The following is a 60,948-nucleotide window of genomic DNA, read 5'->3' as shown; positions in this document are numbered from 1 at the left end:
CTCTTTTCGTTTGACATCTAGGTAACTTGTAAGTTGCAGTTAAGATGAGACAGTAGCAGGTTGCTGAACTTTTAACCTTTGTGTGGCAGCCCCTCCTTTACATGCTCACTATTGTGTATAAAAAGAGCAGCTCTTTGATCATTTCTGTGGAGACCTGAGATCTCAATATGCTTTAGCCCATTTGTGAATGCTGTATGGAATAAAAGCCAAAAGACAGTTCTGAGTTTGTATCTGTTTATTAAAGATTTTCACGACAAACTTGGTGACAAGGATGTGATCTCATGAGTGAGTCAACGTGGGACTTGGAGGCTGACAGAGAAACTGTGCACAGTCAGGGTTTAGAGTCCTCTGCACCCTACCTCCCCTGAAAAACAGGGTGGAGAAGCAGGAATCTGAAGCCTAAGGATGGGGTCGAATCAAGGCTGAGATCCAAAGAATCATAGCAGAAAGAGCAACCGTGAATGTCTTTGTAGCAAAGTAAATAAATGATTCTTGCTTAACATTGTTAAGTATGATGTGATGACCCCCTAGGCCAGTGTCAAGGACTGCTAGAGAATCATAAATGCAAGTAAGAGATGTGACAAACTTGAGGCCAAGAGAAGTGACTTTGTGAAATAGTCAGAGTAAAAGGGAAAAAGAAAAAAAGAAAAAATCAGAAAATGGTGAATTTACAAGGTTTACGAGGACAAATTATGCTGCTAGTCTTGTCCAGTTGCACATATAGGTAACTCAGTTTGGGTTCCCTGAAGGAGGAAGTTTGAGTGTTAGACAATTAAAACAGCTTAAGAAAAGGATGGAAGAGCATGAGAAAAAGTATGAAAGAAAAGGGAAGGTATGTTGTGGCTGTTGTAAATCAGCCTTTAAAGCAGACCGGAAGGGATGGAACAGTTGGTACACAGAAGCCCAGATCAGGGACAAAAGAACATGTCAGGCAGGGAAAGGTAGGGATTCTAACAAAGTTTCTCAGTGTCTGAAATATGCAGCTCCCAACCTGGATGGTCGTCCACATCACAAATGCCCGAATCAACAGGCACAACCTGAAGAGGATCTGCGACTGCCTGGTGCAGAGGAGGCATGGAGGACCCCTCACCTGGGTACAGTCCCAGAGATGTGCAGGCCATAACATCGAGGGAAGGAGAACCCCCATAAAGGAGAGACTGCGCAGAGCCCTCTACCCAACTCTTCCCTCCCCCTATGGCCCTGGGGTTTTCAACCTCCCCATGCTAGAAATGGTGGGATAAGATAATGACATTGTTCAGGTGCACATACCATGGACATTGGTTGAAATGGTATAGGAGGCCAAGACTTGAGCCACCCAAGAGACAATGCGGACAGAGTCTGTCACAACTTGAGAGAAATGATCATCGCTTTTAGGCCCACCACAGTGGAACTAAGGCACCTGATGATTCAGATACTAGGCCTCAGTTGGTCAAGGCTGGAAGAAAACTTCCCCATGGGAGAAATGAGACCAGGAGAAATGGAAATAAACGGCAACAACCCTTGGTGGAAATCATGCTTACAGGAATGCTATTTTCAGACCGATGGCATGGAACAGAACAGCGTTCCCACAAACAATGGACCTAAAAAAGTTGGCAGAGTGCGTCCAACAACCTGAAGAAAGCTGCTCTGATTATATGGCCAGACTAACACAATGCACACAGCAGTCTCACACAACCAGAAGCTACACAAAGAGCCAACCTAAAACCTTGGGAGGCACATTTGAGGGATCGCTTTGTGACTGGATTGTGACCAGAGGATAATAAAATGTTCGAAAAGCACTGTGTGGGTTGGAAAAACTGGCAGATTAACCACAATGTTGGATCGTGCCATTTACACTGAACAGCGACAAAGAGTGCAGCAGAAGACAAGGAGCTCTAAAAAGGAAAAGCAACTGCAGATGGTGCAAATGTTGATCCTAGAGAACAGCATGCAGAGGCAGGGGCCAAGGTGAATTCAGAGGGGGCCGAGGCCAAGGCCAAGGACGCGGACCTGGCAGAGGTGGGGGAACAAATGATAATGCATGATACGTGTGTGGCAAAATGGGTTATTGGACCAAGGACAAACTTCTGTCCGAAAAGAAAGGACAAACGATTTGAGGAAGAGTGACTGGCTATGGAGGCCAGGGTTGGGAAGAACCTGACAATCGACAACACGTGAGAACACCCCTACACATACAAAGATACAAATTAGAGTTAGTGAACCAAGCTACAGAATACCTTGAGGAAAAGCAAAACACACCAATAGTAGGAACATTTGCACATTTAACTTCTGAAGCTTAAAAAAACCTTACCTACGATGACACTTGATGTAGGAGGACAACAAATAACATTTCTTGTTGACCCAGGGGCCACAGCTTTTGTAATTCTTAAAAGGGAACATACAAAAACAACAAAATTAAGTGAAAGAGAACTTTCTGTGGGAGCTAACGGACATTTAGTTTCTGAACCCTACATCATGCCACTAACAGTTGTAGGTGAAGTTAAAGGATTCATTTTTGTTCTCCAAGTGTTGTCCTGTAAATCTCCTAGGCTGAGATTTAATGTGTCGACTGGGCATTGTTTTGACTGCTACAGAAAAAGGAGTCACCATAACGAGTGGCAATGGCAAAACAAAGCTCAAGGCTTTGTGGGCGACTTCCTGTTGAATCAAGCACACATACACATGACAATACCTGACATTCAGTTCACGGCCTTTGATGCGTAGCACTGTACTGCCTATGTGTCTAATGGTCCAGATAAGGAATATGAATATGATTGGTATAAAAGAAGTGCAGATAAGTTGAGTATTGAGTACACGTATTGGTCAGAAAATAAGTGTGCAGTGGAAATGATTTTACTTGATGATGCTTACAGAAACTTTTTCCGTATGTATGACTCATCTCCTCACTTCTCCCGTGCCGGGTGGCGGCTGTGATGGGAGGATCTGGGTCTGTGGCTTCAGAAATGTAGATGTGCTACAGACTGGAGAGTGGATAAGAAAACGGGGAAACTATATAAAAGTGCACTTGTAGGGACATATGCCAAATTTCCACACATGAGCATAGAGGAGTACTGTTAGTACCAGAAAGAAATGATTTCACCAGTGTATCACAAGCGTCCTTGACAGCAGAATCAGAACAAATACAGGACTTCCCTAAACATTTCTTGTCACAAAATAAATACGATGTAGGGTTGATGGCAAACACGGCCCCAAGTGAAAATCAAAATCGGATTATCGCCCTTGTAAACAGAAACAGCCATTAAAACAAGAAACCATCGATGGTATCACACCAGTCTTTAACCAACTGGTGGAGAAGGGGATTATAGTTCCCTGTGAGACATCCCCTGTCAGAAGATCCAACCACCAGGTTAGCCTGATGATTGGTGTTTTGTACAAGACTTGCAAGCAGTAAACGCAGCTGAGCATCCACGAACATATATTGTACCAAATCTGCACACAATTTTGTCTCAAGTTACAGCCAACAGCAAATACTTTTCAGTATTTACCAGTAGAAAAAGACTTGCAATACTGGTTTGCATTCTCATTCCAAGGTAAAACCTGGACCTCGACAAGGGTCCCACAGGGTTTTTGCAGATTTCCTGCAATTTACAACGCAATAAAGGAATGTTTAGAACAATTAACTCTGCTGCAGGGAAGCACACTTTTGCAGTATGTAGACGATCTTTTAATGTGTTCCCCTACAGAGCTCGCATGCAAGGAAGACACACTAGCGCTGTTTGAAGCAGGTAGCAAAACACAGGGAACAAGGCCAGCTTGAGGAAGTTACAGTTTGTTCAAAAACAGGTGACATTTTTAGGTCACACAATCACGGAAGAAGGAAAGTCCCACGGAAAGTCCCTATCAGCAGATAGAGTGCAGGCCAAACAGGCTATACCAGAACCAACCACAAAGAAACAAGTCATGAGTTTTCTTGTTATGACATCATAGTGCAGACAGTGGATACCTAACTTTGCAGAAATCAAGGCCCCGCTGGCTGCAATAGCGCATGGAAAAGGATTAATGGTTCATCAAAAGATAATATGGACACCTGAAGCACAAGAGGCATTTGTGAATCTGAAAACTGCATTACAAACCACACCAACACTGGGGCTACCTGATATGACAAAACCATTCACTCAGTCAGTAAGTGAAAGAAATTGTTACATGGATTCTGTTTTGTCACAAGAACATGGCGGAGAGCAGAGGCCTGTAGCTTATTTCTCATCCAAATTAGATTCTGTTGCACAGGGACTACCTGCTGTGGCAGCAGCAGAAAAGGCCATTATAGCCTCAAGAGAGTTGGTAGGATAGCTTTGACAATTTTGGTTCCACACATTGTACTTCAAATCATATTAGAGCAAAAGACAGCACATCTCTCAGCTGCACGATGGCTGAAATATAACACAATTTTACTTGAGTTACCAAATGTTCATGTAAAAAGATGTACTGTGTTTAACCCAGCTACCCTGCTTCCTCTTCCAGGTGATGGTGAGCCAGACAACTGTATTTCTGCAATAACTGAAGTTTGCTCCCCCAGGTCAGACATGCAGGAGACTCCACTCCCAAATGCTGATCTTAAGCTGTTTGTAAATGGTTCAGCCTCTCGTAATCCTGACACAGGCAAAAACAGAGCAGGATATTTTGTGGTAACAGTGCATGATATCATTGAGACAGAGCGTCTTCCATCAAAGTATTCTGCACAAGCAGCAGAGCTTGTGGCCCTGACAAAGGCCTATGAACATGTTAAGGCTAAAACATAGACATTTACCCTGACAGCAGATACAGTTTTGGTGTCTTCCATGACATTATAGAAAAACTGAAAATTCTTAACATCCACAGGCAAACCTATTGCACCTCATGCTTTAAGTGTCCACATTGCTCGAGGCCATACAACAACATGCAAAAGTAGCAATACGTAAAGGTGATGCTCACACTAACCAAACAGATCCTATCTCAATAGTATGATGGAGCCGCAAAAGCTGCAGTACAAAGGAAATATTAAACACACAAGTTGCCATTCTAGCACACACAGAAACACCATATGCTGATCTGAAAGACCTATAGAGTAGAGCTGATAACACAGAAAAACAACTTTGGCGTAAAAATTTATGCATTATGAACAATGGTATCTGGTACAGCCCTGAAGGAGATAGACCATGTCTTCCCAAATATTTGTTTCCATTCTATGCTAAGTTGACACATGGCAAGGACCGTGTGTCAAAAGGGGGAATGCTATCAGTTATAAACAAATATTGGCAAACAAAAGGGTTCTCAAATTACTCCCAAAGATTTTGTCAACAATGTGTAATCCATGCAAAAAACAATGCAGGATGGGGACAGCAAATGCCTCCTGCAGTGCTCCCAACACCAGAAGGACCATTTGAACACCTCCAGATGGATTTCATTGACCTCACACCCAGTGAAGGCAAATCACACTGTTTGGTAATTGTTGATATGTGGTCAAAAAGGGTGGAGGCTTACCCCACTGCGAAGGTTGATGCAGGAACAGTGGCTAGGATTTTAATTACAGAAATCATTCCTGGTTTGGGCAAAAATTAACAGTGATAACGGTACATGTTTCGTGAGTAAGGCAGTAAGACATGTTGTGAGTATTTTGGAATCAACATAAAGTATCATTGTGCTTATCTTCCCCAGAGTGCAGTGCAGTAGAGCAGGAAAATCGCACATTGAAAAGCAAACTGAACAAGTGTTGTGAGGAAACTGGACTGAGTTGGACAAAAGCACACCCATTAGTACTTACAAATGAGTGCAAGAAGTAGGGTCAGGAGTGGACTGGAAAGCGCCAAGTTATCTCAGCCCATACCAGGTGCTCCTGATGACAGAAACAGCTGTAAAAATCGCTGAGAGAGCAAAGTGGGTCTATGCCAGACATTACAAGACGGTTAAACTTGAGGCTAACCCTCCAACAGCTGACCAAACGCCCGACACACAGTAAGACAACTCAAACTGTCCCCAGCTCTGTGTCACCACCCAGGGAGGTTAGAGAGATAGCGCTAGGCACCCTTGTCTCCCAGGCTCAAGAAAGGGGGCCCAGAGATTTAGGTGATAGAGTGGGGACTCTGTTTTTGTGAGAATGGCGAGGCTCGATGGAGGACCAAGACCTATGCATCCCTTCAGATTACAAGGACGCAGCCTCAGAGGAAGACTATGTTGTATAAAATTGACAGCACTAGTGAATAGCCCCTCCTCCTCTGCATTGAAGAGCCCTGGAGAAATGACCAAAGGGGGAACATAACACATCCTCCACACTCCAACAGCCAAAAACTATGAATGACATGAGCAAGCTCCTCAGGTTGAAGGGTCAACCTGGAAGCCGGAAGAGGTCACAAAAAAACAATGCAACGAAAACCAAGTGTATGATCCACACAGTGGGACTTGATAAAATTGTATATGGCAAATGGATAACACACAATCCATGACACATCCAGACCAAATGTAACAGACATGGAAAAAAGTGATATTTTTACTACTGTGAGCATTTTATTCTCAAAGGGGGAATTGTAATAGCAAAATATAACTTTGATAAATGCATTATTGTCTTGTTCAACTTCATATACAAGTTTGGGGATGTGTTCCAGACATTGTGTACTGATAACCCAGTTCCTCTTTTCGTTTGACATCTAGGTAACTGGAAGTTGCAGTTGAGACAGTAGGAGGTTGCTGAACTTTAACATATGTGTGGCAGCCCCTCCTTTACATGCTCACTATCATATATGTATATGTATGCTTGAGCCCATTCGCAAATGCTGTACGGAACAAAAGCCAAAAACAGTTCTAAGTTTGTATCGGTTTATTAAAGATTTCCACGACACTGCCATAATTAGAAAAGTATCAAAATGCATCCCATTACAACTGGTGGTACCAATTCAAAAGACATGTCATGCATTAAAAAATATTTTGAGGATAAGAAGTCTTTCAATCACATCCCTGGAAATGACATTGTAGTATCTACTTTCCAATAAACTGAAATGGAAATAAGATGTGTGCTGCTCTGCTCAAGAGAGGTCAATGATGCCAGAGTCTTTCTGTTTTACACTGACCTCAAGTCTGGATAGCCTTTGTCCTCTATCCACCGCTAATATTGGCAAGTAGCTAAGTCTCTGAACCACTCAGATACAACCAGTCTCCTCTGGTTAAGGGTACATCAATCTATATGGTAAGCCATTTAAGTGCCCTGGAAAGCAAAACATGTAGCAATCCCTCTCTGCTCCCATACCTTTCTCGGCCTCCTCTGCTCAATGGCTCAACACCTCCCTCAATCAACCCTCTAGCTGAGGGCAAGGCACCAAAAAGCCGTCCTACTACATGTACGCCGGACCCCATTCCCACTAACCTCCTCTAAGCTAAATCTTACACCATTGTAGCTGCATCACACACGTGCTAAAGGCTTCACTGGCCTCAGGAACATTTCTAACTGCATTCAAACGGGCTTAGGTAACACCTCCGCTCGAAAAGCCTTCACTCAAGCCTTCACACCCTGCTCAAGTTGATAACTATCCACCAGTTTTGTTACTACCATTCTTATCTAATGCTATTTAAAGGGCAGTTTTCAAACAGGCTTCAGAGTTTGTCTCACAGAACCAAATCAGTCGGGCTTTAAGAGCAACCACTTCAATGAAACCACTCTGTTGTCCATGACAGAAACCCTAAGGGCAGACAGAGCTGCAGCTCAGTCCTCGGTCCTTATCTTGGAATTCTTGACCTATATCTTATTTGGGCCCCTTCTCGTTACAATATACATCACCTCCTTGGGTCCAATTACCCGCCTGCATGGCTCCTCATATCACAGGCTGTCTATTCTGCCTTATTTCAGTATGTTATCTGAGTAAGGCCAACTCTTGCTGTCAGTCTTCCTACTACAGTGCAGATAAATGTTGATTTTTGCTTTCTCCAAAATACCATAGAGCTTACACAAATTGATTAGGGGACAGATGTTTCATTTAAAATACTTCATTTAAAAGTTGTAATTGTGTTTTGCATACTAAAAATAGCATTCAAATTGCCAAACACTTGCTGGTTCCAGCCTATCAAATGTGAAGATATGGGAAAAAAGAGTTCAGGGCTCCTATTTTACAACTTTTCCTAGTGTGGAGCTCTTGGAACCTCAAACTTTGACCATTCCTTCAGCTTTACATATTATCTTTCTATACACAACTGTTTCTTTATTTTCCATCAACTTACCTCATTTCCTAGAGCTAATGGTGTCCCCATTCTTCTGTCTTCTTATACAAGAATTGGGCCTCATGCTCGCGCCACCCCATGACTCCACACACTATCTCTGACACCATTATGTTTTGAAACACATATATCATTGCAAAAAATAAAATCTATAATAAAAGTAAATATTTCACACATTTTCCCCACCTTTGTGACATATACAGTATGTCATACTCTCATATTGCCCCTACTACCTGTTGGCAGAGTCCATCAAGCCAGACAGCAACCCACCGCCTAATGGATACTGCAATCATCAAGACGATGACTATCGCACTGATGGAACTAACAGCAGTAATGAACACAGCTTGGAAAACATCCTCTCCCTGTTTTGTGGGGAGCAGGTAAAAGCCACCCTGTGTTCCTGTCCCTTCAAAGTATCCTTAAATGATCAACAAATGCTGACTGCTAAATATTTGGTGAGGTCTACTAAAATCAAAAACTGTGACAAACAATGATAATGAAACTTTGTGGGGGTAAGGTTAACTGGGAACATCTTTTCCTATTTTCCTTCTCAGTGTAATATTGCTAAACACTTTTTTTTGCTAACATAGTATTCAGCAAGCAGACAATTAACTAAACTGGATCAAATTCAAATAACAAAGGTACAGTTTTAAGGGACCAGACACAGTGCATAAGTATTAAAGATACATAATCATAACATAACACGGATATATATTGGGAATGTAATGATCTTCTGGCACGTTTTCTTCAACCTACCGTTGAGGGTCATCACTGTGAAGAGGTTACTATCACTTTCGATGAACAGTGATCTGGGTCAATTGTCTTCCATAATGAGTATGTCAAAACAATAGTGTGTATGTAGCCTGAATGTGTCATGGTTGGGGAACTCCATTCTGTCACTGGCTTCACCAAATGGAGTACCTTCAACCATGACACAGCCAGCGTGTGACTTACATAAGTGAATATGTACCTTGTAAAGGCTTCTCCAGAGCTCATATCTTAGTCTGTGTTTTGTCTTTTAGCCCTCATCTGATGACAGAGCATCCAAACAGTCCTTGAGGAGCTTGGGGTGACTTGTCCACACAACATCCGGGCCTATTCGTACTAAAATTATCTCAACTTTGAGGGTTAGTGTGAAACGCAGAGTACATGCAACTTTGACTTTATTTGGGTCATTTTCATTAGGGACTGAAAAAACACACACCATCTCATACTCCTTGGTCCTGTTTGGTGTGGGTCATGAATTGTTGCAGTGGTTTTACATGGCAACTGTCGGTGAACTGATATACTAGCTATGGGCAAGTCATGCTTCTCATCATTCTCTTCCAAAATGTCCCATTCGTCTCTTAACAATTCCTCCTTTGATGTATTAAACAATTCATTAGGTCTGGGCCAGTATCGGTCAAAAAGTCAATGTTTACTTCTTCCCGTGGTAGATTAAAACTCTTTACAGATCTCAGCATCAGTAGGATCACACTCTGTGTCTACATTAGGGTTCACAGGAAATTGTCCATACACAGAAGTTTTCATTTTCCTGACCATGGATTGGATTAAAGGGAACACACAGCATGAGGCAATCATTGCACGATAACTATCAGGGCAACAACTGTCCCTAGCCCTGTTAGAGAAGCTCTCCAGGATGTTGAGAACAGCCAATCCCACCATGACTGTACTTCTGATTATCCCTGAGTGTTTCTTACATGTTCATCTCGTAATTTAGTTAAACTGTTCATTGCCTTTGTTATATCTCCATCTGTTCCTGTGTGCATTGGGATGTGCAACACTCTTCTTCAATGCAAGTGCACACTCCTTGTTCTTTTGCCAACATAGTGTCAAGGATGAACCTATTCTGAAGTGTCATAGTGCTGGTGGCATGTAACTGCTCCCTAGTGTGATTTACAGGCCAATACTATGTAATTATAGATCTCTGTTGGTTGTACCACAAGTAATTCATCCAATAAGAACTTTTTATGTGTTTGCGTCCATGGAAAGAGGGGGCCATAGTTTACTGCTTCATGAGTTATGGCCAGATATTCATCAGGTATTCCCCATGGCCATCCAGTAACTGTAAGCCAGAAGTTAGGATCTAACACTTCCTGTTTGGGATTTAGCACTTCCCTTTTAGCCCTAGTTGTGTGGTTAGTAAGATTAATTACCGAAACTGTTAACATAATCAGTGCACATATACCAGTCCATCCTTTCTAGCCTACTCCTTGTCACAATACCAAAATATTTCTACTATTGGAATTGTACCCTTTGAGTAAAATGGTATTGAGCAAGTGTTCCACAATATAGTCCAATTGGCTTCCCTGCGCAACTCAGCATACCCACCATTCTATGCTACCTCCTGACACTTTATCTACGCTGCTTCTGCCCTCGAACATACCGTGTCTTCATGTTCATCAACATAACGGCACTCATTTTGGGCCCCAGAGCTGCTTTACCTTGTCTGTCCTGTTCTTGTAAGCTCATTCATTATTTCTTCTAGCTCCTTGCATCTTATATTTCAAAATGTAAACCCAATATTTTTGGGCACTTTCACTGCTGGTGGCATTAAAACTTCCTCTTTTTCCACCTGAAAAAACGCATCTTGACATTCCTCATAATGTTTAACCATAAGTTGTGGACCAATGCTGGACACATAATACAATACAGAGTGCAAGCTACATATTTTTGTGGGCGACAAAAATAGACAGTAAACTTTCAACCATCGATAGAACATGTTTGTCTGCCATCATGATGTACATAGTTTATTCACTGTCAGTAGTTGTTCAATTTGTGCATCATTCTGAACTCTTCCTGTGTTCCGTCTGACCCTGTCACCTGTTGCTCATAAAACTTTCTGAATCAGCCTGTACAGAGTGATCACTCTGACATCGAATCTGTGCCATCACTACACCCATACATCTGCATCTCTCGTGTGTTGGCTGGCCTTGCACAGCAGGCCAGTTTCATACTTTTATAGTTATGTGGGAGTAAATGAAGGGTACCACACCCACTGCTGAGGCACAGCTGGCCAAAGGTGTTTAACCTTTGGTTGGGTTTGTCTTTGTGGCAATTGGTCTGGTATATATCTGCATCTGATGTTCTTGAACAACAGGACATATTCCTGTCAACAGCACCAGGACTCATATCATCACAGCCCTTGATCCCTTTGACACCCTCTTCTTTTTTTTTTTTCATATTTCCCCTGTTTGCTCATTCCCCCACTCTCAGCAGGGACGTCTTCCTCATCCCGACTCTCTGCTGCCCTCTGTAAGTTGTCTCCAGCCTCGTCCTGTGTTAGTCATGGCTCCTCACCTCAACAGTGGTTGAGGTGGTACCAGTTTTACCTTCAACCTTGAGTGCAGTGGGAGTTGTCAGGCTCTCCTTATAAGGTCCCATAAATAACCATGGTACATATTGAGGCTGGCCTCCTTTGGTTATCAAGGGAGCCATAGTGTATTGTTTATCTTCTTCTTCCCCTCTATCCTTCACTGCTCTACCACTGCCGGCCACCATTTGCCATTAAAGCTCATCCCACACTGCCATTGATCTATCCAGGTTGCTTTGATTTTTCTGCAGCATTCCTTCCACTGCTCTTTCACTCTCCTCTTCTCTCTTCTTTGCCTGTTTTCTATTCTCTATCCACAGGCACCCACACACCAGTCTTAATGTTTCCCCTGTATGGGAACCAGCTCCCAACTCCATATCATCCCAGCAATAACCTTGTGGTGTCAATGGCTTGTCTGATCGATACTCATCAACTGACATGGAACTCTGTGTTTGTCTTGATGTTGGTTTTTCAAACTCTTCTTCATTCTTCCAAGCTTTGAACCCATGTATTCCTGTTAAGCGCTAGCGGCTAATCATCTAAGTAATTCTGGCTCTTCATCTGATGGTTTTGTCTTGATCCATACTTTTATCTTTTCTACAGTTGTAGCAGTCTTATATTTTCTGGCCTTGTTGCTGATCTAATAATATTCCCCCACTTTCCACCTTACTCTCCTTGGGCTAACAGTAATGCACAGTCGGGGATGGATTAGTGGCCTTACTTCCCCTGGTATTGCAAACCCTTTCTGGGACTTCCAAAAAGGAACTTAGTGGGAGAGTTGCACACCCCTCCGAGTTCAGGCATATATTGTCCCTGGGTTTCAGCTGTCCACAGTTGTTGCAAAATTGCACCCACCATATTCTAGGAATAGAGTTTCTGATTGATCAGTTGTGTGATCTGATAATACTCAACCCCTTCTGAGTTTTTATATGTACGTTCAGTCCAAAGGTGTGCTCTGATTCCTTGTGTTTCAATATCCCCCACCTGACATTAATCATCCACCCAATTGTTGCTATCCACATTACCATAAATTAAATAGCTAATATAGATAAGAATATTTTCATACCCCACTCTGTCTGTTGTTTAATTTTTACTTCCTCCTTTCCCTCAAGTAATAATGTGAGTGGTTTCTGTTACAGTGTGGACACCTTGTGATTTTCAGCAGTGGCTCACACCCTTCTTGGAGTTTCTCTAAACAGTCCAAATACCATAACTATATCCCACAAGAATTTATTGGGATAGCCTATTCTCAACAAGGTCAATTCCTCTGTAGCTTCTCTTCCATGTGTTTACCAAATTTCTTTATTTCCCACACAATTTGTACCACCTCTAAAGTTTTATCTATCTCATTTCTTACTCTATTCTTCCCCCTTAGTGGTATATCCAACACTTACCTCCAAATCCAATTCAACCTTTACTCTTACTACACCTACACCATTTACTATATATTTCTCCCAATCCTGCACATTTATCTCTGTTTTGTTACTCCAAATCTCGCCTGGCACTTCTATCAACTCTTCTTTTTCAAATATCCAATTTTTCAGCTGATTCAACACTTAAGACTGACATTCCATTCACAAAATTTCTAACATATTCATACTCTAGATATAGCAGTGTGAGCAGCGGTATCTCGGTTTCTGGCCAGTGTCGTCATCCTGTAGACCCCTTGGCGATTTCCTGTTTATTCAATAAGTTTCTGTACATTCAGGCCTTCCCATCACTTCAAACATTCTCAAGAAAGGAAGCAGTATCCACAGAAGTAATGTTGACTAAAACCACCTGCAGACCTCTTCCTGATACACTTCCTCAACACAGAGAGAACGGTAGCCTGCTAAAGCAGGTCATGTACTGAAACAGAAAATTAGATTTTCGGATTTTCTGTTTCAGATCGTTCTGAATTGAATGTTTTAGAGTTTTAGACTATTGTTCAGAAAAAAAATAAAAAACAAAAAACAAGCAGTTTAAGACGCTATTTTGCGCTCGAGGAAGTTGTTTACTATTTTATCAGCTAAAAGATAAAACATTAATCTACAAATTGACAGATTCATCTAGAATTAAATAATCGTTAGTTGCAGCCTATTAGCAATGCAGAGCCACAAGGTTCCTGTGCTAGTCACCATCACATCTCATAATGCAGACCCTCCGTGGACAGGAGAATTGTTCACTTCACATCATTGTTAGCAAAAAGATCAAATATTAAGTATTAGGTATTTTAAACCACAATAACATTAAAGATTGATAAAATGTCCATGAAACGATGAAATTGCTCTTTAAAGCTAGGATAGTTTGTCATTCCAACCAATCACTATACCAGTGACTTGATGGATTCTTCTTTCTGTGAAATTATATGAACTAATCAATGAACTCATCTTACCCTAGCTAGATAAGACTTGTTCTTGTGGTATACTGAAAGCAGGTTCTCCTCAATGGCAATAACTTTCCCTTTCAAATTTTCCATTCCCTCCAACATAATGCTGCAATCATCATGCTTAACAGGGGAGGTATTGTTAGATAAATGATTTTTTTCCCTGCATTACTTAGTGATGCAACTTAATGTGATCTTAAAACGTCCCAACGCAGAAAACTGTTTATAACTTTCCCTTCTGTCCAATCAGTTTTTTATGGCAATTTTTTAATTTTATTTTCTCAGTATGGTTGTATATATATATATATATATATATATATATATATAGATAGATAGATAGATAGATACATAATATAAAACTTGTGAATACTACTGGGAATAGAGTTATAGATTTAAATCTATAACTCTATTCAATTGAGAATCCATTCCATTTCAAAATAAAACTAAAAACTAAAATAGAACTAAATAGCAGGGTCATAGTTCTTACAGGATTTGATGCTGTAGTTGTGGTACATGCTCCTCACAATACACGCAAACTTTTAAAATGTGATATCTAATTCCCAGATCACTGCTGCTTACTTGTGAACTTGCTATTTCTGGCCTGAAATCTTTACCAGCCGCCACAGAGTGGTTAATATTGTTTTCACCTTGTAAGTCTGTGTGTGTGTGTGTGTGTGTGTGTGTGTGTGTGTGTGTGTGTGTGTGTGTGTGTGTGTGTGTGTGTGTGTTTGTGTGTGTATGTGTCTGTGTGTGTTTGTGTGTGTTTATTTGTCTGTCTGTCTGTCCGTCTGGCTGGCTGTTTGTCAATGGACAGATTTTGTCTCCGCAGTAGCGTCAAAACCATTTAATTTGAACACAGCCCCCCTTCTTGGCTGTGGTAAATGTCCAATGAACATATGGTATGGTAACATGGTAACAGAGGGAAACTATTTGGTTTGTAAGATCTCGTATTTTGTTCACAATCAGAGGTTGGAGACATGTGCAGTCTCACCACCTCTAAATTTCCACTTCTCATTTATTCTGAGCACACCTTCAGACTAAACCTTCAGACTAAATGAGCAAAATGAAAATTTACTTTTTAAATAAATATTCTTTTAGGTGTTTGTATTTTGTACTTATTTGGTCAAAATTCTATGAAAAATACATTTTCGCTTCATTTTCTGAGATAGCATCCCCTGTATTAGATATCTCCTGGGGGATTTTTGGTTTAGACTGACTGTTATTAGATTAATCCAATATCTGTGTAGGTGGGCACTAAAAAAGTTAATCATATCATTATAGTTCCAAAAGCCACACAGTCACCTAACCAGCTGGGGACTGATGTTATTAGCCGTTGCTTTTTGCTGCACTGTGATTTGAGCACTTTTTACGTTACTCGGTTGCTCTACCTGGAGCCTGCATATCAGTTACTTTGTGTCCTGATTTGAAACAGAAATCCAAACCACATTAGGCGCATGAAAGAGAGACAGCTTATGTTCACTAGATCCCGTCCTCCATGGGGGCAGCTTGGGCCTAGAAGTTAGAGAAGCGGCTTGGGAACAAAAATTTGCCAGTGCAGCTGCAGCTGCCCACCGGTCTGGGTGTATGTGTATTTGCTCAATGCTTACTGCTCCTAGTGTGTGTTCACTTCTCACAGAAGGGTTAAATGCAGAGGTCAAATTCCTGTGTGTGTAAAACATGCTTAGCAAATCTTGTTCTTCTATTTCTTTCTACAATACAGGACAAACACAGCAAAGAGTGTACGGGAGCTGGTTATGACTCTGCAGGTGTTGAAATAACATGAACTAAAAGTAATATATGTTAGGAATCAATTCTAACGTTAACAAGCTAGGCTGATTAGCATCTACTTTCCAACTGAATTACAAACTTAATAGCACAACATATTTTCACAAATGTTTAATGTTGTAAAGGGAAGGATGTCTAAAGTCAGTAATGGTACACAACCAGCTCTATGTAGGCTTGTTGAAAAAGGTTTGACAAAAAGTGACAGCACATCTCCTAGTAACACAGACACAGAGAGATAAGGTTGTGATGTCACGTCCAGGCTAACAGGGGAACTTAAAGCATAGGAACTCAGTTATCCTTGACATATAACTTACTAACACTCTGTTTTAAAGTTATTTTTTCTGCTTTCTAATTCTGCTTTTCTAATTCTTTCTAATCTCTGCAGTCTAAAAACATTCGCTTCTCCCAGTCTAGCTGTTATCACAGACATGTTTGAATCTAAGACAGTCCCTTTACCTGACTCCAATCCCCCGGGAAGGGAGGTGGGTTAAGCAATTTTGGCGTAGTGGCCAAGCCGGGTTACTACAGTATGTGACGCACACTGGCCTAAAAATCAGTTTAAACATAAATACTGAATAAACAACGACATTAGACTGTTTTTATAAAACCCATTGTCCTTATCTAAACATATGAAGCAAGCTATAGAACATACTGTGCAGAAAGCCTTTTTCATGGCTTGATTTTTAGTTATTAGCCTAGATACAAATGTCAGTGGAGGTTTTCTCATTTCTGGAAAAGAACCCACCAGTTAAGGTTTCCCTTCTGCTCTCTATAGCCTCTTTTGAAAAAAGCAAAATTATGCACAATAGCTACAATATTTTTTAGTTTGTTTTTGCTTACACGAACAAATGTGGACAAATCAAAATTCAGTTTGACTTGAATATTCTGGTCGTACTAAGAGAATGTACAATATAGCCATACATGTGTGTGTATATGTATCCTTTGTTATTACCTGCAGTCTGTTTCTGTGTCATACAATATCTTCTGTTTTATCTCTTCTATTTTTTAAGCTCAGACCAAACCAAACTCACTCAGCTGGGAGGTTTGGAGGAGAACAAATAGACTCATTAACTACTAAGGGAATCACCACCAATGAATCATGTTACTGTCGACTTCTATATCTAGGTTCACTGTGAGCAAGCCATTGTTGAAAAAATCTTTGTTAAGAGAAAGTTGGACCTGACTGTAGTGTTACTTTCAACCCATTGAGAGTTTAGAGCACAAATTTAGATGTGTTATGGAGAGAAAACATCACACATGCTCATTTCCAGCATGTAGGCTAAATTTAATTTGTGAATGTATTTAGTGTTTCTGATCATTTTAAAAGCATATTTGTGGAGCATGTAATACAGGTAATAACTGTTGCCCCGTATTTTCAAAAAACCTACAACCTGGAGTGATAGAAATCTATCATATTTCTACATCAGTGCTGTTGCATCTTCTTGTCCTGTGCTTGTTATTTTTTATTGTGTACTAGTTTACTTACTGCAATCCATATACTGAAAAAATGAAATGGCTTTTGTTTTACATTAAATGTTTGTACTCAGTATACAATCTGAATAGTTAAACATTTTAGAGTTTGTGTAGTTTCCTGAGATTTTTTAGCACTCACATCATAGAAAACCTTGTACCTTAACCAGTTTACTTTAAGGTGACCTTGTGCAATAGACAAATCTGAGTCAGTGTTTGTCCTACCATGAAGTGTGAATAACACAAATTGCCCGTCTCTGATTGGATGAAGGACAGGGTTTCCCACTAGATAGTTGCAGTACATTGAGCCCTCCCCAATAGTGAAAAAGGAAAGTTAGTGGACAGTTGTGTTCTCTCAGCAAGAACAGCCAAAGCTCATGGGAAAGGGAGCACAACAAAGAATTTTAAAGTCTGGAATTTAAGTGAGATTGAACAAGATACTGCTTCAGAGAACTCAGAAGTCAACTGATTAAACTTGTGTAACAGCACTCCACTGTGAAGTGAGTCAGTTGCATCAGAGGGAAACTTACACTTACGGATAGATACAGTGAACTGCAAACAGTCCACAAGGTTAAAAACCTCAACAGACTCTCAGAGAGTTGAAATATCCAAATGTACAATGACTCGTGATGTTTTCCCACTGCTGCTGCTCCTGCTGCTTTTCTTATCTATATTTGAGACATCCCATTGCTGCCTGCAGGACTCTGTTTCAGCCTACAGATTTACCGGAGTCGTCTGCCGGTTCACCTACCCTGCTGCTGTTGTGTGTGAGTGGGATTTTTACCCATTTTTGGTAATTATACAAAGGTCTAACTTAATTCATCTACTTAATCAGTGTAACCATTCATCCTTTTGTTTAATAACCTGCCAAAAATTGCTGTGAAAAGGATTGCATGATGGATTTAACACAAGTGGTAATGGTAGTGCCAGTGATTCTCAAAATCAAAACCGCATTTCCCACATTCCCTGATGCTTGTTCAAAAAACAATGCATTCTTCCTCTGTCAAAAATTACAGTAATACATATTTTGTTCTTCAGACTCTTTCCTTAGCGTGTTCAATTCAAGATAAAAAAATGGATACTTCATTAAAGTGCCAAGTCACAGCTTTAATTTAAGTAGGTTAACGTCAATATTAAAAGTCTGTACGTAAGATACAATGCCCACTGTTGTACACTTGCGGTTTGAAAGTGTATCAAAGTAATTGGAAACTTGAGTACTAAATGTTTCTTGGGCAGCTGTGTGTTGTTTCAACATTAGTTACTGCATAAAAGAGCTCACACATGGCTCAGTGTTGATTGAGAGATGAGAGTTGCCATTTAGATTGAGGTGGAGTTATCCATCAATATGAGGAGTAAAGGGGTGACCATTCAAGTAAAAAAGAGGCTCCAAAAAAGATTTTTTTTAAAAAGCAAAAATCTATCACAGAGATATCAAAGACAGTTGGTTTGCCAAAATACAAAATTAACAGTTGGGCATATTTTAAAAAAGTAAGTTCACAAAAGAAAACTACGACCCATCTGGTAAACTGAGGAGCAGAAGTCTTTTGGATGACTGGAAAATCATTTGCACGGTGAAGAAAAACCCCTTTATCACTGCAATGCAAGTCATGCTCTCCAGGATGTAGGCATACAATTTACATTTTACATACATTGTTTCCTTGTTAACGATCAAGAGAAGACTTCATGACCATATCCTCAGAGTGTTCACCACAAGACCCAAACCCCCTCAAGAACAGAAAGGCATGGCTGCAGTTTGCCAAAATTATACCAAAAGAAACCTATGGAATTCTAAAACAAAGGTCTAGGGACCAATGAAAAAAAAAAAACCTTTATCAAAATGTTGGAAAGAGCAAAGTGTTGAGATAAAAAGGAACAACTCATAACCCAAAGCATGCCAACTCATCTGTCAAACATGGTGCTGGTTCTATTATGGATTGGGCATGTATAGCTGCCAGTGGAAGTGGCACACTGGCATTTATTGATGATTTCACTGCTGACGGAAGCAACAGGATAGATGCAGAGGTACTGTATACAGGAGCATTATGTGTGCTCCTGTATATTACAGCATTCTGTGATTCAGCCAAATGCATCAAAACTCATTGGACAATATTTCATCACTCAGCAGGACAACGATCCTAAACATACCGCCAAAGCAGCCAAAGAGCGATAGGCAAGGACTGAAGGCAACTCCACTGAAGGCCTGGGAGTGCATCACCAGTGAAGAATAAAAAAAGTGTCTGGAGATGTGTATGGGTCGAAGACTTCAGGCAGCCATTGCAAATATTTTTTGTTTGACTTCATGCGTATCACTTTTGAACCCCTAAACTTTAGGCAATATTTGTTAAAGGGGCTACGTCTCCCACAAAGTTCTCTCTATATTATTGTAAACCTACTAAAACTAAAGCTCAGCCTTGGCATCCGTTAGTATAGTATCCATGATTTTACTTAAAAAAATTTTGTGCTAAAGCTCAGAGCCTGAGGAACAAAAAGTGTGTAACTGTCCAAATACTTACAGTCTAGGGAGTATTTTGGAAGGAATATTTTACATCCATCCAAGAGAAAATTCAGCACACTCCTACTTTTAGTCAGTGTCAATATCTAACAACATACAGTACAGTGTAGACACTGTCTACACAGTCTACCCGGGATGGTGTAATTTTATTTTTTTGAAAAAAAGAGTTTTGTATTCCAGTGGATAATCTTGTTTTCTTTGTCAAATTTTTTATTTGGATATGTAAACGCCAATGAATACCCATTTGCTTAGGGTTGGGTTTTCCCATTGACTGTACCTGTGTTTAAGTGTTTTTGCCCACATGTTTGTGTTTCTGTGTTTTTGGCAGTGAATGAGAAAACGACAAAAGTGATTGAGGCAGCATTCCAAAATGCCAAATACCCAAGTGTGAAGGGAGATAAATCTCTGCTCTTTATAGGCAGAGTCATATATGGCCTGGACAAGTGAGTGGACACATGTATATATACATCCACAGATGGACACACATGAAATCATTTAATGTTTCTCCATTGACACCCAGTTTGGTGATTCACAACCTGTCGATTGGTCGAAGTGAGTTTGAGCTGCGTACAGGTGAAGGCATCACCATGGAAATAAGCAATGTGTCCGCAGACTTCAGAGGGACCATCCAGTATGGATATGGCAGCTGGCTGTGAGTCTGAGTGTGTGTGACCAGCAACATCACGCATCACATCATTCACCTTTTCTCCGAGCAAACCCAGTGATAGAAAAGAGAAAAGCATGAAGCGCATGATTAAAAACCATACACCTATACTCAACATCTGATGGTGGAAGAAAAACAAAACAAAAACAAAAAATCACAAAAAAAGGACATATTTAACACTGAACCAAATAAAGTGTGGGATGGTTCGGGGTAATGATATGGCTTGTCTAAAATGACTTGTTTATACTAATCTTATTAATCCTATTTAAGGCCTGGTCATACCAGAAAATGGAACTGCAAAATAATTTGATGCGTTTTTGAAAAAAATGTGGTTCTAGATGCTTGGTGACATATGGACTACTGGTGGGGCTAGTAGGGTGAAATGCTGTAGCTAACCTCAGTTATGCTAGGCAGCTGAGACGTGCTAGCACTAGTCAGTTAGAATTTCTGTACTGTGCAGATTACTCCCCTCTTTCATTTTGTTTTCAGGACTGTATATTATTTCATTCAATAAAGAGCTTGAAGAGGTAAAAAAGCTATCCAACTTGCAAACTTGATAACTGCTTGCTAAGTGCCAGGTAGAAAACTTGTTACCTCTGTCACTAAAGGGACAATACGTTCAGACTGTTTACTCAAAAAGAGAGAATGAAATAATTTGGTACAAAAAACTTGTACAATCAACTCCTTCCTCCTAACTTTTTGCAAACCATTCCTCTTTTGTGGATCTGTTTATACTCCTACAGAGGAGGTTAAATAAAAGTTGATGGTGCAACACAGCTAATATCCTATGACAGGTTCTTCCATTGCACTTTCTGTTCCCTCAAAGTTCAGCAATTTGAAGATGGTTTGTTGTTGGTCATTTGTGCAGATCGGGGGTTCAAAAGTTCACCAAAGTTTAAGAGAGTTTAGAGTGATTCTACTAATTTCATTGATTCCTTTCCTTGAATTGATTTGGCAGCAAAGTTTCCCTGTTTAAATGCTGGTGTGGCCAGACCTTTACCATTCCAGTTATATAAATCACTCTTGACTGATGGACTTAGATTGTTGTCCCTCATGAAAGATTCATATTACACCATAGAATGGATTTCCATTAAGCAAGGCTGTTTTATTTCCTCAGTAGGCGTTCTTGCTACCATTCAAAACACAATGTGAGACTATGTAAAATTTAAAGGAACAAATACAGTAACACAACCTTTCAAGTTAAATTCATAAGTAATAAAACACACTGTTGCTAAGTTCACTACTCTTAGAGGTTTTTCTGCTACATCATGCTAGCTTATGGTGGTTGATTTTAGCTAATGTTAGCAAAATTCAAATGATATTGCTAAGTAACTGACATGATTAAGCTAGTTTGCTGACTTTATTACTCTTCTCTATTGGTGCTACTTGTACATTATGATTTAGTATTTATATAATTTATATATTCATAATTTTGTAACAGTTACTTGCTCTTCAGAAAAAGTGACATAGTCTCACTTTTAAATAATGTGTCAAGTTGTATTTTACAAATTCCTCAGTTGGCGCTAAAAGTGCTTAAGGGTGATTGCAGTTGTGCTCAGACATTGTATTTCTTATAGATTACATGTCAGTCAAACAGTGAAAGCAACAGTATAACCCCTTGCTGTGGATTTCCTGTCAATTGAGCTTGAGTTTCTGTAGGTGGCACTTTCTGCAATGGTAGCTATTGTTAATTCTAAATACACTTCCTATCTTGTGTACTTAGAGCAAGTGTATCATGCACGACCTACTTTGTACCAGGACAATTTCCCCAGAGCTGATGCCAAATTGCCTAGTATGTATTTGCCATTTGTATTTCTTTTTGTTTTTCCTCTAGTGTCAGCGCTGCACACTCAATTGACTTTGAGATTGAGTCCCAGATTGATTTTAGAATCAACCCCAAACTTTGTAAGTACCTTATTTTGTATGTGTACATAGGAATTGAGCTTTGAGAGAAACTGCAGTCAAAACAATGCTTGAATTGGGTGATTACTCACTAGTACAGGCACGACTGATTTTTGTTAACATGTTCCTGTACTTTATATTGCATACCATCGTCCCTGGTGAACACTAGCAAAAAACTTTACAAAAATGTAAATAGTGCTAAAATGTGCTTGTTGAAATGGAGAATGAAGTTCAAAAGAATGAGAAATAAGAAGTGATTTCAGATTTATTGGGACTGTATCATTACTGTAAAGCAGCTGCATTTAAAAGTCAACAAACACCTTTATCTGCAATTTTTCCAAGTAGGGTGTTGAATACAAAATGCCTTTACTTTTTATATTATTTGGTGACCAACACAGTAATCACGCATTACAGCTGCTGGTTCAGAGTAATGAAATCTTTTTTTGTTCCAGTTCAAGCACTGAATAATCTGAGGTGTATGTTAAGTTTCATAAGTGGGGCTGGTCTAAGCGCACAGTAATATCTGAATGCGATGGGTGTTTCGCATGGTGATAGTTGTTTCACGTGTTTATCAGCTCAAATCTTCTCACATCTGGACATACCCCCCATCATTTCCACTGAATAATATAGATAGATACCAACTATTTTTTATCTAACCTTAAATGTACTCATATCTGCTCTCTGTTATTTTTCTTATTTCTGTCTGCCTCCTCTGTCAGACTGTGGTGAAGGGAAAGTAGCAGCAGACACATCAGACTGTTATCTGAACTTTCACAAGCTCCATCTGCATCTGCAGGGAGACAGAGAGTAAGTTGCAAAATACGAAATCCTGAACCCTGATGGACTGTCAACAGCAGAAAAGAAGAACCCTCATTACATAATCACAGTGTCTGGCCCTGTTAATGTGTGTTTGCTGTTGTTGGTCAGACCAAACTGGCTGAAGAAGCTCTTCACTGACTTCATCACCTTCACCATCAAACTGCTCATCAAGGGGCAGGTGAGGTCAAGAGAAACACATCTAACCTTTGACTCATCACTTTTCAGCCTGGTATTAAGAGTAAATGTTCAACTAAATCACAATAAACAGAAAGCATATTCATGTCGTTTTAGTCAAGATAATGATAACACTGCAACAATGATGAGTCTGTTCTCAACTGCAGATTTGCAAGGAGATCAACAAAGCGGCAAATATACTGGCTGACTTCATACAAGGCACAGCAGGTGAGTGCACATGTGTATGTGTCTGTTTGAGAAAGATAGAGAGACAGAGTGTGGTCATGTCATTAAATCTTTTAGAAAGCACATTCCTTTGGTTATCTGTGTCCATACATTTGCCCATTTGTGCGAATCCATTAATTAAATAAATATTGACCTGATTTGCATTACAGTTCAAATTTTATCTGGAATGTCACTGAAAATTATTGTGTGTGTGTCTGTCTGTCTGTCTTTCTGTCTTTCTACGGTTGCGCGGACAAATTTTTGTTTAAAACCATCATTGTGAGGACATTTTGGCATTGTGTGAGGACATTTTGGCCCAGTCCTCACAACTTCAAAGGAATGTTTTAGGTTTAAGACTTGGTTTTGGGTTCACGTTAGAATTAGGGTTATGTTAGGGATAGTGTAATGGTTGAGGTTAGGCAGTTATTTGTGATAGTTAAGGTGTAATTATGGAACTTAGGGATGATGTATTAGTTGAAGGAAGAGTCAGATGGCCACAAACAATCTCTTCCAAGTTTAAAGCAGAGAATGACAATTTGACAAAGGATGCAGCTGCCTTACATACAGTAAGAGAGCATCAGCTGTTTCTTCATTTGTCTTCAAAGTTGAATCATGTACAGATACTGAATACCATCCTAGACTTAATATAGTTTGTACTAGACAGGTTTCCTAAAATCTCTGTTGTTAACCCATATCATCCTTACATTCTTTCTCCAACCAGAGCTGAGATAAGGATGTTCAAAAATGAGAGCCTGATGAACTTATGAACTCCTGTCTTCCCTTCATGTAACACGTATGAAGGGTAAAATACATGCTATCAGTTGAGTTTAGGGTTAGGGGCTAGGGAATGCATTTAAGTCAACAAGTGTCCTCACATTGAATGTAAGACAAGTATGTGTGTGTGTTTCCAGAGGAGTTTCTCAGTGATGGAGACATCAGTGTGGATATTGGCGTAACTGCTGCTCCTGTCATCACTGCTAACTACATAGAATCATATCACAAGGTGAATAATACCTGTGTGAAATACAGTAAAATACACAATCATATCCTCTTCAAATTATGTTAAAAGCAATTATCTTTAATCATGAAGAGATTTGTCAATCATCAGACATGATAAGGCAATTAAAGCTATTTGGTTAAGACTAACAAAAGACTTCAGTCATGATTGACCCTTAACTGCATAGGTGTTTTTTCAAACATTCTTTACATCCTTACTCGGGTCATTAGCAATGTGGTACTTTTTAAGATCATATGGTTTGTAAGCATACGTAACAATAACAAACATGCAGAAAAATACATTTTCGTCAATTACGAAATTTTACAATTAATCATAAATGTCAGAAAAATGTGTTTTTTGCAATTCATTAATATTTGTACGGCACAGACTGTAAATGTTTATACTGTCTTATTTTACACCTAGGCTGCTTGAATTTCTCATAGACTGGCACCTAAAAAACCCAAATTAGTTAGCACAGTAATCACTAATCATAGTCACTTTCTCATAGTTATTGCACAAAGTGCACACTGCTCCATTGTTTTGCAGGCACAAATGGACAGCATTTTTGTAGGAGTTCCTCAGCTGAAGAAGTTCTGTTTCTGGGCAAACCAAAGACTTGTAGAGCATCCACCTGCTTTTGGAAGTCATGGCACCTATTTCCTTTTCTCCCGCCATGGCCACATCAGCTAAATGCCAAAAAAAATCCAGGAGATTGAATTTTTGTGATATCTGCTGGATTCCCAAATTGGAAATCTGGCCAGTAATATTTACTCACTTATAGCTACAAGGTCAAGGCAGTTGAGGCAACAATATGAGATTCCCTCATCAGTCCTGACTTTTCTTGGGACTGCTACATGAATGTATCTTGACTGTTGTCCCATTCAGAGCGCATGTCATCTGAGCTAGCTTCGTCATCTTCATGCTCCAGTTCTGTTGTTTAAAGTGATGTCATTCATGAATTGCAAAGAAACTAATTCCTCATCAGTGGTCCTAAGTAAATCTTAATTTCCAGAGTTGCTGTCTTTGGTACCAAAGGAAATGCTGCTCTGTACTATACCTGACACCAAGGTGTCTCACCATAATGTTAAGGTGACAATAAGCTATTATAAACAGCTATCTTCAACATCATGCCTGTATTTACTCATATAAACAATGAGACAACAGTGTCATCATTAGGTCAAACTGGAAAATACAACACTACCGGCTATCACTTGCATTCAGCGTACAGAGAAAAAGATGTTTCGCTCTTACATACCTTGTTGCTAGCGACCCTATACCCTTTTTAGAGAACTACATTGGAAGAGCTATGCTTTTTATCCATGTTGACATTTTGACACCAAACATTGTTTGAACTTTTGTTCAGTCCCGTATGTATCATATCTGGATACCAGTTCAAACCAAAAGGGATTCAGGCAATTGCAGTGTTCAAAGTTTCATAGTTCACATTGCAGTGTATAGGTAGATAAGAATCTCTTTGTTTTAGATGTAAGACCCATGTTGCCTCTCCGTTTATCCCTTTACTTTTTCTTTTCTTTTTTATAAATCTTCCAGGGGGTGACAAACTACAACAACACTTCCACTGCTATCAGTGACTCCGTTTTCCATCCCTGTCAGCTGACTGAAGACAGGATGCTCTACTTTTGGGTGTCAGGTTAGCAATTGGTATTGCATTTTCTTTTGAAATTTAGAGTTGTATGTACATTGGAAGAGAAAGGTAAAGTAAAGGAACATTGTAAAAAATCCTAATTTTACAGAAAATAACTACATTTATACAGTAGTTTTCTGTTAAAAAAAAATTGTATACAAAACTCTGTAAAATTACAATTATCATCTGTAAATTAACAACCCAACTTAATTATATGCCAATAATGAAAAAATGATATTTATTTAAATTTTTTTTCAGAAAAATTATATATACTATAATACTACTACTATAAAAAAAAAACACTGCATAAGTATAGTAATACTAATACTACTGTGATTTCTGTTCCTTGGTGGTTGCTAAAATGTTAATTTGTGACTGCAAGGGTGAAAATGTAGGGTGTTATAGGCCCAACAAAACAGCCAGTAACATTAAATTCAATCCATAACAACCGCAGTACATCCCACATACATAGGTATGGAATGATGGAATGACCAAACATTGTCTGGCCTTAAAAACTTACTAAGTGTGAAAATACATATAGGGTAGGTACTGTACTGTGTGTGTGTGTGTGTGTGTGTGTGTGTGTGTGTGTGTGTGTGTGTGTGTGTAAGCCTAGAGGTATTAATAAAACGTTACCATAAATAATTAAATTTTTATTCAAACACTGCAATTAAAACACCATTTGACCAGTTTAGAAATATAACAGCCTACAAATAAAACTAAATACAAAATACATTTCTTTCCTTCCTTTAAAACAGGTCATTTTTCCTACAGATGTTATGTTACCACGATGAAAAGATTGCTGTTGGCTGCTTTGCCGTATTGCTTTGAGCATGACTGATTAATCAGACTGTCGATCAAATTTGAAAAGTGGGTGTCTGAGCTGGTGCGCTCTTGCTGGGCATACATACTGCCACTCGGTTGGTCCAATAGTAATGGCTTTTGCCTGGATTATTACCTGGATTACCCGCCAAATCTTGAGCGAAATATATTTTTGGGATGTCGACGGACAACAAAAAACTGGAATATGGACACAGAGGACGGAGTCTGTTTGGTCAATGAAAATGTATATCCTGCAAAAACAGTGGCGAAATCAGGTAAGAAAACATTTCCCCTGTTATTTTCTGTAACAACCTAACTAGCGTTATGTTTTGTGTTCATGTCTTTAATTTATGTAGCCCCGTCTAAAAATATTTCATTTTAGACAAATACATATGTACACAAATAGAGATTAATAAATTATTTTTTTTAATTTTTATCTTAAATGTTTAAGGTATTGCATTAAAATCAGTTAATTTGCGTGTTTAATACAGTTCATAGTGGATTAAATAATGCAATAGGCGGATACACAAACCATTGTCACTGTTAGAGTTCCTTAAACTAGTTTGTTTAGAGTAGTCATAAGAGTAGCGTGGTTAGCTCACAACCTAATCCCAGAGGGTTTGAGATTGTTCATGTTGACATTTTTGTCAATTGTACTGGTTGTTACCAACGCGTCGTCCAAAGATACAGGGGCAGGATGTAAAGGCAACCACGTAGAGTGAAGCCACGGAATAGTGAGAGGGAAAACAGAGGAGCCCTTTGAAAGTTGTAAAAGTTGCTGAAGCGTAATCGTGCCCATTAACAGTTTTACCAACGGTTAAGGGAAATATTGCAACCTGCAGAAGGTAAATACCTCTGTGTGTGTATTTTTGATCTGCTTCATCAAAATGTAGTGTGTTAAAGTGAGATTCTAATCGCGATTAACGCTAGTGATATTAGCACATATTTCAATGTAGTAGCAGCTAATGTTGCTGAGTTGCTAGAATGTGTTAATGTTGTCAGCTAGTTTAAAACTCAAACGAACTCGGCATGAGAAGTAAAGGAGCTTTGGAATGAGTAAAGTGACTGAGAAAAATGTACACTCTTTAGACAGAGAGGACCAGGAGACACTCCTTGGACTCTGTAGAAGACTAGATATCTGCCGCTCAGCTAACACTTCGTCTGAACTGTTTTGGCCAGCCAGCCTGTAATTCTACGCATCGTTCCCCTCGTAACGCATCGCCCACTTTGTCCATGTTTTCAATGCACATACTATTTTGTCGTATAGCTTGTATGCCCGTGTCTCTGCCGGTAAGCCAATAGTTAATATTGATTTTTGTCTGCATGTATGTTTTCCCCTCCTGATCCAGACGTTTTGGAAACGAAAAGTCTCCTGCCACAAGATCTTCAGAGGCAGTGAGTATTCATGTCATAAAAAATGAACTTTGTTTGTTTTACACATTTTTCCTTTAATTACACATAAATATATGATACAGCTTGTGCTTGTCTTGGAGAGTTATTAGAGAGATGTTATATTTTGCCCAAACCTGTTATTTATTTGCAGCTGCGTGTTTCTTTCTGAGTACTTTTTACATTCCATTTTCCAACACTGATAAATGCTAACGATAAAACACATGTTTTTATTTTTAGATCAAGTTTTGGAACAAAGTTTAGGGGAGAAAACAGGCACCCAACCACTATTTAACCACTATTTCTAAACCTTACAATTGTGATTATTATATGTAGTTGTATTATGTATAATCTCTCAAGTACTTTAATGAACTCATTCAAAGTACATTTTTAAGACATCTCCCCCACTGGTGATAGAAAAACTAAGTAACTTTTACTTTTGTCTTCCTTCTGCTCTGGGGGAATAAACACTTTTTAAATACATATCATCATCATCATCATCATCATGATCAATCCTTTATTTAATTTTCGAGAGAACATTGAGGGACAGACCCTGATGACCCTCAGACATGTCTTAACAGGGTAAATGCAACTGCAGTTAATAAAGTTGTTAGATGGTTGGTTTGATTTTGGTGTACCTGTTGGCTTTTTTTTTTTTTTAGCTACATCTGTGTTTACCTTGATATGATACATCTGTGAAAAGTGTCCATTGGTGTCAATCCATGTCTTCCTTCTTTCCCATTTTTCTGATGGGAGTGCTAAGACATGTATTTGGTGTATGTTTGAATTGGTAAACATTTAATAACTACCACTCTCAAAGCTGACAGTACTCTGTGTTCACATTGCCAGAATGTCTCATAATGGCAAATATAGGTACAGACTGTCAAAAGGAGGTTTGTTTAAGCTCGTTTAAAGAAATGTTTTTAAAAAAAAAGGAAAGCCTACTTTTGAGGACTTTTTAAGCTCTGAAGAGGTGTTTGTGAATAATTGGTTAATATTGTAAATTTACATCTGAAAATGTTACAGATGTATCATGTATTTATTTTGTATTTCTTCAGTATGTTTTTCAGTTGAGGATATTTTACATAAATCTTAAAGCTTGTATTGTATGAGATTTTGAAGAAACTTTTCTACTATTAATTAGTACAGTAGTTTAAATATTAAATGTTGTATTTCATTTAAGGTTTGTACAGTAATTCATTCTACAAAAGCTGAATCATTAAATGTACTTCTACATGTTTTTAACATTACTTTACATATTTAAACATTAAATCTTAACACAAACACTGAAAGTTAAAGTTTGAGATGATTTTAATGGGATTTATACAGTATTTTTAGAGACTTATTTTGTCTTCCGAAATAAAACTGTTATTTTACAAGCCTGAGCATGAGTTAACACTTTTTTTCGTACTATGAAATATTTTATTATATGGCATGTTCCAATTCTAGGTGAGTTTTCAATAACAATGAAAAACAGACTACAATTAACTACATTAAAATGATCTCTTGCCATTTAGATTCTGATATAGTATCTACGTAGTCTAGTCTGGTATCCTAGAATTACATCTAGAGTAGACGGTTCTGCACCTCATGATTTATGCCCCATGCCATTGCAGGAAGTAGTGTGTCTTTATGTAATGAGGTGGAAAAGTCAAGGTGGTGGATGGGTGTGTAGAGAGTTGGACTATCATGTATCCCGTGACAATCCTGCAATTAACATTTGAACTGTTATTAACCATTACCACAATCTTTCAGTAAATCTAACTAGTGTTTTTTGTTGCCTAGCATTATCCATCGTTTATTTGCTATTACCACAGTTTGTCCGTGGCATTAACCATAATATAAATGTCATGTGCAGATACATTTAGAAAGTGAGAACATTACAAACATTGTCGATGAATGCAGTTCCAGGATTTGCAGCATTATCCAATATTGATGTTCCTGTCTTCAGTAAGATTATTGTAGTCAATAATATTGTTTAGACAGCAACTTTTAAGATGGCATTCCGTGAGAATTAGTGTAGTAAAATAAAGTAGAAACTGGATTTTCCAAAAAAAAAGTCCACCATGTTGTTTCAGAGCATTATTCAAATTCTTCTTTTTTGTCTCTGAATTTCTGCACATTATGCCATGTAAAACATTTAAAATAATATATGGAATTAAAAAAAAAAAACAACAACAACCATGAAACCTAAAATATGAATTCAGTAAGAAATAAGTAACGTCACTCTACTCCACTATTTTAGCCAAAGAGCACCAGCTCCTTAGTAGCAGGCTAGTAGTGTCTCAGTTATCAAAATTATTTTCTCTCATTGTGATATAGAGGGTTAAAATGTAAATTAAATGTTTATTTGGCAGTACCTTTTGTTTTAACCCCAGACCAAGTCTTTAACTCCATGCTTACTGCTGCCCACAAAGATGGCCGCTTGCAACTCAAAATCTCTGGAGCAGAGCTCACTGTAAGTACATCACTTTCAACATGGCCTGTAAAACATCCAGACAGGGTACATGTTTATGTTTGATGTTAACATCACACATGGATGTGGTATCTTATTGATAGAATTGACATTGATGGTACTTACTGATTGGATAGTATTGGAACCTGACTGGTATTCTTTTTATAAAATATGCTATGTGCCTGTACATCTTTCCTAACTAGTGGCAAATGCGCACAGATGTTTAGAGTTAAATTGTTGCTGTCTAATCTCTTGTTGGGTCTTACATTATATGATGAATTTGATTTAAGGAAATTTTCAAGACAAATCTCTCCAGTGCCATGCCTGAATTTATTAGAAAGGTAATGAAAACCTCCTCATCCCTGCACACTCCCAAGTACAAACATATACAGCTTTGCTGTGAGACATATTATTTTGTGTTTGTGTCTTCAGTGTCTGTTGGAATCAGGTGCTCCAGAGCTAAGAGTGTGGAGTTCTACTGTTCCGTACCTAAACACCTCCACCTCTGGTACAACTGTCTGGGTGCAGGCCTCCGGGAAGCTCAACTGTGGGAGTCAAGGCACACCAACGCTCATCTTTCAAACGGTATTTTGCCACTCTGTGACAGAACATTTTCAATTATCTGGTAGAGTTAAGGAAGAAAAAATTTGATGGGTTGAGTGCTGCCCTGTTTTGATTCAGTAGGTACACAAGTATATCAACACTGACACAATTTTTGTAATTTTTCCTCTACACCACCACAAATGATTTTGAAACAAAGCCATCAAGATGTGATTTAATTGTAGACTTTCACCTCTTAAATTCAAGGTGTTTAACAAAAATATCGCATTAACCATTTAGGAATTGCAGCCAGTTTTATAAATAGTCCCTCATTTACAGAGGCTCGAAAGTAATTGGAAAAACCAATATAATTATAAATATAAGGATTATTTTTAATTGTTGAATAAAAACACATTGAATTCAATGACTGCCAGAAGTCTGGAACCAATGGACATCACCAAATGCTGAGTTTCCTCCCTTTTTAGCCAGGCCTTTACTGCAGCTGCCTTCAGTTGCTGCTGTTTGTGGGTCTTTCTGCCTTCAGTTTTGTCTTCAGTAAGTGAAAAGCATGTTCAATTGGGTGGAGGTCAGGTGACTGACTTGGCCCTTAAAGAATATGCCATTTCTTTGCCTTGAGAAGCTATTGGGATGCTTTCACAGTATGTTTTTGGTCATTATCCATCTGTGCTTTGAAGCAACATCCGTTTTGCAGCATTTGGCTTAATCTAAACAGATAGTATAGCCCTGTACATTTCTGAATTCTTCCAGCTACTTCTATCAGCAGTCACATTCTCAATAAACACCAGTGACCCAGTTCCATTGACAGCCATACATGCCCATGCCATACCACTGCCTCCACCGTGTTTGACAGATGATGGGGTATGCTTTGGATCATGAGGCGTTCCATTCCTTCTCCATACTCTTCTCTTCTTTCTAGTACAAGTTAAACTTGGTTTCATCTGTCCAAAGAATCTTGTTCCAGAGCTGGGCAAGCTTTTTTAGAGGCTTTCTAGCACAGTCTGGCCTTTCTGTTCTTGAGTGTTACCAGTGGTTTTCACGCTGTGGTAAACACTCTGTATTTACATTCATGAGGGCGGTTTTTGATTGTAAACTTAATAATACGCCCACCTCCTCAAGAGTGTTGTTGACCTGGGTAGATGTTGTGAAGGGGTTTTTCTTCACCAAGGAAATAATTCTGCGATCATCCACTTAAGTTGTCTTCTGTGGTCTTCCAGGCCTTTTGGTGTTGCTGAGCTCATCAGTGCATTTCTTCTTTTTAAAAAAGTACCAAAAAGTACCAAATTGTTGATTTGGCCACTCCTAAAGTTTCTGCCATCTGTCTGATAGGTTTGTTTTGTTTCTCTAGCTCAATGATGGTCTCCTTCAGTTGGATCAAAACCCCTTTGGACCGCATATTGAGAGTTCCCATGAACAGCTACCAAATGCAATTAGACACTTGGAATCAATTCAAGACCGTTTGTCTGCTTAATTTGTCATGAAATAACAACAGGAACATGCCACACCTGGCCATGAAACTGACTTTCAGTCAATTTCGGCTAATAGTGCTACTTGACAGCCACTTCAAAGTCAATTGACATTATCACATTTGGAGCATTTTTGGACTGTTATTACTGTGAAGGGTGCCTTGATCTCATCTGATAGGAATGTGGGGGTACGTCGGACAAGAACCACTGGTTTTTAAGATGATATTCAACATGACTTTTTGTCCATTAAGATTTAGAATGCAACTCTACAAGTCTACATTGGTGAAAGACAGCTTTCACTATTTGACATGGGCTCAGTATCACACAGTGAAATGCTTATTTATCAGTAACTACTATAGTTTTAATTACTGGAACTGACAATGATATTCAATGACTACACTAACCTGTTTGTAGCAGGAAGAGGTGAATGTAGCTATGCTCTGGATGAAGCATTAATCATAATTTAACCAGGCCTTAAGCTTTGACATTAACCCTCTTCTGTCCGCCTACTTCCAACGCATCATCCTCTACAGTATTTATTCACATCTCCAGCTGTAAAAAAACACATTGTCAAATTAGAAGCAATGTTTTACACAAACTTTTAAAGGCGCCAAATTAATTCAATTTCACAAATAAGGCTTGGGATAAGAAATAATTCAGTAAAATAATAATTTTATGTTTTGCATTAGCATCAACTAAATGAATTTTTTGTTGTTGTTTGTTGTTGGTCTGAATTACATGAACACTGCAGAATCAACAACTTTTTTTAAAAATACTAAGACGGATTAAGAAGCACACCCCATATTGAAAATCAGTGCAACATAACAACTATCTGCTTTGAAAGGTAGATACTGTGTTAAGTAGTCTGCTTCGAATGCTTTACCATCTATAACCTATGATCCAGCTGGTGGAGGCAGTGATTGTTGCCTGAGACTTTTTTTTAAGTTTTTAAAAAATGAACATATATTTGATAAATGTGACTTTGACTACATTGTCTTTGTCATACTGTACAGTCCATGTGATGGCTTCAGCGTGTATGAGTGATGCTTTTTTGTTTTTCATGTGTAGGATGTGGCCATGAATGTCACAGCTTCCTATGCTGACAAGAAACTCTTCCTGCAGGGTAATCCATCAGAGTAAGACCTTTCTTGTTGATTTTTACAAGACTTGCTGAGCTTTGAACAACCTGCTGGCTGCCACATGTGTATCATTATTTTTGAAGTCCATCTGAAATTAAATTCAGCATACATACCCAGAGAGGACTAATATATTTTTTTGGTTTTCCTGACAGCACCCTCTTAATCACAAGCACCCTTAATTAATCAGTCAAAAAGCTGATCATAGATGGAGAAGTTGCTTCCATACTTATTTCAGGTCACACTGAGAGTGTCAGCATGCTCAAAACAAACTAGTTCATACAGTGTATAATCTGAGCATGTCTAACAGCGACGTGTTTATAGTTGTTCTGAATGGCCACACTCGAAGGTGGGGTGAAAAACCTGCATTAACAGAGAGGGACAAAATGTTCAAATGGGGATAACAGAATGCACTTTTGGGTAGTCTTTCCCCAAAGGCATTCATAGTGTCGCATTTGGTTGTACACTTTTATATAACCTTTATTTAAAGGTGGAGTACGCAATTATAATTCAATACACTTTTTAAAAAAAACTCTTTTTAATTATTTTTCAAAACATAAAAAACAACATAATCAACATAGCAACATTTCAGGTCCATAGGTAATTAACAATTCTGTAAGTTCCAGAGTACTTGTTTCCAGTAGCATCTAAGTAGAATAAAGGAGGAGGATAATGTGAGCATCACCTAACTGCAGGTTATGGCAGGTCACTGTAGGAAAATATGTATAAATAGTTAGAGTTATAGGGACGGCCAAAGAGGAGATGGTCAGAAGAACAAAAATTGAAAAAGAAGTGCTATGATCAGGCAAAGGCGAAAAGCTGGGTTAACATCGGTGAGTCTTTCCAACGGTGGAGACTGCACAGTCAGACTGGGAAAGAAATTCAGCCCTGGATTTATCCGGTAGGACCAGCCTTCGCCCTGAATGACGGGCACACAGAGAGAGCTGGTAAAAAGACTGACGAAGTTGGTAAAAACTTTAAAAACTTTATGGATGTTTTGATGGTCCACCAGCCTACGATGTGGCGGACCACTTGACAGTCCACTGGCCCACTGATGCAGCAGCCCATCCAGATTTGTCCCAGTAGTCCCACGTGTCTTTGAATTTGGCAGGTAGGGGTACATTATACCTCCCCTCAGGACGGGTGTTTTAGTTTCGCTGTTGAGCATAAATATCAATAGTCTTTCTCCAGAATCGCTTACTCCACCTTAAATCAGGTAGTATCATCGAGATCAAGATGTCTTTTGCAAGAGAGACTGAGTAAAGAATAACCAGGAAAACTAAAGGACAAAACATACAAAGAGCAAAGCCAGACATTACAAAAGCACATACAGAAGCAGTGACAGCCACAGTACTTACCAGACAGGTAATTAGAGTTAAACAGGCCTGAGGTCTCGTTTGGTGAGCAGTGTTTTTAAATTTGAGAAGAGAAGTGATATACTGAGGCAACCTTTGAAAAGTGACACATGAAAATGACAGAGGCAGTTGTGTGAAGAATGAGGAAAGAGAGCATGGGATATCTGATGGCCTAATGGTTAAAGTGCATACCACTTAACTACAACATCCACAATTCAGTTCCCAGCTGGAGGGACCTTTTTGAATGTCACACCCTACTTTCTCTGCCCTTGTTTCCTGTCTCTCTCTAGATTGACAGCTGTCAAATTAAGGCAAAATGCCAAAAGAAAAAAATGTTGAAGGAGAATTTCAAATACTGCTACTTTGTCACCTCTACACACCTTGGTCAATCTAATTGTGAAGTGGGCATGATTGTTGGTTTCAGAAAGTTACAAATATTGTTGGATACAGCCCTTCCAATTCCAACATAGGAAAGGCTTGGGGCGAGAGGTTTTCAGACGCTGTTCGACTGCCCAACAAGCACTTAATTTGAAGCATACTAACACCTGAACAGCTAGACAGCAGCCTGCTAAACAACACAAAAAGAGCCACATACTTTGAACAACCCACATTACCTTTCTTAACTTCTCATCTAATTTAACAGACAAGGCTGACCAAACAACCATCCACCACTAAAGGTGGTTTACAGGTTAGATAGCTAATTTAATAATTAGCTGCAGCACACTTAAAAGCTTAAAAACTTACTTGCACATGTATTGTTGGTCAGTCTGGGCATAGTAGTCAGTATTGTGAGGTCCTTAGTCTTCAGTACCACTGCTAGCAAAACACAGTGTGACAGTAATCCTCCTTCCTTTCTAGGATCTTTGTATTGCAAGCTAAGCTGCCCTTACAAAATCAACAGGTAAGACTGTTTTTTCATTCGATCTCACACACAATTTTCTTACTTTGAAAAATACTATACTTAAATTATACTGCAATAGATGATTTTGTGCAGTGCCCCAAAATGGCACAGGAAATCATTTGAGAAGTTTGACAGGAAAATGAATAAATCCATCAGGATTCAGGCCCAAATCCTTCAAAAATAAAAGCACTATCTTCAAAATTGTTAACAGTCCAGAAAACTTAAATCAGGCACAAAAATGGCACAAATTGAGGTTGACCATAACCTCATTTAATGAGTAGCTATGTGTCTGTTATATGTAGCAATTTCAGTTAATTATGGCACACATTGTTATACATTCACTTTGGATCTTTGAGCAATTTATTAGGAACACCTGTAAATCTACTTATTCATGCTATTATCCAATCAGTCTGTCATTTGGCAGTAGCGCAGTGCATACAGTCATGCAGTTAGAGGTCATGAGCTTCAGTTGATGTTCACATCAAAGCACCCGAATGGGGGGAAAAAATGTGATCCCAGTGACTCTGACCTTGGCATGATTGTTAGTGCCAGATGGACTGGTTTGAGTATTTCTGAAACTGCTGATCTCCTGGGATATTCAGGCAAAACAGTCTCTAGAGTTTACTCAGAATTGTGTGAAAAACAAAAAAAATGCTCAGATGAGTTCTGTGGATGTAAATGCCTTGTTAGTGAGAGAGGACAGAAGAGAATGTCCAGACTGGTTCGAGCTGTCGAAAGACAGATAACCCACTTTTTCTGCACACCACAACTGTGGCTAATTCTAGCATGATAATGCACCATGTCACAAAGCAAAAGTCATCACAAACTGGTTTAAATAACATGGCAATGAGTTTAGTGTACTTCAATGGCCTTACCTGTCACCAGATCTTAATCTAATAGAAAACCTTTGGGATGTGGTACATTGGGAGACATAAATGTGCACATGACAAATCTGCAGAAATTATTTGATGCAATCATGTCAACACGGACAAGAATCTCAAAGGAATCTTTCCAACAACCACGTTATGAAAAACTGGGTTCCCAATAAAGTGCTCATGAGTGTATATGTGATTATTTTCCTGATATCAGAAAGAAAACACAAAGGTTTTGTAAGAAAACAAGTCTTTTTTTTTCTAATCTGATTAAAATTGTTTTTTTCCCCTGCTAAAATGATTCTGATCGTGGGAACACACGTGAAGAGTATGTTTAAATGTTTGATTGGACTTGTTCATTCAACTCTCCCTCTTTTTTTAGATGCAAGATGAGGTGCAACTGGAGTTTATAAGAGAGGCTGTGGAGAAGATAGGCATTCCCAAAGTGTTGTCTGGTAAGAAACAGAGAAACCACCAAAACAATTCCCAAGAGGATTTAGCTTTAACAGGCAACTACACCTCATTGTACAATATTTACCATTTTACAGAGTAGCTAGACTTGCAGGACTGCTTTACAACAAATGCCTGCAGCTGATTCTACCGTGAATAACATTTTCTCCTAAAGTATTTCAACAATATAGTTTTTCCAACAGTATCTTTCAATTGTTCTTGTCTGTTAGAAATTCAGTGGTTAAATTTGTAAAATTGCTTTATTTTAGCAGTAGTAGTAGTTGTGATGTTGCGTAACATAAGCGTGACAAATAATGGTTAGCAGCATTGCTTACTCTGCCTGAAAACACTTGGAATTTGGTATCATCTTATAGCAGTGTCAAAATGTAGCTTCAGGAAATACAAGTAGAATCTGTTATAACTACATGTTTCATTCTGTTTCATTTAATTCCTGTTTTGAAAAAGAAGTAAAACCAAATGCTTATGTTGTCTTCTGTAATCGATTGTGATGTGTATTCCAGTTCTTGAGACTGAGCTAACCAGACTGTTGGACAAACAGGGAACCAACTTATTTGATATCTTCAATCCCGAAGTGCTTCCTCAGGACGTGAGTGTTCTCTTTGACTTTTTCTCTTTTTGTTAAATGTGCCTCATGTATTTCTATAGTCACAATACTTTTATCTTTCTCTTTCTCCATGCTGCAGGGCTTTGTGGTGATTCAGATGGATTTTGGTTTCCCTCATCACCTCCTGGTTGAGTTCCTCAAGAAGAGACTAGTGTAACTGCATTCCTTTATGCATCTTGGGCCATGAATAATGACTTGCCTAAAAATGTTACTTGTATTAAAAAATGTACCCTTCACAGTGATTATCAACATAAATACGTTGTACAAAAGATGTCTCTTAGTGGCAGATTTACATTTTGACCATTTTTAAATGTTTTTTGGCCAAGTTCCATTCATTTTTCCCGTAGTTTATGTCTGTAAAACAACTAGACGATGGAACATGGAAACTATGATTCCAGTATGTGGAAATTCTTCCATTGTGGTCTTTTAATCGAAAAGTGTGGGCTATGAAAAAACGCAATTGTTCCTTAAAGTAATTTATTTGCTCTGGAGTTAAAATGAAAAACTGCAATAGGCAGTTAAAACATTCCTGTTACCCAACATGAAATGGGCCATTGCTCCACAAAGCTTTATGTAATCATGATTAAAGTTGCATAGATTGTGATTATGTCTTGTGTCTTTATGCAATGTAATCTTTTTATTGCCCAAAGAATTTGGTTGCTGCAGCAAGACCATGTGACCACTTTAATTTATTTACACATTTTGCAATATAATGCATGGAAGAATGAAAAACAGGAAATAATATTTTACAATTTTAAATAATCCCTGATAAAATAAGTTTAACAGCTTCCAGTCAAGTGCTGGTGAAACCATTATTCTGTTGTGGTTCAAGTATGAAAAATATGGTAAATTGAAAGCTAAACATATACAGTGGCTTCAAGAAGTGTTCAGACCCCTTCACTTTTTGAACACTTTAGATTTAATTTTAAATGGATAAAATTGCCATTTTAACCATCAGTCTTTTGCAAATTTATTAAAAATCAAAAACTGAAATCTTTTATTTAAATAAGTATTCAGACCCTTTGTAGTGGCACACCAAATTTTGGGCAGGTGCTTCCTCATTGCTTTAATTATCCTTGAGATATTTTGAGAAGTTGATTGGCGTCCACCTGTGGCAAATTAAATTGATGGACATAGTTTAGAAAGGCTCACATTATTCACACTTACATGTCAGGACAAAAGTCAAGCCATGAAATCCACGGAACTCTGTATATTTCCAGGTATCATATATAGTTTATGTTACAAATCTACAGTATAATAGACAGGCGACTGGATGTAACAGTATCCTATAACCCTACATTATTACATGCAAATACAGTACATACAGTAGAATAGTAATCATCATTTGAATGCCACTGCCTATCTGAGTATTGTTGCTACCCAGGTGCATCCTTTTATGGCCACAATTCATCCAACCTCTAATGGCTACTTCCAACATGATAATGCTCCATGTCACAAAGCAAAAGTCATCTCAAACTGGTTTCAAGAACATGACAATGAGCTCACCTGAATGTCAACTGCTGGTACGTTCTGTGTACAGACAATTCTTAAATGATCTGCTCATTTCTAATGCAGCAACTCACTATACCTATGTTGTGTAAGGCAGGCTTCTCCATGCTCAAAGTCCGCATAGGGAGGAGGTCAGGATGGATGGATGGGTCAACAAAACACAGGACTTTTTGTCATCATTGGTTCTTTGGACCACGACTGTTCCACAATCTTAACTGCGTGTTTATTTTTGTAACCATGACAACAATGGTAGTTTAACTTTAATTAAGTACTTATTAACCCAAACCACAATCTTTCCTTAAACCTAACAAAGTTGTTTTCATAAGTTAAACCGAATTTTTGTTATTGTAACCATGACAGCGAAGGTCCCATATGCCTTCATGAGTTGCTCCTATCACTCATCTCAGAGGGTAGAGACAAACAACCTATATGGTTGTTTTGGTTGGAGGACTTGTTTGGCTGTCTCTGGCCTCGTTAAGGTCTGATGGACCTCCAAGCATAATTCGCCAGCTGACCTACATGATGGTCACCTGCCTGAGCTGTGGGAGACTGCCTAATGACTGAACTGTCATCCTGCTTTCATCCTTCATGGCTTGTTACCATTTGTACTGTCCATGCATTATATTATGTCATGGGACACTCCAAAGTCTTTTTACCAGAAATAATCTAACTCACCTCTTCAGGTAGTAGCATTCCAAACTCGTTATAGATATCACAGTTATCATTTAGTGTAGCTTTAACAAGCCAATATAAATGTGATCATTTATTTAATCTGTTATAATTAGACATGGTTCTCATTGTCAGTATGACTAATGAAATACTCACCACGTTTATCTTCTTTCTCTGTTCATTATATGCTTAATATTGTACATAAAAATTACCTTTTATATGAGAGCTGTGGTCCTGACTCTTTTGTGTGTCTAAATGTTTTAATACCAGAATCCCTGAAGTTGCCAAGAATAAGAAGACAGACTTTGTGCCTTGAAATATTTTTCCATTATTTTCAACCCAAGTTTGTTGAGAGGAATTTGAGAATTTGTGGAGCACGTGTAGTAATGGAGCATGTGCATTTGAAAGGCAACATTTCTGTTTCTGTGCCTGCATTTTATGTTAAATTCACTATGCAAATATATTGTGTAAGTGGGACTCACCACTTTACCACTCCACTGCCTAGTTAGGTCCTTCTGTGGAAGGAACATTATCAGTGGGGGAATTTCTGCTTATGGATGCAAAGTAAATGCTGCATAAATCTGTCTCTGCATCAAAAGCCTCAAGTTATTTTATGCAGCAACATGCTAATTTCCCAAATGCAAGAAGATCTTACAAAGAATGTGAGTCATCAGATTGTACAAAATGTTGCTTTTGTGTCACCACCTATGTTATAGATTGACTTTGCACGCCCATGCACCTCAGACAGGAACATTATTCACTGCTAAAGCTGCATGGCAGTCCCATTTGTCATCATAAGCAGCCTGATTCTGTGGAATGACAAGTGGATTGGAAGAATCTTCATATATGCCTGCTACCACTCATCAATCAGAGAGAAGATGCAGCTCCACAGGGAAATTCTGCCTTGAGTTCTTAATATACCGTCATCTGTACTTCTTTGGTGTGGGTCAGTGCCAGTTGATGGAGACTGGTATGTGTGCTGTGGGCCTGGCAACTCAGAATTACTTTATGATTTATGTAGGAGAGGGAAATTGGTCCAGCTGAGGAGACAAAAATAGTTTGGTAGCCTGAAAAACCAGACTGTTGTGAGTAAAGCCTACATTTGGTCTCCTGCTTCACTGCAACAGTTCTAGACGACAAAGCCGAGTCTGAGCCAAACAGTATATAACCAACTCTGGTATGTTTGTCAGGTCATTGGTCTGCGTCCTGCTGAATGCTGCTTGTTCATTTTTTTTGTGCTACCAATGGAGCAGGTGGTGCACAAGGAGAAACCACTTCAAGGCTGCATTTGTAGAGGCCATACTGCAACAAAGATTATTGTTTTAAAAGAGATAGTGAAAGCTGCTGCAGACTATGTGACAAAACCACTGGCTTCTCTAGACCAATACAACCATTGTGACACCACACAAAAAAAGGCTTCTGATGAGGTGGAAAAAAAACTAAGGGCAAGGAAAAATTACTTCCCAGTTGAAATACATATAAATGTCACCTGGGAAGAAAAAAAAAACAATATCCTCTTACACCACAGGCAATAGAAGGAATCAAGCCCACCACTGAAGATTATTAGCAAGCTGGAGTTCTGGTCAAGACCTGAAGTCTATGTAACATGCCAATCTTTCCATTTAAGAAGTCACACTCAAAAGACTTGAGATTGGTACATGATCTAAGAGTAGTCAACACAATAGTTTCGGCTTTTGTGTCTGTAGCCATGACCGTAGAGACCACTGACCATTTCCATTGTGCTGCTAATACAGCTAGCATTAAGCTCACTCAAACAACGTACCAGTTAACTAAAGTTTTGGTGCAGTTGCTACACCATTGTATTCTATATTTGTTAGTATTTTACAAACGTCTTTTCTAGTGCTATAACTTTTGAGAGGGAAAATTGTTTTCATTTTTGCAGGTTAATAAATGCCTTGCTGTTGTTATTAGGGAAAATATCAGTTAGTTAATTGAACGAACATGAACATGAACTTTTATAGCTAAATGTTAACCTCTCTGTTCAAAATTGTACTCAAAAATACCCATCTAGGGAATTGTAATTAAACAATAAACTTCTTACCTTGTCAAAGTAGATTCAAACACATCCGGTTGTTTGTTACCCTCCAGCAATAGTGGCAAAAAATAAAGCTTCTCCTCGACATGTTCACACTGGATGTTGCCAGCTTGATCTCAGCCAGCTTCCATCTTTGAGCAGACCGAATGATGTTTACTTTGTTGTCATTAGGTTGCCCTAGTTAGAGCAACTAACATTATATTTCACAATAATGCCACAATTATTCGATTCAGTTGATTTATTCTGTGCGACCAACAGAGTGTCTTAGCCCACTAACGTTAGCTAGTTAAGCAGTGTTAACTTTGCTGTTTCACCGTCTTAAGCTAGGCAGCTGCATACTAGTCATTGTGAGATGAATATAGATTGACTACTGTTAACCAAAACCTACCATGGTGTTGTTATTGGGAACAAAGTCCTTTCTGTTAACATTCTTTATCCGAATATCTTTATCCTCTGCATGCCCGGGGAATTTATGTAAATTTTATGGTCTCAGGCAGGGGCACTCTGCACGAAGTAAAGGCTCATGTTTTTCCATTTTCCATTCCATTTTTTTTCCAAAGTTGAAGTTTGCCACTACTGTTGCAGCTGAGAACTGCACAGTGTCACGATGTGCCCCTTGAGTGACTTCATATGGATTCTGTGCTTCCTGTTTTATTTTGTTATCACTCATCTGTTGTGTGTATTTATTTGTTTTACTTACTGTCTTCATGTTCTTTCATGCCTGCGTTAACCCGCCCCGCCCCAATTACTTTAATCCGTTCCCTATTTGCCTTGCCTCCTTTGTGTATTACAATCTCTGTATTCCCATCACTCTTTGACTGTTCATCTATTCAGTTAACTGTGCTTGTTCCTGAGTTTTCCTATGGGTTTTGCTTGAGTTTGGATTTCCTTAGTCTTGCTTGCCTCACTGCCTGAACCTCAGTTTTTACCACCCCTCTGCAAGTAAGCCTGTTTTCTTATTTTAAAAAACAACTTCTTTGCATCAGTCTGCCCATGTGTCTGCATTTGGGTCATCTATCCCGTTTCCCTTCAAACTTGACAGCACCAACTGACCAAATATTGACCCAGCAGACCTTTCCAACTTGACTCGATTGAATCGGAATCTGGTTTTGTCTGGTTGTTGAAAGGGTTCCCTGGCCTGGCAAGAATTTTGGCCGTTTCAGCTTCAAACCCTGCTCTGCCTGAGCCTGACACCATGGACCCAGCAGGCCCTCTTTTAGGGAAAGAACTTTATGATTTGTGTTACATTATCAATTGCATCATGGTGTGTGGAAGAGGGGCCTAAGGAATACAGTGAAGCAGCTATGAGGATGTCATGCATGGAAGTGTCCAAAAAGCCATGGCTTAGGAGATCATTGCCTGAGTGGCTTAAGAACTTTGTTGGCACCCCTGACTTTCAGCCAATCTCCCAGCCAGCTAGCCTTCAGCAAGCGAAGTCTGCTAGCGATCTTTTTTTCTCCCAGCTGACTAGTCACCAGGCCGCTCCTGAGTCAGCTAACCTCCAACCACTACTCCAATCGGCTAGCCATTGTTCCCTAGTCTCCAGCCTGAAACCCAGTCGCCAAGTCCCTGGCCCACAAGTCTCCACCCTGTTTCCAAGCCTGCTTCCAAGTCGGCTAGCTCTCAGCCTGCTAGCTTCCAGTCTGTTACCAAGCTATGCAGCGTCACAGAGACTCAGCTGCCCAGCACTACAGAGCGTCAGCTGCCTAGTGACTCTAAGCCTCCATCCAGCTGGACCCCTAGTTGGGCCCCCAGCCATACCCTGAGTTGGCCAACGTCTTGTCAGTTCCCTGGACTTGTTCCTGAAACAGCCGACGTCAAGCCTAATCCAGGTTCCCAGCGGCCCAGCCGACTCCTCCTCCTGACCCCCAGTTAGTGGTCTCGATGACACCAGCTCCAAATCTCCTGTCAATAGTTCCCTCTGACACACTGCCTGACCTCCAAGATCATCAGTTGGCCATCTTTGCCGACACCCAGCCAGATCTCTAGCTGCCTGCCTCCTGCCCTTTACCCCGCTTCCACCTGTAGCTGAATCTTCTGGAGCTGGCTGTCTCTTCAGACCTCCAGTCTCTTTGCCGGCCTCCAGAGCGATCCCACCTATGGCACCAGCCTCCAAATCTTCCTCCAGAGAGGGTCTGTCTGGCTGGTCGCCCTACAGCTTTTCTTCCTGAGGGGACCAGCCTCTGCTGACACCCCCCTGCTTGACCGCCCTGAGAGCACCTGCTATCCTGCTAGTTGTCAGAGATCACCCATTGTTGCCCTCCTCTCCAGCTTCCAGAGGGATCCCGCCTTCACCGTTGGCCTCCTGGCCAGCCTCCAGAGAAATGACATCTTCGCCACTGGCCTCCTGGTCAGCCATCAGGGAGATCCCGTCTTTTCTATCGACTTCCTGCTCAACCTCGAGAGCAGACCTGCCTTTGTCCCTGGCTTTGACGCCTTTTGGAGCAATCCTGCCTTAGTCCCTGCCTTTGATGATGCCCTCCAGAGTGGTTCTGCCTCCGTCTCTGCTTCCACCTCTCTGCCTAGCCACCGGGTCAGCCTCCCAAGCGGCCATGCCTGTCTGCCCGGCCTCTGGGTCATCCGCCCGAGGTCTTCTCTGTTCCCTCTCCACTGGCCCCTGAATTGTACACTTTTGTGGACAGCTTGCATTCAACATTCACACAGGTGCATATTAAGATGACACTGCAGTAATTATGACATGTTTACTTCTGTTACTTCCCCAGATTTGTGTATTTGTATATGTTTTCATATTTTTTTTATTTCCGGATTTGGAGCGTGTTTCCCTTGATGTTTGTGCTTTCTGTCTTGCCAGTTACACTAAACCTTTCAATATGCTGTACCAATTTTGGAGGGGAGGAGGGAAGTCTGTAATGTTGAGCAGCTACCAGATGGCACTGTTGGACTACTAGCAAGTGAACATTACTGTATATTTGAATGAAACTATGTTCTCTGATTACAGCTTGAGTTTATACAGTGTTATGACTTGTATATAAAGCATCTGAGTATGTTCTTTTTTTTTTAATCTCATGCTTACTCTGTTTTACATATTTTCACTTACCAGGTACTTCAGCTTTTGTGAATGACTTGTTGCAATGGACACATCAGCTGAAGTAAAAAAACAAAAAACAACCATACTTTTTACAAACTTCATTCTACTCACTGACCTGAGTATGCATGTTGCAGTTAATAATTTACAGATAAATAGAGTACACATCACTTTGACCACAGCAGAATTTAAATTCAGCCATTCTATTATTCAATTTAATGGTTCAGTGTAAGTTAGTTAGATAGGTATATATTTTGTCATGGAAAAAAAAATGTTTTTTCACATACAGGCTTTTGAAAAATAAAAACAAACAAATCTTAATAAAATAAAGATTTCATTTTCTCTTCTCCAGGGTCTCAGCAGCTGCTGTTGAGACATGTTCACAAGTGTGTTACAAGTTCCAAAACTGGTGAAAACTTGTGTTACTAGCATATTCAAATGACAAAAATGTGCGTAAGAGCTTGGTTTATGCAAGGTCATTTTAGTACAAAATTGTACAAGTAGACCATGAATTCTGCTGCTTTCAATACGGCCACCTAAAGTATAAAATTTGTATTGCACTTTTCTTTGGATTTCTCAGAAGAATTTTTCAGTATGCTAAATTTTATTCTTTATCTGTTTGTCCGTGGTGGCATTCATTGATCAGGCAAACTGTCCATTTACTCCTTTCCTTATTTATTTCAACCAATTTTCTGAAATGCGATGCATGTCTTTCCTTACATAACATTTACATATTTGTATTATTTTCCAAGAAAGATGTACCAGACTCTGGGCAGACTTTTAAAAAGCAGATTTAAAGTGATAAATGTAGAACTGTATTTAATTGACTGCGCGCATCAGTGTTTCACCATAAATTTGTTAGAGTTGAAAGTTGAAAGCAGTCTCAAATATTTACATGCAGAAATAACTTTATGGAGTCCATCAGCAAAATTGTCCCTAATGTCATAATCCGCACCGCTTGACATGTTTTAACAAGACGTCCATGGCACTATTTTTTCAGGGTTGTTTTTCTACAGCCCACCTGAGTGCACTGCCCAATTTCTCCTTTACCTTTCTCTCCTGATCAGCTTGTCTGAATGCGTTTGCGTGTTCTGATCAACCTGTCTGAATTCTTTGCCTGTTTGCACCACCATGTGGTGAAATCCTGCTTACTGTGAAAGACAAGGCATGAAAGTCACATATGTAAACTAACAACTTGCCTGGGCAATACCCACAGCTGACCATGCCAACCCTTTAGCCTACTGCTACTCTTTGACTCTCTGTTAACATTCCTCTACACTACATTCTTGCCACCCTGTCTGCCTCTGTGCCTGGGCACCAAGGCCTCACCATGACTCTGTGATATACAATGACACCCTTCCTTGTCTGTTTACAAGATGTTGGATCTTTGGGTACAGGGAGCATCTCTTGCTGCATTCACTTGCACTTCAACATCAAAGATTTGGTCTTGTAAATTTCCGACCAGCCACAACTTTTCATTTCTATATTTTTGAATTCGATTGTCTAAAACTGGGGTGGTAGCTGGGGTGGCAAGGCATTTTTTAGGGGTGTCAGCCGCCACCCTATACCACCCTGGTTTATACACCCCTGAAAAGGGGGGTTTACTACAGAAAGTTCAACCTTCAGCACACATTTTACAACATCAAGTTTTACATTTTACAGCCGTTACTCAGGTGAAAGGGTGTGCTTTACACTGGAATGTGCTCTTGTAGATTGGGAATCTGGTTGCAGTTTGAATGTTGTAGTATTTTTTAGTAATCCACTTTTGGTCATACCATGGCCAAAAACAAGCTGACAGACAAATACTCACCACCAGATTACAAGTTTATAAAGTTTATAAAGATGTCACAGCTAACATGATGACAAACAGTAGCTTACAGCAGTGTTCATCATTTAGTGAAATATATTATTCATTCTCTTGCAGAGAGATAGATGAGAAGATTGATACCACTCTCATATCTGCCAATAAATATAAAGCTAAATATAAGAGATAGCCTGGCTCTGTTCATCGGTAAGAAATTGTCTGTTTGTTTAATACGTACAAAAACCAAAGTTGTGCTTTTTGAGGGTTATGTGCTGACAATTTCTTGGCCAGAAATCTTTTTGTGAACACAATGACTTCAGGAGAACACTTCATGTATGAAGTGTAAATTACTGTAGATTTTCTTACCTTAAGAAAGAGCCAAGTTAGCCATTTCCCTGTGTTTCCAGTCTTTATGCTAAGCTAAGATAACTAGCTGCTGGCTGTATCCCTAAATTTGCAAGATAGACATGATATTTATTTCAATCTTCTCATCTAACTTTTGTCAAAAAAGCATTTAAGTGTATTTCCCAAAATATCAAACTATTTCTTTAAACATCCAGCATGTTTTTGACTGATAAATTGAAGTCCAAAGTTCTCTCCTTTTAGTGCTGTTTAGGTCGCCACCATCTCCTGAAAAAGAAAAAAAAGCTTCTTTATTTGCTAAATAATCCACTATATTGGTAACTTGCCTGCGGTTTGTTGTTGGGCAACAAAAAACTGCATGCTACTATGGGCCCATTTACCATTAAACCAAAGAAGGCAGAGATAAAGTCACTGGGTCTAGTTGGTTAAAAATGTTTTCCCTTACTGTCACCAATATGACCTCACTGTAGTGAATCCAGTTAAGGTCCTAAATTATATATTACAATACCACACAGAGTTAAGATCCCAGTTGTTAGTTTCACATCTTCTTATTTGTGTCTTGGCTGCAATTTTGACAATAATTGTTCCATAAAGAGGATATTGGCTTAAAGAGAAATTTATTTTGGGATCATGTTTTCTTGATTGAAAGGCATCTTAGCCTACCACAGTCAGCGGTGGTGGCAGCTGCTAGTTCATCTCACCTATGATCCATCTAGGTTTCTTCCCTTTTGTCTTGATTTTGATTGTCAGGCTTTAACACTTACCAAGATGGCAGTGAGCATTAAACATCCCAACCTTCAAAATGTCCATTCAGGAATAACATTACAGATGCTACCTCTATTGTTTCCTACAGTCTATCCATTATTATTAGATGTGCCCCCCCCACACACACACACACTTTACTGTGTTGCACAACACTCTATTTGATCAATTGTTGGCAGTACTGCAGAGCCACACAACTGAATGTAAACGAGCACAACTTGTCAGCTGGGTCTATGTTATTTTCTAATTATCTAAAAGCAGATATGCTAGTTGAAGCAAGACTGTGAGCTTCAATGACAGTGGATGGTTTGTCTTACATTTCAAAAATAAAATTTGGTCTAAGCAGCAAACCTTCATTTAAGAAATGATATGAGCTGATAAACAGTAGCTGTCCTTCCAAACTGCATAGCTCCTGCAAAGTGTCAGAACGTGAATGGATGAGGTTTTTGGCAAGAGTGTGTCATTGGCTAGGTGATCTTGTCAGTTGTGTATGGATATTGCAGTTGGCTGCAGCTTCAATTCACCAGGCCAAGTCTGACTCATTGCTGCTCTCGCTGCAGCATCCCACCATCTCAGTCATCTCGGTGTCCATTACCTCAGTGAAAGAAAATTTGGGCAAATCTGCACTGACTGCCCTGCTGTGTACATCACTGCTGTCCTTATCTCAAATTAATCTCTCAGCTATTTAAACAGGAATATCCTCATTTGGTGAGATCTCATTGCCTGTCTGAAAAGAAACAGATTTACAAGCTTTTTTAATGGTAAAAAAAAAACACTAACAAATGGCATATTCAACAAAATGATGATATAGCTAGTTTGCGGCCGGCGGGCTTAAAGTGTAATTTTAGCCACACACCACGCTGTGGCTCCAGGATGGATTGCCATGAAGTATGGTTTAGACCTTTATGTTCTTCACAACAACTTTTCCTGTAGTGCTCTCAACTGATCAATAATATTTTTTTTCAAAATACTTTGTGTTGTGCTCAGTGCTAATTAGCAATTATTAGCATGCTATCACGCTAACCTAAGATGTTGAACATGGTAAATTTTATACCTGCTAAAAATTAGCATGTTGGGATTGTCACTGTGAGCATGTTGACATGATGACAATAGTTGAAACACTAGCTGACCGCATTATGAAGTAGAACACACACAGAAAAGTATATACTACCTGGGAACAATTAAGTGGCATACATCCCACTTTGGATGGAGCACTTCTCATATCTAGAAATCTGATTGAGCTTATTAGTAGACCAAAACCATGACAACCCAGAGTTGAGACCAGGAGGCAGAGTTGCAGTCTTACACACTTCTCTGTGCTTCCAGTACAGCAGTCACCCATCCAAACTCCCATAGAGACTGTGTCTGCCCCCCGACCACCTAAATTAATTAACTCAAAAATAAACAGAAGAGGAGTTGACACAGAAATCTAATAAAAATTAAGACCACCACTGCAGGAGTACAACAAAATAGGATAATTAAATGTGGACTCTTAAACATTAGATTGCTCCAATCCAAATCTGTATTAGTAAATGATGTAATATCAGACAATTATATTGATATATTTGGTCTCACTGAAACTTGGCTGTGTCGTGACGAATATGTTAGCCTAAGTGAATCTACTCCCCCCAGTCATATTAATACCCACATTCCTTGAGGCACCGGCCGAGGAGGTGGAGTTGCAGCCATTTTCAACTCAAGCCTGTTAATCAACCCTAAACTTAAACTCAATTATAACTCATTCGAAAGCCTGGTTCTTAGTCTTACACAACCATCATGGAAAACTTTAAAGCCTATTCGATTTGTTATAGTGTACCGCGCTCCTGGCCCATAGTCTGAGTTTTTATCTGAATTCTCTGAGTTTTTATCAAGTTTAGTCCTTAGTACAGATAAAGTAATTATAGTAGGTGATTTCAATATTCATATGGATGCTGATAACGATTGCCTTAGAACTATGTTTATCGCATTTTTAGACTCAATTGGCTTCACTCAGGGTGTAAATAAACCCACTCACTGTTTTAACCACACCCTCGAACTCTTTCTGACTTATGGCATTGAAATTGAACATTTAATAATCTTACCACAGAATGCTCTTTTATCAGACCATTATTTAATAACTTTTGAATTCCTGTTAGCGGACTACACACTATTAGTAAAAAATGTATTTTCTAGATGTCAATCTGATAGTGCTGTAGGTAAATTTAAGGAACTGTTTCCATCAGCACTTAATTTACCGCCATGTTATATGCTAACTTTAGTCCCTCCCAAATTGACCATCTTGTTGATAGTGCTGCAGGCTCAATGACAATGACACTCAACTCTAGTGCCCCTCTAAAAAAGAAGATAATAAAACAAAGGAGGTTAGCTCCATGGTTTAATTCCCAAACCTGTATATTAAAGCAGACTACATGAAAATTTGAAAGGATATGGCGTTCTACCAAAATGGAAGAATCCCACTTAGCCTGGCATGATAGTCTTAAAACATATAGGAAGGCCCTCTGTAATGCCAGAGCAGCCTATAACTCATCTCTAATAGAGGAAAATAAAAACAACCCTCGGTTTCTTTTCAGCACTGTAGCAAGGCTGACAGAGAGTCATAGCTCTATCGATCCATGTATCCCTATAGCTCTCAGTAGGGACGATTTCATGCGCTTCTTTAATGATAAAATTCTAACTCTATTAGAGACACAATTCACCACCTCCTGCCCTCAACCGGCACCGACCTATCTTCAAACACAGGCACCTTATAAACAGCTATGCAAACTGATGTATACTTAAACAGTTTCTCTCCCATCGACTTTCACCAACTAACTTCATTAATGTCTTCATCTAAACCATCAACTTGTCTGGAACATTTAATTGGCTTTAAAGGAACCGCTCTAAGCTGGTTTAGGTCCTATCTATCAGATTGATTTCAGTTTGTGCATGTTAACGATAAATCCTCCATATACTCAAAAGTTAGTCACAGAGTTCCACAAGGTTCTGTGCTTGGACCAGTACTATTCACCTTATACAGTATATGTTTCCTTTGGGCAATATTATTAGGAAACACTCCATAAACCTCCATTGCTATGCTGATGATACCAAATTGCATTTGTCAATAAAGCCTGGTGAAACCAATCAGTTAGCTAAACTTCAAGCTTGCCTTAAGGACATAAAGACCTGGATGGCGAGTAACTTTCTGCTGTTACACTCAGACAAAACTGAAGTTATTCTGCTTGGTCCCCAATACCTCAGAAACACCTTATCTAATGATAAAGTTACTCTGGATGGCTTTGCCCTGGCCTCCAGCACCACCCTTAGGAATCTCAGAGTTCTCTTTGATCAGGATATGTCCTTAAACTCTCACCTAAAACAAACTCTAAGGTCTGCCTTTTTTCCCCTATGTAACATTGCAAAAATCAGGCACATCCTTTCTCAAGAAGACGCAGAAAAACTAGTCAATGCTTTTGTTACCTCTAGGCTGGATTATTGTAATTCCTTATTATCAGGCTGTCCCAACAAATCTTTAAATACTCTCCAGTTGATCCAGAATGCTGCAGCGCGAGTACTGACAGGAACTAGGAAAAGAGATCACATATCTCCTGTGTTAGCTTCTCTGCATTGGCTCCCTGCAAAATTCAGAATAGAATTTAAAATCCTCCTCCTCACCTACTTAGTGGTCAGGCACCATCATATCTGAAAGAGCTTGTAGTACCCTATTACCCCAGTAGAACACTGCGCTCCCAGAATGCAGGCTTGGTTGTGGTTCCTAGATTCTCCAAAGATAGGCAGAGCCTTCAGTTATCAGGCTCCTCTACTGTGGAACCATCTTCCAGTTTTGGTCCGGGAGGCAGACACCCTCTCCAAATTTAAGAGTAGGCTTAAAACTTTCCTTTTTGATAAAGCTCACAGTTAGGGCTGGCTCAGGCTTGTCTTGAACCATCCCCTTGTTATGCTGCTATAGGCCTAGACTGCTGGGTGACTTCCCATTATGCACCAGCCTCCTCTCTCCTCCTCTTCCTCTCCATCTATGGCATTAATGCTTGTTACTCACTTGACTTCTTCTCTCTCCCGTAGTTTTGTGCTTTCTCGTCTCTCTCCTCTCTCTTCCTTTTGCTTTCTGCAGGTATTTCTGCCCCTGGTGCTAGAGAGTCTGGATCTGTGACTGCAGACCACCTACTGCCCCCATGATCCCGCTCAACACCCACTACTTCAAATATTATGATTATCATCCATTATTATTAATTATAATAATATATATAATTATTATTTAATTTTAGTACTAGTATTCACCCTATTATTATAATTATTAGTTTTATTATTAGTCTCATTATTGTTACACATCTTTATGTTATACGTCTACTCTGGTTCTGTTCAAGGTTTCTACCTGTTAAAAGAGAGTTTTTCCTTGGCGCATTCGCCAAGTGCTTGCTCATGTGGGAATATGATTTGGTGCTATATAAATAGAAATTGAATTAAAGTAGGTAAGGTTCTTACAGTGGGGAGATTATATTGCAGACGCCAACAGAAACCTCTATGTGTGCACACATATCATCACCAACACTACAACGTAGACTGCAAAAAAAGCAAATGCAACAGATGATTAAGGTGAACAACACACTCGCTGCATGCAAGGAGGGGTGTAAACACCATGAGTACTCCCTGCACATCTTCACACTGCCTCAGGGAAAAAGGCAAAACCAGATAATACAGTGAGATTCAGTTGCTTCAGTTTCAAAAAAGTCATTCCACAACACAATTACGAACAGTGTAAAAGTCACTCTTTGAAGCAGCAATATAAAACAATGGTTAGTTTGAAACAGTCTAAGGTTAGATTCAACTGAAATATCAGTAGACACATTGGCCAGACGGCATTGGTGGATTGGTTCAGGCAAAGCAGCAGTCTGGCACTAAATCTGTAAAAAGGGCAACATGGCAAAAGTCTATTAAACCAACTCACAAAAATACTTCCTACATTGCCATACCAGTTTCCGATAACTTGCTCAATATGGGGCCCTGCTTAAAAGCGCCACTGGTAAAGGTGGCTGTCTCTGTACTGTGTTTCAAACAGGGGAGAGGCAGAAACTGATTTTTTTCCTAGAGGGTTATATTAGATATATCACTACTACAATATAATGAAGCTAAACGAAGACCAGATTTATCTACACCCTACCGCTTCATCATAACACAGCCGCATCACAACTGTATATGCAAGAAAACTAATTACATTCCCAATATACCATTACAACCAATTTTTCTCCCCAAACCTCCCTTATCTGAACAAACAAAGCAGTCCTACCACACATCTACCAGGCTTCAGAAAAAGAATATAAAAATTGGCCAAATAATTACCCACATCTGTCCTTCTAAAGGTAGGGAGCGCTCTCTAACCCTACCTACAATGGAGGCTCTCTGGGGGAGGTTGCGCACTAGAATGTACCATCAGATGGCCTGCCTGAAACCAGTTGTGGGCTGTGGGTCCAACAAAGTATTGGGTTGTTCTGATACCTGCCCTAGCTGTGGACCAACATGAATAGGTGGAGGACAGCAGGTATTCCCCGTTGGAGACTCACGTCATTGCCACAGATAAACGTCTTCAACCTCATCAGTTCGTAACTGTGTCTCAGCGAGGTGGGTAAGGCTAGTGGTCCACAGAGTATCCCAGTCAAAATTTACACAAAGATTACTGGGAATAGGCTCAATGAACTGACTGTGGACATGCTTTACATTTTTGATGATTCAGGGGCACCACTTTATATACTGGACCAGCGACATCAGGGACCTTGAGGATATGGTAGGATGTGGAGCTCCAGTGGTCTTCGGTTTTATTCCTGCCCCTTATGTTGTGGTCTTGGAGGTAAACCAGCTGGTGTAGTTGCAGTGGCTCAGAGCCCGGTGCATTCTGCTTATCTGCCATTTGCATTGATTTCCAGGCTCCCTCATAAGCAGCTTTAAGAGGTTTGTGGTGGTCTTGTACCCAGCTGTGGACTGAGCCCTGCACTGACTACTCTACTCATCCCAATGGGAAGTCAAGGGGCAGCTGGGGCTACTGGCCAAACAAGAGGAAGTAGGTCCGTTCACCTGTGGTTTTATGAACAGTGGTGTTGTAGGCAAATATTAGTTATTGCAGGTGCATGGGCCAAGTTCTTTTATGCCCAGGGGGCAAAGTTCTCAAGCCGATAAGCAACACAGAGTCTAATGGTGGAATCTTTCTTCCTCACTACCCCAATTGGGGAGGCAAATGGACTACAGCTCTCACAGATCAATTAGCTCTCCAAGAACTGCAGAATATGTGCCTTGACAGGATCATATTCTGAGGGTGGGATGTGCCTGTACCTCTGGCAGACCGGTGTGTCATCTAAAAGGGAAATTTCATGAGCAGTCAGATTTGTACACCCCAAGTCCTCATCATAGGAATAAAGAACAGACTGATAGCTACATAAAAGGGATCATGCCCTCTCCTGGACTTGAGATGTGAAGCGGGACAAATCAAGGGCTTCAGTGGCAGCTAACAGTGTGTTCTCCTTCTCACTCTGAGTTGCCATGGTAGCTACTTTTTCCCCAGGTGCACCCTCCTCCATAGTCTCAGTGCCCACTTGTTGGCTGACAATGTCAACCTGGCAGAGAGTGCCAATCTGGATACGGGGGGGAATTACCTTGAATGCCCCTACATGGGTGAAAGGGATGATTGCAGTGCCATTGACCATTTTGGCCAGGGCTGAGGGAAGCAAGGAGACCATTTGGTAAACCTGCATCAAATGATGCAAAGAGGGCTGACTCAGTATGGACTGAAGATGCGCTCCTGCAAGTGGTGGGCACCGATTTCACCGTGCCACCTGGGATGCAAATCCTTCTCTGGCCCTTAACTGTGACTAGACCACTGACTTGAGGTTCACGCTGTCGTTGTCGAGATCAAAAAGTGCAAGGCCATGTTTCAACAACAACTCCTTGTAGCACTCACATATCATGTTCATGCCAAGGATTCCACAAATGTCTGGGTTGGGGCTGGAGTCAGTTGTCTCTCTAATGATCAATACACCATGCTTGGGGAATTGCTTGCCTAACACGTGTAAAATCAAGTTCCAAATAGCCCCCCTTCCATACTAATGATGACCTTTGGAAAGGAATCTACCAAGTTGGACATGGGACCAGGATTTTCAGAATCATCCCAATTGGAGCCAGTCATGTCTCCATCTGAAATGTGGCTCAGCATTACAGAGGGAGCTAGTTCCAGCAGTTGGAACCCTCCCAGTTCCGACTGCTGGAACTAGGAGGGTTCGATGGCTGAACTCTGGCCAGAATATTTAGGTTCAGAAGCAAATACCCTTTTACTGTCGCAGTCTTTGGCAAAATGTAGCAATGTCTTGACCTAAAATTGGTATGTATGCATGTTCTGGTATTCATCACAGAGGATTCTTTTCAGCTGCTCTTTGCTGTAGGGGTTTTGTTGCTCTACTTTCTGCTTTGAATACTCCAAAGGTTTTCTACTGGATTGAAGTCAGGGGACTTCCTTGGCGGAGTCATAATTGTCAACTTCTGTGATTTTTGCAGTGTTTGGGATCATGGTCATGTAGGAAATATCTCTACACTCCCCATGTTTCATGGTCGGCACTTTTCAGTCATTGTGGTACTGTGTGTCCACACCAAATATGTTGGACCCCATCTTATCCAAACAAATTTAGTTTGGTTTTCACCATACCAAACATGTGTTGCCAGTATTCATCAGGCCTGTTTTCATGTCCTTTGTCAAAGTTTAATCTTGCAGAGTTGTGAACAATGTTTTCTCCTTGGATGCTGTCCGTTGACTTCATGCAATATCCTTTGCACTGTCACTGAAACACAAATTTCCACGGATAATCTTTGTGCCAAGTCAGAAGCACTTACCTGTTTGTTGTGTATGTATGTATGGTTGTGTAAATACTGAATTTTTCCTGGCATTATTTTTCAAGGATGGCCAATGCACCTTCTGTTTTTGGCAGTATGGCTCTTCCTTCTAACCACTGCTGCAACTGTGTTTCAGCTTATGTTAAATAGCCTACTCATGCTGTCCCATCTTTATGAAGTCTCACAGTCTGTTTTCTTAATTGTTCAGGCAATTCCTTACCATGTGGAGCCATGATGCATTAGACACAGCCCAGGCCAAAACTGCGGAAGCTGTGGTACACCAATTTCAGAAAGCAGATCTACGGGGGTCAACTCGACACGTGTTCAACCCGCATTGGACCCATTAATATGAGACAGCTTTCACTGTCAGCAGAGACTCCAGCCTGCAGTGCAGTTCATGCTTTTCACTGATAAACCTGAGAATTACACTGAATTACACTGAATAATTTACCAGAGTTGACCAAAGTTTCAGTTTAACCATTTGTTCGTCTATCTTAAGTTCACTCTCGTGTCCAACCCTGGTTGAGAGGAGGGTCATGAATGAGGGTCACCTGATGTGGGCTAACCCAAACAGATAGACACCCGCTGTCAGTCCTAATGGTGGATTAGTTACAATGGAGTTTAGGGCTTAATTTTAACATCTACATCATCTACATGCTTTGTTGTTATGACTTGCACTTCAAGTAGTAAGTAATGAAAATCCATCCAGTAGTTGTTGAGACATTTTTTTGTCTATCAAAATGGTGGACCAACAGACCACTGTTGTCATCTTTAGAGCCACATCGCTATTGTGGGTAAAAATTCAAATTTCTCACTGCCAGTTGTGGCTACACAGTTGTCAAGTGAAGCCTAAACAAAGAAGAGTGGGTTAACACCTGTGCTATGTAAGACTGTTTGAGCTTGAGTAAATGGAGTTAATATGTATCCTGTAAATATACCGTATAGACTTATGTACTCTGTTTAATAATTTATTACAACCAGAATTGTTACAGTAATAAGAACTCTGCTTAACCTACGTGTGAGAAGACCAGTATGAAAGTCTTTATAAGCAGCAATTCCCTCAAGCACCATGGTTTGTCTGACCACTACTCAGGTGTGTTATATTTACCATAGATACATGAATGTCCAAACAAAAGACACCACTGGTCAGTCACTTTTTTCTCTTTAATTTTTATTTGTGCAAAGCAGAAAAATAAATTTATTAAGGTCATTTCTATGCATATAACCTGGAACATTTTTTATTACATTTTTAATTATTTTTTTGAGTACATACTATATGCATTCAGGAAAGCTGCATAGATAGCAAAGGTTATCAATGTGAGTCACACAATAATGTAGTTAACAAAAAATACATGTTACATTAAAACAAGTACAAAACAATGTACATTCTCAAGAATAGTAAGATAGAAGTTTGTGTTGTCTTTATGTTTGGAAAATTCTTATCATAACCTTCTATATCCTCTTTTTGTTTTGTTAGTCAATATTACATAAATTACATTACAAGCTTAAACATATGTGAGCGTGTTTGTTGTGTACTGCTGAAAATTTTTAATTTTATTGGAAGAACCAATTAGATAAAACATTTTAGTTATTTGAGTTGATAGACATTCATGGTGTCCATTCTTTTTATAACAAATATTTTTTTAAAATGTGAAAAAGGACAACAATATTGAGAGTTGAATCAATGGCAGCTGGACTGGGCTGTAGATCTTGAAGACGTTTCACCTCTCATCCAAGAGGCTACTTTAGTTAATGAACTGAAGAACTGAAGTTTTCAGAACTGAAAAAGCCTCTTGGTGGAGAGGTGAGATGTCTTCAAGATCTACAACCAAGTCCAGTTGCCCTTGATTCAGCTCTTCTTGGATAACCATGACATGGATGACCTTCACAGATGTCAGGGTAAATACATTTCATGCATGTGTTACATTTCAAAATAAAAGACAACTTCTGAATAAGAAAAATACAAATGTAGGTTAGGTAGAAGAAATAGCCATGAATGGTATTGAAAAATACAACAGGTACCAAAGTTAAGACTATTGCCTCATGAGGGATGTACCAGAAACACTTTTTAAATTGTAACAATTGTATCGTATATTAGAAGTTTCTCAAAATAAATATAAAACTAAACATTAACCACGTTCCAAACGAAATATAACGATTAAATATACAAGAAAATACGTTTGCACGTAAAATAAAACTAACATTTCAGCAACTTAGAAGTCACAGTTCAACAACCCCCATGTTTTTAAACAAGAAAATACTCAAGTACATATAGGGTTTTTGTTTTGTTTTTTTTTGTTTTGTTTTTTTTTTTACTTTTTGCGTTCCTAAGATCACAAGTGCCACAGCGGACATTAAAACCCCTCTGAGTGGTTCCAGTATCAGATGACTAGTGTAGTGATCAGTTTAGTTTAATGATCTAGCTCAGTTTCCTTAGCTATGTGTAAACTGTGAAACACTGTGTAGCCATTCACACAAGAAGTATGAGGTGATGCCTTCTGTACACTTAATAAGTCATTATTATTCATTTTGTTGGCTTCCATGCAGGAATGAACATAGACATGCATGCTAGCCTTTGTAGTGGTTGCACAGTTTTCATTCATAGCAGCACAGTCACATAGCACTAAAAAAAATAAATTGTTTCAAACCAGTTTTGTGTAATACAACATAGAGCAAGTATTTAGCAATATCCTTGGTTATGGAGACAACGACTTTTTCAATTGACTTTAGCTAAACCCCGTCCCCAAACAACTATTGTCCAATCAGGACTTAGCATGTGTAACTAGGCTTAGCAGGCCGAGCAAGCTCTAGATTTCTTCACATGTTGTGCAAGGGGCTGTAGTAAGTACAATGCTCAGCATTTAAAAAGCTTGGAGAATGGTGTCTTTTGTTAGTCTTTTCAAAACCAGAAACACAAGAGCCTAAGTGTTAAGAATTAATTGAAAAAAATATGTGGCAAATTTCCATTTTTCATATGTTGTGAAGGACATGACCCCCATCCCAGTTACGAGCTTGCTTTTAGCCTAAGTATTTTAGTATGATATCATGTATGTACCCTTTTACCCCTTTTCCTCATATTAAATAAAGTTAATTGGAAACATTAAAAAGTCAGCTGGAGACAGCATTTTCAACGAACTCATGGTGCTAACATGATCCTAATTAGGTAGCTAGCCAGTGCTGATAAAAACCTCCGGTGACAGTTGTCATTACCCTTGGCAAAATCTATGGTTACTGGGTAGAAATAGGAAGCCTGGTTTTGTCCATCATTGTCTGAAATCAAGGACACATTGTTAAAAAAATTGCTTATAATTTCGAGCGGTGAGTTTTCTATTTAAAGTGCAAATGTGTTGTTTTGAGTCTGAAACGCTTGACAGGCATAGCAACAGTGAGTAAGAGGGCAGGGGAGTGAAAAGTCAATTTTAGGCTGGGTTTCTAAATCACCCCCTTGTTCACTTATTCACTTCTACCTACATTGTGGGCACTCAATAGTTAAGTCAAAATTGAGCTGTAAATTGAGATCATTTTATGTCATCCCTGTCATTAGCAATTTCGGACACAGCTTTAGTTTGTTCTTCTTCATTGGGTAATACACCCGTCAATATGGAAAATGCGTAGACAATTGATTTCTATCATGGAAAGAGTTGCTGTCATTGTCAGCATTTCTTATGACAGGCTGACAGGCACTCCTACTGTAGTGGCAAACTGAGAAGATAGCTTATGGTCACTGGTACCAATTACAGTTCAAAGAGGAATGCTAACATGAAAAAGCTGTTCTTCACCAAATGTGAGATGTACAAAAGAAAACAACATATCAAGGTGCCATTTCTGGCAAAGTAACGACTGTTTTAGCTGTAGATGATGAATCTATGTAACTGTGTGTAACAGCATAGTTCTTGGGTGTTTGGTGCAATTATAATGGTGGTTTTGATGGGATGAGGTAAAATCAAGCTGGTCTCAGGATGTTTGGATGAGAGCCAGGGAGCAGGACACAACAGTTACAGTTTTCACTCCCACATCTCTCATTTTAAACAATATGAGCTTTCAGTAGTACAGAGTGGTCTTGGTTACTGACAGATACAGTAAAAGCCATATTTTACTAAATACCCTTTTAACAGAGTTACTATACAGGTGTCCAGCTACAATTTACCCTAAATAGGTAATCTATGCAAAATTCAGCTGTGCAGTATGATGTCACCGCTTGTGTCATTATTCTGGATTATGGGTATGATGATGAGGCAATTGGGCAGTAAGCATTTGCACTAAAAAACAGTGATGTCACCAAAGTACCACAATAAGGAACCATTGCCATGTGTACTGTGTGAAGTTTTCTTCAATGCAGTTATAATACATAAAAGTAAAAAAGCAAAAATATAGTTAGTTAGCTCACTAGTTTCTTGGATATTTTAGCAGCAATTTCCTAGGCTCATTTAGCATGGCTGGAATGTCTTTTTGACTAAATCAGACAATGCAGATGTTAATACCTATTGTCTAGGCTATACATAGATGTGGATCTACTTGTCACAGTGATCCATTATAATACCAACAGACACCCACCAAACTTGTTTTAGGAAAGAATTTCACAGTTTGAGCAAAGTCACAGTTGATCAGTTTACGGCCATTACTAGTAAGGAAGCCACACAGAACCAGACCTAATTGTAAAGGAAAATACCTTAAGTTTGATGTCATTGATTTTGATTTGATGGAGTTTAACGAGAGACCCAGAAAACTTCCACATACTTTGAAATACAACATAACTGAATGTGCCCTGGCCTGAGGAAAATGTCAAATACAAGCA

General features: G+C 39.3%; 2 protein-coding genes across 6 annotated transcripts in view; one reads left to right on the top strand and one right to left on the bottom strand.

Moving 5' to 3' along the window:
• Window positions 1-17,443: 17,443 nt before the first annotated feature.
• On the top strand, window positions 17,444-38,682 carry LOC120793635 (cholesteryl ester transfer protein, plasma). 3 transcript variants are annotated; one of them, XM_040133888.1, is made up of 17 exons: window positions 17,444-17,611; window positions 17,812-17,904; window positions 19,952-20,275; window positions 22,122-22,192; window positions 22,909-22,996; window positions 23,117-23,186; window positions 23,350-23,410; window positions 24,319-24,410; window positions 25,956-26,055; window positions 30,639-30,718; window positions 31,006-31,056; window positions 31,148-31,300; window positions 33,808-33,875; window positions 36,089-36,131; window positions 37,386-37,458; window positions 37,975-38,060; window positions 38,158-38,682. In XM_040133888.1, exons 3-17 carry the CDS (start codon window positions 20,079-20,081, stop codon window positions 38,233-38,235), a joined length of 1,311 nt encoding a protein of 436 aa, XP_039989822.1. In that variant the 5' UTR covers window positions 17,444-17,611; window positions 17,812-17,904; window positions 19,952-20,078; the 3' UTR covers window positions 38,236-38,682. The 3 variants fall into 3 exon arrangements, with proteins under 3 accessions (XP_039989822.1, XP_039989821.1, XP_039989820.1); XM_040133887.1 differs by having other exon boundaries at window positions 17,444-17,878; window positions 19,952-20,066; window positions 20,177-20,275; XM_040133886.1 differs by having other exon boundaries at window positions 17,444-17,878; window positions 19,952-20,066; window positions 20,144-20,275.
• An 18,642-nt stretch (window positions 38,683-57,324) lies between these two features.
• chka (choline kinase alpha) overlaps window positions 57,325-60,948 on the bottom strand; it is a 22,031-nt gene continuing 18,407 nt past the window's right edge. For all 3 annotated transcript variants that reach the window (XM_040133889.1, XM_040133890.1, XM_040133891.1), the window contains one exon: window positions 57,325-60,948. This exon is cut by the window's right edge and continues 547 nt beyond it. The gene's annotated coding sequence lies outside the window, so the exon portion shown is untranslated.

The sequence above is a fragment of the Xiphias gladius genome, chromosome 8, assembly GCF_016859285.1.
Source record: "Xiphias gladius isolate SHS-SW01 ecotype Sanya breed wild chromosome 8, ASM1685928v1, whole genome shotgun sequence".
Lineage (NCBI taxonomy): Eukaryota > Metazoa > Chordata > Actinopteri > Istiophoriformes > Xiphiidae > Xiphias > Xiphias gladius.
This window is presented reverse-complemented; position numbering and strand designations above follow the sequence as displayed.

Coding starts and splice junctions, on each gene's coding strand:
- LOC120793635 (XM_040133886.1), top strand. CDS start 17,731: ATGACTCGTGATGTTTTCCCACTGCTGCTGCTCCTGCTGCTTTTCTTA. Junction 23,187..23,349: donor AACTGCTCATCAAGGGGCAG/GTGAGGTCAAGA, acceptor TCTCAACTGCAG/ATTTGCAAGGAGATCAACAA. Junction 33,876..36,088: donor CTGCAGGGTAATCCATCAGA/GTAAGACCTTTC, acceptor CTTCCTTTCTAG/GATCTTTGTATTGCAAGCTA.